General features: G+C 35.7%; 2 protein-coding genes, 1 long non-coding RNA gene and 2 pseudogenes across 3 annotated transcripts; all 5 read right to left on the reverse strand.

Moving 5' to 3' along the window:
• Positions 1-13,533: 13,533 nt before the first annotated feature.
• Positions 13,534-14,082, reverse strand: LOC146926545 (uncharacterized). The gene has a single exon (XM_085706928.1). The coding sequence runs from the start codon at positions 14,080-14,082 to the stop codon at positions 13,534-13,536; it is 549 nt and encodes a 182-aa protein (XP_085563054.1).
• Positions 14,083-21,209: 7,127 nt separating this feature from the next.
• LOC146926546 (secreted RxLR effector protein 161 pseudogene) lies at positions 21,210-21,911 on the reverse strand (annotated as a pseudogene).
• Positions 21,912-27,862: 5,951 nt separating this feature from the next.
• Positions 27,863-29,500, reverse strand: LOC146926547 (uncharacterized). The gene has a single exon (XM_085706929.1). The coding sequence runs from the start codon at positions 29,498-29,500 to the stop codon at positions 27,863-27,865; it is 1,638 nt and encodes a 545-aa protein (XP_085563055.1).
• A 16,729-nt stretch (positions 29,501-46,229) lies between these two features.
• On the reverse strand, positions 46,230-47,146 carry LOC146926548 (SKP1-like protein 1A pseudogene; annotated as a pseudogene).
• Positions 47,147-66,700: 19,554 nt separating this feature from the next.
• LOC146926549 (uncharacterized) lies at positions 66,701-70,479 on the reverse strand. Its single transcript, XR_015034149.1, has 2 exons — positions 69,938-70,479; positions 66,701-68,239 (listed from the first exon to the last, which is right to left on the reverse strand). It is a non-coding gene; the product is annotated as an uncharacterized LOC146926549 (long non-coding RNA).
• Between the last annotated feature and the right edge of the window lie 1,610 nt (positions 70,480-72,089).

Here is a 72,089-nt window from a genome sequence, read left to right on the forward strand (position 1 = left end):
AAAAGCGTCTACCCCAGTGTATCTGGTCCAGAGAAGTCATTCACTGTAAGCCCGGTGGATTCCGGCGAACTCTTACCAAGCCGAGTGGATTCTCGCAACCTCTTATCAAAAGCCGAGTGGATTCTCGCAACCTCTTATCAAAAGCCGAGTGGATTCTGGCAAAACTCTTATGAAGCCCAGTGGATTCTGGCCAACTTTTATCAAAGGCCGAGTGCAATCTCGCAAACCTTTCATCAAAAGCCGAGTGTATTCTCGCAAACCTTTCATCAAAAGCCGAGTGTATTCTCGCAAACCTTTCATCAAAATCCGAGTGTATGCTCGCAAACCTTTCATCAAAAGCCGAGTGTATGCTCGCAAACCTTTCATCAAAAGCCGAGTGTAATCTCGCAAACCTTTCATCAAAAGCCGAGTGTATTCTCGCAAACCTTTCATCAAAAGCCGAGTGTATTCTCGCAAACCTTTCATCAAAATCCGAGTGTATGCTCGCAAACCTTTCATCAAAAGCCGAGTGTATTCTCGCAAACCTTTCATCAAAAGCCGAGTGTATTCTCGCAAACCTTTCGTCAAAATCCGAGTGTATGCTCGCAAACCTTTCATCAAAAGCCGAGTGTATGCTCGCAAACCTTTCATCAAAAGCCGAGTGGATTTCTCTCAAACATTTCGTCAAAAGTCGAGTGGATTCTCGCGAACTTTTATTTTGCTTCAAATAGTCAGTCCCAAACCACAGACAGCTTGTGTTTACCTGTCATTCCCTTAATATGTCGTCCCCAGCTTGTGTTCAAGAGGCGTCACTAATCCAATACATAAAAAGGTCATCCTCAAGGTGTTTAATTCATAAATGTCACCAATCAATTTGTGTTCAAGTGGTAGATCTCATCCAATAATCACTTCATCAATACTAATCAATATAGACAAGCTTTATCTTCTGTACTTTCGTCCTTACCACGGGCTGTCGGTAATGGACAAGCTTTACTTTCCGTCTTAAGCTTTATTTTCCGTCCCAAGCCTTATCTTCCGTCTGAGCTTTACGTTCCGTTCAAGCTTTATCTTCTGTATGTTCGTCTTTACCACAGAAAGGTAATAGACAGTCTTTTCTCCCCAGTGACCTATCAGTTTGTTCCCCAGTTAGTTTATTTTTGTCGTCTTTGCATTCATACTTGCATCGTTTGCATTCATATCATTATATTCATAAGCATCGCATTCTTAGCTTTTCAGCTGGTCAAAATTTGGTGTACTTAAGTATTTAAGTCTCTTCGACCCATCGATTTAAAAGTCTTCTTTCAAATCTTCGTGACGAGGAAACTTAAATAGGGGCATCTGTCATACCCCAAATTTTGACCACCTTGCTCTGTTTTTACCCATTTTTGTCTATATTTCAAAACGGATTAATTTCTTTTTTTATTCGCTTTAACCAGTTAAAATTTCTTCAGTCGTTGTTTAATAATTTAAAGTCTTTTATCTTGCAAGTAAAATTTTGTTCGCGCTTTATCTGGTTGAAATCGCTTTATTTGTTTTTTTAGACATTTTAAATTTTTACGCGTGCTTTTAAAGTCTTTTATTCATTTCTTTGATAAATAGACCTTTTTAGGTAAATTCCTTTTGTCCGTATGATTAAACTGTTTAAAAAGTTTTGTTCGTGTTTTAAAAACACCGCGAGTTTTAGTCGTCTCAGTCGAAGTTTCGACAGCTTTAAATTTTATTACATTTTTTATCACTTTTATATTATTTTGCAATTTTATTTTATTTTATTTCATTTTAACTATTTATTCTTTTTGCTTTTAATGTCATTTTTATTTTGTTTTATTAATAACTTGTTTTGTCTTAAGTCCATGTGTCCTTTGTTAATTGGTCCAAGAAGTATCTAATTCTTTCCTTTGTCTCCAAGTTTCTTCAAGGGTAACTTGGTCTTTAGTACATTCATCTTTCATAACCTAGTTTTTTTTACTATAAGTAGTGGTGCCAATCATTGGCAAAAGGGGGGCTGCAGAGGCACTAACTCCTACAAAAACACTTTGAATTTGCGGCAGTAGCAAAAAGAAGATCAAAATCCCTCTCAATTTTTTTTTTATCAAGAACACGTTGAACAATTTCCAGCCATCCTTCTTCTCTTCTCAGCCGTAACACACATACACACACCTAATCTGTTAACCCAGCACCTCATCAATTCATACACCAATATCACAAATTGAATTAACAAAGCTTCCATCAACCCATTTTCATTTTCAGATTCACAATACCACAACCGTATTCTTTGAACCAATATCTTCACATCTACAATTTTTGAATCATCATTCAATAACACAGCATCTTGCGGCTACATCATCTACACCAACTGAAACACAACGGTTATGCAAGCAAGAGGCCGGATCTCATCAATATCCGAAGCTGAAGTGAGGAAAGGTACAAGAACAACAACAATTATCAAACTGTGACAGAGAGGAGCTTCACAAACAGCAGGTCGGAATCACTCTCACATGTCAACAACAACATAGCAGTAGCATATTCGAGCCCCAAGTGCTTTGGATTCCAAGTCTGAACCGAGTTGAATTGAACAGGTAATAAAATTTGTTGTTCTTCTTCCTTTTGGTGTCAAAATTTGTGAACCATAAATCGTAGATCTAGACGTATATGCTTTTTGATTGTTGTTTTTGATTCGACATTTGAATAGAGAAGAAGAGGAGGAGCGTTTCGGTATAAAAGTCTTTTTCGAAAATTAAAAAAAATACTCCGACGCGGCGGCGCTACGGCGAACCACCGCGTCGGAGGACTTCCGACCACCCTGCCTTTGTCTTCTCCGATTTGCTGCAACCTAGTGAGAGAAGAAGAATTTCTGTTGAAATGAACTTGAAACCTCCATTTTCGGTTTATATAATAGTGCTACTGGACCGGTTCGGTTGAACCGACCCGTTCCTGAACCGGTCCAGTTTCTTTGACCCGATCTGAGTCCATATGTTTTGGTTTTAGGCCCATTCTACTTGCTGAGTGTTATTTCTGCTTACTGATTGTTGTATCTACCCCTTTGCATGCTTACTGCACCCCCCGTTTCATGCTCAAACCGTTTTCCCTTGCATCTTATTTTCATCGTTTCATATTTTACTCCATCTTTTTCTATCTTTGCATTTTAATCCTATTTTTCATGCATTCCTTTCTCAGTATTCTAATTTCATGCTAAAACTTTTGTCATTTTTTTTACGTATCATGCATTTTTTTACCTAGTTCATTTCATGGCTAAACTTTTATCTCATGCATATTTTTTACTTTTCAATTTATGTAGGCTTTTGAAAGAATTCACATCATGCATTGTGAAACTATATGGTTTAACCAGATTTTCACATCATAGCTTGTAGAGACTTTTAAACAAAAATCATATCATGCATATTTTAAACTCATTTTGTGTCTTTAATTCTAAGCATTTTGAAATACTTTAATCTTCATGACTTTGTTTTATTTTGCTTTCATATTTTAAAACATTACTTCATGCATTTTTAAATTTTTTCACTCCATAATATCCTTAGTGTTAATTTTGCTTTAATATTTCAATTTCTATTTCATGCATTCTTTAATATTTTGACATCATGCTTTCTTTTGATAATCCATGCAATGCTTTTAAGTTTCTTATCATCTTATTATGATTGCTTTATTTTAGTGTAATCTCATGCCTCTTTATCATTCTTGCAATTTACTTATTTTTCAATATCTTAGTGTGTATTTTAGGCATTGATGTAATTTTCTTTTTTTGAGCTTTTTATTTCTTGCTTTAGAATGCCCCTAGGATGGTATGTAATAGCTTAGTAATTGCACACACCGACACTTGCACCGACACTATCACTTTATTTATCGCTTTTATCTCGCTCTACTTTTCGCGTCGTTACGCTCGCTTTCCGTTAGTTTAGAAAAATCTTTTTTATCTCAAAAAATCAAATAAGCAAAAGTCAAATCATTTTCTTAATAAACCTTGGATCCAAATCCAAGTGATTTCCCCTTTATTTTCTTAATCAAATTCCTAATTGAACTTTAATCAAACTTAGACTAAATTTCGCAAATAAAATGAAACAACCTCACTTCCATTTTATTCTTCTATACCTTTGAGGTCCCTCAATCCCCTTCTAAAAATCATTTTCAAAAATAATTAAAATCAACCTAACCCACAAAAATATTTTTTGAGAGCGAACTACGACGGTTTTGATCCCTTTAAGGGTACGTAGGCAGAGGCTTTAATCCTTCCAAATCGATCAAATAAAAATAACAAAAACTCCAACTTCTTCTCCCTCCATTATTTCACTTCAACTTTAAACAACAAATTTTCAAATAAAAATAAAGTTAGAAAGAGGTTCTCACGGAGTACCGTGAACGACGCGGGTGCCTAACACCTTCCCGAATCGTAACCGACCCCCGGATCTAAAAAGGGTTTTTCAATCTCTTTTTCCCTTCCCAAGAATAAAATTGAGCAAGTCCGGTAGATTGAAGGTTCAAGTCCAATCAATGGCTTGACACCCGAAAATCTTGGTCTACATTAACAATACCAAATGGGACTGTCCAACATGGGAGGAGCTAGAGCTTAAGTTCCTCGAGAAGTATTTTCCTATGTCCAAATATTGGGATAAAAAGATGGAGATATAAAACTTCAAGCAAGGGGAGAATGAGTCACTATATGATGCTTGGGAGCGATTTAATTTGCTTCTCAAGAGATGCCCTAACCATGAGTTTACTGAGAAATAATACCTCTAAATCTTCACTGAGGGGGTGACACCTAACACTAGAATGTTCTTAGATGCTTCTGCGGGAGGTAGTCTTAAGAGTAAAACTGATCTTGAAGTTCAAGCTCTAATCGAGAACATGGCCAGCAACGAATATCGTGCTGAAGCGAAAAAGAAAGAAAGAGGAGTATTTGGGGTGAGTGAGCAAACTGCAATCCTATCTAACCAAGCAGCCATGAACAAACAAATCGAGGCTCCAACTAAGGAGTTTCAAGGTTTCACTTTGGCTCATAAGCAACAACAAGTGGCTGCAATCAAGTGTGACTTATGTGGTGAAGGACATGCTAACGGAGAATGTGTTCCCGAAGGATCTAGTGAGGAAGCCAACTACATGGGGAACTACCAAAGGCAAAATCAGTACTACACTCCAGGCATCAACAAGCACCCCAACTTGAGCTACTCGAATAACAATGCTTTGAACTCTCAGATGCTTACTCCTCCACAACAACAACCAAGAAAGCCTTCAGCTCTCGAGGAAACTATGATAAACTTTATGAAGATGACCCAAGGAAACTTTGAAGAGATGAAGAAGAGTCAAGAGGCCGAGAGAAAGAACAATGAAGCCTCTAGGAAGATGCTTGAAACTCAACTTGGGAAATTAGCTAAGCAATTGGCTGAACAAAACAAAGGCGGATTCTCAGGTAACACTAAAGACAACCCTAAGAATGAGTCTTGTAATGCTATCGAATTGAGGAGCAAAAAGGTTTTGACACCTTTAGTTCCAAAAGCTCCAAAGGAAGTTGATGAAGTAGTAATGGAGGTGGAAAAAGATGGTGAAGTTGAAAAAGAAAGTGACAATGGTGTAGTTGAAAAGGAGAAAGATCAAGGAGTAGTTGAAAATGAAAAGAAGAAAAAAATAGAGGGAGAAAAAAGTGAGAAATTGATAGATGAAGATTCAATCTTGAGGAAGTCAAAGAGTCAAATATTGAAGGATGGAGATAAACCACAAATTATTCCATCATATGTGAAACTTCCCTACCCTCATCTAGAGAAGAAGAAAAAGAAGGAGGAAGGACAATTCAAGAAGTTCATGCAACTTATCTCACAACTTCAGATGAATATTCCTTTCAGTGAAGCTCTTGATCAAATGTCTTTGTATGCCAAATTCATGAAAGATTTGCTAACAGGAAGAAGAAAGCCTAAAGATGATGAAAACATTTCTCTTTACGAGAATTGTAGCGCCATTCTCCAAAAGAAGCTACCACCTAAGCTGAAAGATCCTGGTGCTTTTACTATCCCTTGTTCTATTGGACCGGTAAACGTTGGAAGAGCTTTATGTGATTTAGGGGCAAGTATCAACTTGATGCCCCTTTCAATGATGAAGAAGTTTGGATGTGGGGAGCTAAAGCCAACAAGAATGACCATTACTCTAGCTGATCGGTCAATCTCTTATCCTTTCGGTGTGCTTGAAGATGTTCTAGTCAAGGTTAATGCCTTAATATTTCCAGCAGATTTTGTGATCTTAGATATGGTTGAAGATGAAGATATGCCACTAATTTTAGGAAGACCTTTCTTGCAACGGGTCGTGCTTTAATTGATGTTGAGATGGGAGAGCTAATGTTAAGATTTTATAATGAGCAAGTGGTGTTTAATATCTTTAAAGCAATGAAACACCAAGAGGAAAATCCCAAGTGTTACCGGATTGATGTTGTTGAAGAAATAGTAGAAGATAACTCGCATGAACCTCAACCTCAACACCCTCTTGAAAGGGCAATTGTAAATTCTATAGAGAGTTGTGAGTAGGATTAAGACCTTGAGGTGAGTGATTGTGTTAAGAACCTTGAAGCAAGCAAAGAACAAATGCAACAGCCAACACCTGGAGACATCCTTGGCAACAAGTATGGGGGAATGGAAACTTTGAATAAAGAAAAAGAAAAGACTACTGGCAATGGTCCATTTGGTATATTTGCTTATAGAAGGATGCCCTTTGGGTTGCGTAATGCGACGACGACCTTTCAATGGTGTATGCTCTCCATCTTCTCTGACACGATAGAGAAAGCTATGAGGTACTATGACAAGGGGTTAGTAAGGAAAAATTCTACTTATGAAGATGTGGAGCTGAGGAAGCTTGGTGAACAAGAGACTTTCAAGGGTAATGCACAAAGGCTGAAACCATATCTTGGAGGTGGACTCCCAAAGAATGGAGCGGGAGTAGTGTTGAATGATACTTAGGGGTCATCATAAGTCAAGCGAGTGACGGTAAAGAAGCGCTTGGTGGGAGGCAACCCACCTGTGTAATTCAGGTAGTATTTCTTACTTTTATTGCTTTCAAAAAAACAAAAACACAAAAAGATTTTAGCTGAAACAAACAGAGGAAGAAAGTTTTTGTTTTCCAATACTGTGCAAATCGTGACACGTTTTGGGCAAAACGTGACCCAATTTGCCTACCCTCTGAAACTCTCAGAAAATTTTTCTAAGTTAAAAATGGTGCCATTCGACATTTTCAAAAACGTGTCACGATACTGAAATCGTGACACGATTTTTGACACCTAAAATTTTTCTAAGTCTCAAACTGGTGGCATTCGACAATTGGAAATCGTGACACGTTTGTCAAAACGTGACACGATTTTTGGGCAAGCAATTTTCCAAAAATAAGCAATCGTGACACGTTTTGCCCAAACGTGACACGATTTCGGCAGTTTCAAAAATTAAACCGTTACAAAACCAAATCGTGACACGTTTTGGGCCAAACGTGACACGATTTCCCCAGCCTATAAATAAACCCACCACGATTTTCATTACATTCACTACTAAAAGTAGCCAAACTCTGCCAAAATTTTCCCAGAACCCTAACCTACGAATTTCTAACCTTTCTCTACCAATATTCTTCATCTTTTCATCTTCTAATCACCAAATAATCATCATCTACATTTATCATCATCCACAAACATCTCATATTCATCATCTCCACCCTAACCCTAATACTCATTTTTCTTCAAACCCTAACCCTAACCATGGTTGAGACCCGCAACAAAGGCAAGTCCCAAGCCACATCCCAGCCATCCAAAAAGGCCAAGACCGCCCCCAAACGCAAACAAATCGTTAAACCTAGCCCTAACACCGCCCCACCACCATCTGTCAACCACCGGTTTTACAACAACGCTACCCGAGACCGTTTTAAGGACATCCGTGGTTTTAGAGTGATCTTGGAGAGAGGTTTTGATTTCACCAAACTTATCTCCAACCCCGAGTTTCATCAAGTGATCACTGAGAGAGGGTGGGAGTCCCTTGTGAGTATGATATTTGAGCAGGCCAACAAGACTATTGGGATAGAATTCTATTCCAATGCTAGGTACATGGGGAGGAAGTATGTGTCCTATGTGAGGGGTAAGGAGTTGATTATAGCCCGGAGAGGATAAATGATTTGCTTGAGATTGTGCCATCGGAGACTTGTGATGTGAAGAGGAGGATGGAGGAATGCAAGAATTGGAATGACGATAGGTGGGAGGAGTTGTTATTGTAGATTTGTGTTAAAGGTGCTAAGTGGCATGGAGGGTCACACATGTTGTTGAGGGCTGACTTCAAGCCCAATGCAAAGGCATGGGCATCTTTTGTGGTGCAGACTATTGAGGGCACCACTTGTACTTCAGAGATTTCGTAGCCCCGCTTGCTTACACTGTCTGCTATTCTTGATGGTGCACCCATCAATGTTGGTGAGTTAATTGCCAACAATATTTATATGTTTGCTTCAGGTACCAAGAAGGCACTTCCTCACTTGAGCCTTATCAATTGGCTTTGTGAGGAAGCAGAGTGTGATTTGTTTGGGAACGATATAAGTGCAGCCATGATGAAGCCCATCACCGACACTTACATGGATGGCTTTGTCAAGGATTATCATGACCGCATGCATGCTATCATGGTTGCCGAGGCAGCAGCAGCAGCAGGACAGCCACAGCCATCGCCACCACATCAGCCTCAGCCACCATCACAGAGTCAGACAGTTGCTGGAGAGGGGAGCAGTCAGCAGGGTACATATGCACCCATTCATCCTATGATGCTGGACTACATGTTCGGCCATGCCAACTGGATGAATGAGGTGTCAGATCAGGAGTATTGGAACCGTCCTAGGTTTGGTCAGGAGTTCACTGAGGCGGTCTGCCTCAACAGGAGAAAGATGACTGAGTCTTTCGAGCGTTTTGATGGGTCCGAGGAGGCTATGGACCACTACTTTGATGTCTCCAGAGGTCGAGCTCAGGCTAAAGAGCAGGAGATCAGTGCTGACTTTGCTGCTGGTGGCGCCCAGTCTGGATATCACTTTGGGGAAGACACCTATGAGGAGGAGAACCCCAGCACATGGATTTCGGAGGACCAAATGCAGGATTGAGTGGGCTACTGATGGCCCATCTTTTATTATTTTTCTGTTTTTGTTTCAGCACTTTGGTTTTGTAACTTTAACTTTTATGTTCGAACAATTTTATTTGCTTTCATTATGTTTAACTCGGTTGTAGCCCCCGTTTGTATAATTATTCCTGCACTTGTTTATTTTTGATGAATTTGCTTGTTTAGTTGACTTTTTACAGTTTGATAACAAATGTGTGTTCAAGTGGTATTCCAAAAGTTCAAAAGGAGGAGTGACTTGGTTTTCAAAGGCAAAGTGTACGACAGTAAAGATAGGTAGTCATAACTCCCAGAATTCTCAGCCATAAGGTTCATTGCCAAATTTTGTTTTTCAATTTACTTATATTAGAATATTCCATGCATTTACATTTCTAGAACTTGCAATTTTTCTCTACTGTTGATTGATCTTTGTCATTAGCACATTGAGGCAAAAGTGCTTGGTCCTGTGAGCCTTTTAAAGCCTACCCTGATTATAATTGTTATATTTTATCCTTTTCTTAGCCACTTTGAGCCGGTAGGATTAAAACTTTTTGTTCGGTGACAAACTACATTACAAGCTTAGAGACTTTTAGGACTTGTCCCTTATTGTTTTTCTGAGTTAGGCATTGTAGAATGTTGCTAAAGATTAAGTTTAGGGTTGCTATTGGAATTTGCAATCAACTAAGTTTGGGGTGGGGGTACTAGAGAATAATAGAACATAAGCAATAATTGTCATGCAAAATACACACAAAAATGGTGTATAAAAAAATGAAATTGAATGATGAAAAAAGGGACAAAACATTGAAAATCCGAGTAACTTCAAACTCGATTGTCCCAACTGTTATATATATATATATATATATATATATATATATATTCTCCAGTACCTTTGTAATTGTTGTTCTATAAGGTGAATGAATGTTGGATTGGATTTTGTGCTTAACTTCCGTAGGAATGCCTAACTCAAATTTTGTGTAGCCTACTTATCCAAATATTATCCCACCTTCACCTAAGCCCCGTTATAACCCTTGAAGACCTCAAAGTGTGCATTGACATTGATTTTGATTGACGTTTAGAAACTTTTCAAGCGTATGGTAATATGTAGATTGCATGTCGACTGTGTATGAACCCTTTTCAATTAGTTGCGTGGAGTTGTGAATTGGTGGATGCGAACAAGTCAAACTAGCTCATCTTTAGCTAGTAAGGTATTGAACTTTTGGGTAGTACTGCTTGATCAGGTAATTGTTATTTTACTGTCGATTGTCAGCGTTGCAAGTAAATTCCTTGAGGACAAGGAATGGTTTAAATTTGGGGTTGTGATGACACCTTGTCATTACGTAATTTTATATGTATTTTCATCACAAAAAGGAGTTCACAGGAAGACTTATGCAACAAAAAGAGCAGAAAAACTAAAGAAAACGCAAAGAAAGGAAATGTGTCACGATTTGTCTAAAATGTGACACGATTTGAGAAGCTTCAGAAGTTTTGGTTCGACATTTAAAAACGTGGCAAGATTGGTAAAATGTGCCACGATTTGGAGAAACCCTAATTTTGTTTCTTGCTCTACAAGGTGAAAACGTGTCACGATTTACTTAAAACGTGACACGATTTAGGCGATATTCTGTGCCTATTTAAGCCGAAGTCTATTCCAAAAACAAGGGTTACGAATTCCAGAGAGCAAAGTGCGATTTTGTGACTGCAAGACGGCCAAGAAGGACGATTTCTTCATCCTTCCATCACTTTGTGTATGTTTTAATCCCTCTAATGATTATGTTATTTGTAATTACTATTATGAGTATCTAAACCCATTAGAGGTTAGGTCTGAGATGATTCTTTGTAACCCTAATTGATACATGATGTTGTGAAACTCTATTTATTGTGAATGATTATTTAGTCTTTATTCAATTCAATTGTTCTTAATGCTTTTTATATCCTGATCAAATATAAACATGATTTAGTGAGAAAGAATGACTACTGACCATAGCTTTCTACTTAGACCAAATTGAATTGTTCTAATAAAAATGGTTAGTCTAGGAATAGATAATCGTTTATTAGTGATATTAGGTTAACGTACTTCAAACCTTCAAAGATTATTTGACCACCTAAGGGATTAAGGGTTGTAGTTTGAGAAGAGGGTCCTAACTCAATGGATTGATTAGGACTATTTTGTTAACTATCGTGGGACTAGAAAATCATTCATACGAATAGGTGCAACATACCAATTAGGGGAACATAGATGATTCGAAAGACCTAAACTCATCTCTCTCTTATTCTTAAAAACCAATTTTATTTTCAGCAATTACTTTTATGCAATCAAACCAACCAACTGCCTAGTGGAAAAACAAAACAACTTTTACACATCCTAAAGTACAACTTAGTTGAATTATTGAGATTAAAAACAGTCCTCGTGGGATCGATATTTTACTACTTCAATAGTATTTCGTGCACTTGCCAAACGCCTATCAAGTTTTTGCTTTTGGATAATGGCGCTACAAAAACTTGATAGATGTTTGGCAAGTGCACCAAATACTGTCGAAGTAGTAAAAATATCGATCCCACGAGGACTGTTTTAATCTCGATTTAGCAATAAAGTAAATATTTAGGATTCAATTACAAAATATGATTTTTATAGATTTGATTTGATTACATAAATTTAAATAACATAAAATAAAGATTCAGTTAGAAAATATAGATTTGGTTAGAAAATATGAAGAGAGATGAGATCAGGTCTTTCGAATCATCTATGTTCCCCTAATTGGTAAGCTGCACCTATTCTTATGAATGATTTTCTAGTCCCACGATAGTTAACAAAATAGTCCTAATCAATCCCTTGAGTTAGGACCCTCTTCTCAAACTACAGCCCCTAATTCCTTAGGTGGTCTAATAATCCTTGAAGGTTTAAGCACGTTAACCTAATATCACTAACAAACGATTATCCATTCCTAGACTAACCATGTTTATTAGAACAATTCAATTAGGTCTAAGTCGAAAGCTATGGTCAGTAGTCATTCGTTCTCACTAAATCATGTTTATATTTGATCAGGATATAAAAAGCATTAAGAACAATTGAATTGAATAAAGACTAAATTATCATTCACAATAAATAGAGTTTCACATCATCATGTACCAATTAGGGTTACAAAGAATCATCTTAGACCTAATCTCTAAGAGAATTAGCTAGACATGATAAAAGGAATAAACAACATAGTAAAGAAATTAAACCGGAGAAGATTCATGCACTGTTGTGATGATGATTCCTCTATGTGCTTATCTCCACCATGTGCCAAAACCTTATGCTTCCATCCACTTCTCTCTCTCTCTCTCTCTCTCTCTCTCTCTCTCTCTCTATCTCTCTCTCTCTCTCTCTCTCTCTCTCTCTCGTGATGTGTGCGGCTCCTTTTCTTTTCCAAAACGTGATCCACTTGTGCCAAAACGTGAATGAATTGTTCCAAAGTGCAGCTTCCTTTTATATAGGTTCATGTAACCTAGTTTCTTTCTTTCTCCCCAAGCATCACGTTTTTTTCTTTCTTTTCTTGGATCAAACAAAAGCCCATATAAATTCTTAAATCCATTGCTTCTTGACACCTCCTGTTTTGCTCTCTTTGATCATATTTTCTCTTGAGTTTATTTCTTTCCTTGTGCCACATGTCCCTAAAATCGTGACACGAAATTGCCATCGTGACACGTTTTTGCCAATGTCGAATGCATATTCCTTGAAAGCTCCAAATCATGACACATTTTTCAGTAATCGTGACACGATGCCCTTTTTCAGTTTCTTCAGTTTTTTCATGCTTTTCTTGCTTTTCTTGCTACTTAATCTTGCTTGTGAACTCCAAAATGTGATGAAAATGACACTAAAAATAGCGAAATTGACTGTCATCAGCATACAATCCTTTGTAGCAAGCTACTAGTTCATCATAAACTAACTCTTCATCACATGATTCTGTGTGATAAAAGACTCTACCAGTCATGGCATTTATCTGTTTAGTGAACTTGTTTTGCATATTTCTTTCTGAAGCATCCTCATAGGAACACGAAACAATCTGGCTTTTCTTTTGTTTCTTAAGAAAAGTGGTACACTCTGTCCTAACATGACCATATCCTTCACATTCATGACACTGAATTCCCTTGGAATCATCAGTTTCTTCTTTGTTCATATCATCTAGTTGCTCACTAAAGTTGTATCTGATGTTCTGACCATTTGACCTGGGTCTCCATTTAGCTTGTTCCAGAACCTTGTTGAATTGTTTTCCAAAAAAAATAATTGCTTCAGAGAGTATTTCATCAGATTCATACTCTTCCTGAGAATTCTTAGTATCATCGTCTGGGACAGAAGCAATTCTTTTCTCTTTCTTTTCTTCCCTGTTACTGAACATGATTTCAAAATTCTGAAGAGATCCAAATAGTTCATCAACCTTCATCTTAGATATATCCTGAGCTTTTTCTATGACAATGACCTTCATGTCAAATCTTTTAGGCAAGGATCTGAGGATTCTATGCCAAGCTTTTCATCAGAGATTTTTTCCCCAAGTGAGTCAAATGCATTAGCAATGTCAAGTATAGTCAAGTGATAGTTCTGTACGCTTTCATCCTCCAGCATTTTCAAATTTTCAAACTTAGTACTAAGAAGTTGAAGTTTTGCACTTTTTACCTTAGTTGTACCTTCATGAGCAGTTCTGAGAATCTCACATGCGTCCTTAGCAACAGTGCATTGTTTGATCAGTCTGAACATGTTCTTGTCTACCCCATTGAATAAAGCATTCAAAGCTTTGGAATTTCCAAGAGCTAGTTCATCTTCAGTAGCTGTCCACTCTTCTTCTGGTTTCAAAACAGCTGTCATGTTTCCATCTGCATCAAGTGCCATAGGATGTTCCCAACCTTTCAAAACTGCTTTCCAGGTTTTGCTGTCAATGGATTTGAGAAAAGCACTCATGCTTGATTTCCAAAAATCATAGTTAGATCCATCCAACAGAGGGGGTCTGTTAACAAATCCATATTCCTTATCCATAATGCTAGAATGAAACTTCCCTGGAGCTCACCCTAAAACAAGCAGGGTGCCTGCTCTGATGCCAATTGAAATTCTAGCGCACTTATTTTAATATGTTCTGTATGATGTTTCAGCGTTTGCAATGTTACGATTAATGTTTCAACATCACGCGATAAACAGAAATAAAAACAAGAAAATAAATGACAGGAAATTAGAGAACACAATGAGTTTGTTGACCCAGTTCGGTGACAAACACACCTACTCTAGGGGCTACCAATCCAGAAAGGAAATCCACTAATGTAGTCCTTATTCAATAGCTCTCAGGAAACTCGTCGTTTACACTATATGACCAAGGACCTACCCGTATAGACTTCAACCTAGGAACTCCTAGATCTGAGATCCCATCTCACTATCCTAATGGTCAGTCACAGCCCTTGTGACCTATCAGACCTAAACCAAAACAAAAGTAGAAGTTACCTTCCAACACAAACAACCAACACCTTGTTTCACAACTTCGGTGTAGTACAAAGGAGTATCAATACTCACACACATTCCTAACACGTATCACAAACGATACAAGAAAGAAAACATAGAAGATTCTAAACTTGCATCACAAACGATACAGGAGCAGAATACATGAAGACTCAAACCCTAAAAGTTTAAACTTTTTAGAATGACGGCTTGAATGAACAATTAGGTCTTGAAGTCTTCTTTATATACTGAAGCAGCTTGGGCTAAATATTTAGTTGGGCTTCAGCACAAAGCAGATCGGTTCAGCTAATCTGCAAAACAAGAATCAGAAACAAATCTGGAAAGTCCTAAAATGTCTGAACATTTATAGGATCATTCCAAACAATAATAAACATTTCCTAAAATATAATATCTACTTTAGAAATATTCCACAGCTGATTCTTAGAAGATATGCGCGTTGCTTGATCAATAAGATAAGGAAATATTGTTTCCTTAAACAATAAAGAGCGCGCGTACAAACAGGCGAGAACTCAGGCACACTGAACCGTGCCAGGATGTTGGAACATCGTATCCAACATCTTACAGAGACTCCTAAACACATGTTGAAACATTGGTTCCAACTTACATCAAGAATATTTGTTTTAGCAACAATGCAGCCAATACAAATACCCAACAACATATTCACATTCAAAAAAACATTCGATGTTACAGACTCTCCTAAGAGATTAGTGAGTTGTTATCTAAGAAAGGGGATCTGAGTCAAGAGATTGATCAGAGCTATTTTGTTAATTATAATAAAACTAGAATAATAATTGTAGGGTTTAAGTATAGTTTACCAAACATTGACGGATATATGATTCGAAAGACATGATCATTTTTCTCCAAAAATCATTCCAAATCCATTTACATTTTACTATTTATTTATGAGTTTTAAAAAAAGTATTTGCGTTGTGAGAATCCTCAATTTCAATACATCCGTATTGATAATGTCTTTGCCTAGAAGAATTTTATACTTTATTACTTCGATAATTCTTACCGCACTTGCTAAAAGCCTATCAATATACAACAGGGGGTCAATGATTATATAATTGATTCGTATAATTGATGTGAATAAGAAAGTGGAATAAATTATGCAATGAATTTTTTTAAATATAAATTCTTTATGATATAATGATTTAATAAAAAATAGATTGCTCATAAAATACGTTCTACTTGTTCATAAATATCCAATGGTCTTTTATATTCATACACAACTTTATGATGGTATAAGCATATTTTTTCCCATTACTCTTATGAAAGGGTTAAAAAATAATAAAATTATTTAAAGGATGACAAGTTAGTAAAATTGTATTTAATTATTTTGATTATTATGTTTATTACATGATCTCTTTCCTAAGTGTGCTAAAGGGAAAAAAATAACACGTTGGTATATTTTAAGGACATTTAGTAATGATTCTAGAATTCTGAAGGGTTTTCAATATTTTTACGCTACTCTTTAATCTGTTATTTGTGCTTTACCTATGAATAGCTAAATTTCTTGTGATTAGGTCTAAGGTGAATCTGTCCTAGTTGTTTGATCAATGTAAAGCGTGAAACTATATTCAATATAATTGTTGACTTGGATTTAGTTATACTCTTCAATCAAACAGGTCCCTTTAGAGATATCAACATGTTAGGTTGTGATTAAAATTTAACAGTCAATAAAACCTTCAATGTTACAGACTCGCCTAAGAGATTAGTGAGTTGTAATCTAAGGAGAGGGCTCTGAGTCAAGAGATTGATCAAAGCTATTTTGTTAATGATAATGAAGCTAGAATAATAATTGTAGGGTTTAAGTGCAGTTTACCAAAATTGACGGATATAAAATTTGAAAGACATGATCATTTTTCTCCAAAAATCATTACAAATTTATTTACATTTTCCTATTTAATTTTGATTTCCCCCCCCCCCCCCCCCCCCCCCAACCAATTCTAATGCATATGTATTGATAATGTCTTTGCCGAGTAGAAAATAAAGCAGTTCATGCGGAGAAGAATTTTATACTTCATTACTTCGATAATTCTTACCACACTTACTAAAAGTCTATCAATATACAAGAGGGGGGGCCAATGATTATATAATTGATTCGTATAATTGATGCGAACAAGAAAGTGGAATAAATTATGCAATGATTTTTTTTTTAAATATAAATTCTTTATGATCTAATGATATAATTAAAAAATAGATTGCTCATAACATACGTTCTACTTATTCATAAATATTCAATAGTGTGTTATATTCATACATAACTTTATGATGGTATAAACATATACTTTTCCCTTTACTCTTGTGGAAGGTTAAAAAAAAAAAAACTTTTTTTTTAAAGGATGACAAGTTAGTAAAATTGTATTTAAATATTTTGATTATTATGTTTATTACATGATCTCCTTCCTAAGTATGCTAAAGGGACAAAACACATTGATATATTTAAAGGACATTTAGAAATGATTTTAGAGTTTTGAAGTGTTTATAAAATTTATCATGCTTAAACTATTTAATTATTTCATTAAGACCATGAAATTTCTTATACACTATAAATAGATCAAGTCATTTACTATTATTTGGATGCAAATTGAAAAAATATGGTTAAAACACCGAAATTGGTTTATGTTCTAATTCTAATTCTTTCCATATTTCTTGGCATAATAAAATCTAATTCTTCTGGGGTCGTAGTAACTATTGGCGGTGATTGTATAAGAGATAAAGATTGTCGAAAATTTCATGGAGCTAATATTAGGTGTCGTAAAGGCAAATGTGTAGCGATCTAAAATATCCTAATGTGATAAATGAGTTCTTTCTTTGGTAGGAGAATTGTACGGTATACCTTATGCTAGAATATTTCACTTGTTGTCATTTAGTTTTTATGCACGCTCTCAATAATTTTTCTTTCTTCTTCTGTTTATTCCTAATTTCATGGACCTTGAAGTTATGATTTTGTACTATAAGATGATGGAAATGAAATAAGATAGTGATGACAGTACGTCAACACTAGTTTTTTAGTCATATTTGTGTCATTTTTGTAATGTTTTGAGAGTCAAATGCTTGTATAAATGGTTAAATCAGCTCAAGATTCATAAAAGAGAAGTCTTACACAATTTTGAGAAGAATGCAAGAACTTTGCTTGCTGGAGAAATCATGCCACGATGGACCTGAATTGTGGCACGTTCGAAGCGTGGAATTTACCTGATGCTGCTAGAAAAATTGTGGCATGATGGATATGTAACGTGAATGAAAATCGAATTCAAAATAGAATAAGCAGCGGATAAAATTTTCGATTTTCTTTCCTTGGATCATTACGAATTCAAACATGAATCAGTGATTCGATTGTTACCTCGAAAGTGTGGAGTCTAGAAACTGAATACTGGAACTGGAATCACGATCACAGCAAAGCAAGTAGCAAGCAGCAAAGCCTCTATCAAGTCCACACGAATAGTGCTCCTCCAAAACTCGGTGCTAGCCAAGCAATCAGAAGTGTAGAGAAATAGGGTTGCTCCCAAAACGTGTAACCAAAAACTTCAACACTAGGGTTCTATTTATAGAATTTCTAGTGTGCTCTGCAAGTCAGAAGTCACTATTGGGCTTCAGTAAGCCTAATAATGAGTTTAGTAATTTTTCTAACTAATTAGCGTTATTTACTAAACGCACCCCTTATATAAGTCATACTTTAGGCAAACGTTATGGTGCATAAGTCCTTTCTTATGCACCATGCATAAACATATCACAACCGTCAGATCAGGAACACGTGTTATAATCTTGTGCTTCAGCTCTACATTTCCCCATCTCTCTCTGCATTTAACCAACAAACTTCTCTTTCTACAAAGATAATTCCTCTCTCTACTCTCTCTATTATCTCATGAACAACGCTACCTATCACCATCTTCTCCGACGAATTATTCTTCTCCGGCGCGGTGGCCGGTGGTGGCACCACCGCGCCGGAGTTACAAAACTCCGTCGTTTCAAAAAGTTTTCACATATTTAAACATCCTTTTCTTCCCTCTATTCATTTTTGAAATCAGTTTTTAGCAAAAACACTTAATAAAGCCTAAATCTAGAAATTACAGTAAAGTAAAATTTCTCAATCCTTTTGTTTTTGACCTTCTTCTCACTTCTGGATTCGTTCTCAGTTTACGCTCTTCTCCTTTTGATGCACGAGATTTGGTGTACACAGGCTTGGAAACAGTTCCGTTTTGCTCCTTCTTCCTTGGTTTGATGTCCTTTTGTTTTTAACCTTCTTCTCACTTCTGGATTCGTTCTCAGTTTACGCTCTTCTCCTTTTGATGCGCGAGATTTGGTGTACACAGGCTTGGAAACGGTTCCGTTTTGCTCCTTCTTCCCTGGTCCTAACAGCTTCTGTATGTATGAATCTGGCTCGGTTTCTGTTGCTGGAATCGAAAATGAATGGTGTGGTTATGGCTATGTTTGAATCCGACTTTGAACGGGTTGAAAAGAAACAATGCGTTGTTGTGATTCGAATTCGGTTTGAAGTTGTTGTGAGTGTGGAATTCGAACTGTTTGTGATGTTACTGTTGCTGGAAGAGAGTTTTGAGGATGATGATTGGGATGAACTAGAAATGATAATTGCTGGAAAATGTTCCTAGTGTTCTTGATGAATTTTTTTGATGATTTTGTGTTTTGATCTGTTTTTGGGCGCTGCCAAACACTAGATCGGTGTAGGAGTGGAGAGAGAAGGCGGAGGAGAGAGACACGGGCGGTTCTGTTTTCAATTGCACAAGAAAACCATTAAGTATATCTAATGGTTTTAAAGTACAACTCACAGAAACCATTCCGACAGCAAAATGGTTTTGGAGTCCAACTCACGGAAACCATTTTCACTGCAAAATGGTTTTGGAGTACAACTCGCAGAAACCATTTCCACTGCAAAATGGTTTTGGGGTACAACTCACAGAAACCATACCCATAGCAAAACCGTTAGACAATTATTTTGGTTTCTCATAGAAGACTATCAAAACCATTAAACCAAAAATATGGTTTCAATAATAATTTCAGTGTATAACATCTTAATCATTATTCAAAACCATCTAACAATAATAATTTCAAAATACCATTTCAAAATACCTTAATTTGATATACTAATATAGGTTAATCTGTACTGAGTATGGATTATGGATGAGATGATAGTGTTGGGTTGGTAACAGTTATAAAGGATTCGAAATACCATACTTTACATTACATGAATTAAGAAAATAATTTAACTAATTAAATATAGTTGTGTGACCGAAGCCATGTGAACTGTCAAATGAAGAAAGGTTAGACTAATGAAATAAATATGCAGAAAGTGTTGAATTACGTTCAACAGCTAATATATGTATTATACTTAAAAAAAACTAATATATGTATTAATTTGATATACTGATAGTGGTAGAATTAGAAAGCAATTGAGGTGTAGAAAGGTTAAATTGTTTTTGTTGGACTAGGTGTTAATGGGCTGGACTTATGCAGGACTTATTAGAATTAAGCTTTCACTTGGGGTGTAGAAAGCAATTATGTTGGGTGTAGAAAGCAATTATGCACGGTGCATAAGGATCTCCTTATGCACCATAACCACACCCCGTACTTTATATATTTCTCTTTTGACTGTTCTTTGTGTGTGACCTTGTAGGTTATAGTCACGTTGGCAATAATATTAAATCTAATATTTAATACTATAAATAATGAGCGGTATCTAGCAACACATCATTGCTACCCAAGTGACAAGAATGTCAAGTGATCTGACGAAACCTTTCCATGATAATACTCATGTGTACAATTACTCCTTTGTCTCGATATCTTTATAGATCCCAAGGCATAGATATTGTCACCCTTGTATAGATCAATGTTTATATTTCTTGATTCCGAAATATACTGAATAACGAATAAGTCCAATATCTTATATTGACTTAGTTCGGCATGGCCATGCAGTTTTGCAGTCATATTTCATCAAGAGGCCTAAAGATATATCTCCTGTTTATGAGGAGGGACAAATCCCATCTAGGACATTCATGTCCCTCAGCATGATTCATCAAATACCCATCAACCAACGTTATGGTTATCCTTTTACAGACAACGTTAGAATGGGAACAAAGCACTTGAGTCCACATCTAGGGATCATAGTGGTTTCAGATCTCAGAGCGATATACACTATTATCATTGTGAGAATATCTTATGACAATTTCATAACTTACTATGTAGTATTCTCACGGTGGGTCAATCCAGTATAAATATTACTCCTAATATTTATACCTATGTATAGACTTAATATCTCATATCTATGACCCATGAGATCCGGTCATCAGTCTACATACATAATAGTCTCGACGCTTTATTATTATCCTTTATTCATATTAAAGCTTTAACTACGGATACATTTAAGAATAACATTCTTTATGATAATGTAATCTCATGATTAAGTCACACTTAATATATTATTACACGAACTATCTATTCTAAGGACTTTATTAACATTATACAAATATAATAAAGAGTGACATATATTATTCAATAATAAAAGTCATGATACATAAAATAATGTTTAACATGAACTATTGGCCTCTAGGGCTTACACCAACAATCTCCCACTACCACTAGAGCCAGTTAGGCATAAACCTAATACCCATAGATCTAGTATGACCATCATGCTTCTACTGGGCAAGAGCTTTAGTAAGTGGATCAGCAACATTCTCTAATGTTGGTACTTTGCATATTTTAACATCTCCTCTTTCGATAATCTCTCGAATAAGATGATAGCGCCTTTGTATGTGTTTGGATTTCTGGTGAGATAAAGGTTCTTTGGCTTGTGCGATTGCTCCATTATTATCACATAGTAATTCAATGGGATCCACAATACTTGGAACTATTCCAAGATCAGAAATGAATTTCTTAATCCAAACAGCTTCCTTTGCAGCATTAGATGCAGCAATATATTCGGCTTTTGTTGTAGAATCAGCGACTGTTTCTTGCTTTGAACTCTTCCAGCTCACAACAATGCCATTTAAGCAAAACACATATCCAGATTGCGATTTAAAGTCATCATGATCTGTCTGAAAACTAGCATCAGTGTAACCAATTACAGAGAGCTCTTCTTGACCTCCATAGATCAAGAAAGTATCCTTAGTTCTTCTCAAGTACTTAAGGATATTCTTGACAGCAATCCAATGATCATTGCTAGGATTAGACTGGTATCTGCTCGTAGCACTTAAAGCATACGAGACATCTGGTCGAGTACATAACATAGCATACATGATAGACCCAATTGCTGAAGCATATGGAATATCACGCATTCGATCCCTTTCTTCATTAGTCGAAGGGGATTGAGTCTTTGATAGATTTATACCTGACGACATAGGGATTAATCCTTTCTTGGAATCATGCATATTGAAACGTCTCAGGACTTTGTCTATATATGTACCCTGACTTAAGCCAAGCAATCTTTGTGATCTATCTCTATAGATCCTGATTCCTAATATATAGGAGGCTTCACCTTAGTCTTTCATAGAAAAGCATTTCCCTAACCAAGTTTTGATGTCTTGTAATGTAGGGATGTCATTTCCGATTAACAATATGTCATCCACATATAAAACCAAAAATGAGACTATGCTCCCACTAACCTTCTTGTAAACACAAGGCTCATCTTCATTTTTAATGAATCCATACTTTTGTACAGTTTCATCAAAACAAAGATTCCAACTTCTGGAAGCTTGCTTCAATCCGTAGATTGATCGCTGTAATTTGCATACTTTCTTGGTTGCTTTAGGATCGCCAAATCCTTCAGGTTGTGTCATGTACACATCCTCAAGAAGATTTCCATTAAGGAAAGCTGTCTTGACATCCATTTGCCAGATTTCATAATCATGGTATGCAGCGATAGTAAGTAAGATCCGAATGGATTTAATCATTACAACTGGTGAAAAGGTTTCATCATAGTCTACACCATGAATTTGTTTGAAGCCTTTAGCAACCAATCACGCTTTGTAGGTATTAACCTTTCCGTCCATGTCGATTTTCTTTTTGAAAACCCACTTGCATCCTTTAGGATTAATTCCTTCAGGTGCTTCAATCAAGTTCCAAACTTGATTTGTGTACATGGAATCCATTTCAGATTTCATGGCTTCAAGACACTTCTCAGATTCATGACCAGTAATGGCCTCTGTGTAAGTCACAGGCTCATCTTGGTCCATAAGCAATACATCACCCTCTTTTGATATGAGATACCCATATCTCTCGGGTTCTTGACGTATCCTGCTAAACCTACGTGGTTCTTGTGTTACTGGAATAGGAATTTCTATCACAACAGTTTGTGTATCCTGTTCCTGTTCCTCCATCGGTATGTCATCACTTTGTGAGTCTTAAACTTCTTCAAGATCTACTTTGCTCCCACTGATTCTTTTCGAGACAAAATCCTTTTCAATGAAGACTCCATTTATGGCAACAACAATTGTTCCCTCAGAAGGTTTGTAAAAGTAGTATCCTCTAGTTTCTTTAGGATATCCCATAAAGAAACATTTATCAGATCTTTGTTCAAGCTTAGTAGACATAAGTTATTTTATATAAGCTTCATAACCCCAAATCTTTAAATGTCCCACATTGGGTTTTCGACCATTCCATATCTCATATGGTATCTTTTCTACCGCTTTAGATGGAACTCGGTTAAGTGTATAAGCTGCAGTTAATAAGGCGTATCCCCATAAGGAGTTTGGAAGTTCAGCATGACTCGTCATTGATCGGACCATGTCTAACAAGGTTCGATTTCTCTGAAGGTGAGAAAAACACAAGAAGGGGGTTGAATTGTGTTAGCTTTTTCTTCGTTTTCTCCTAAGCTGAAACGCACTGGTCAGAAGCAAATAAAGACTGCTTCTGAAGTGATGTTCAGGACTAACTTTGCAGCTGATAAAAATAGAGAGAGAGAGAGAGAGAGAGAGAGAGAGAGAGAGAGAATAAAGACACACAACAATTATACAGGTTCCTTCCACAAACCGGAAGTAGTCATGTCCCCCTTGCACTTCCAAGGAGAGTTCACTATAATGTAATATCTGATTACAACTGCTCACTGCTAAACTTAGCAAGAGACTTCAAATTGCTCAAGCACAACTGCAAGAGACTTCCTATGCTCCTGAACACAATCAGTAGACTTCTAATGCTCAAGCACAACTGCAAGAGACTTCTAATCAAACAGAATTACAAAGAAAAATGTTTGAGGTTGAACGCTTGATATACTATCAGTGGTGTTCACAATACAAATCAGATACAGACTCTTAAGACTCTAGAATTTCAAAGATATGAACTTGAAAACAGAAATTCTAAGTGAACTTTGAATGCAGAACAATTTCAGCAGAGTTTTGGCACTTGTAAAAATGTAGAACCTATTGGCACTTGTAAATTGTTGTTGAGTCTCTACCAATCTCTAAGTCTTCACTCCTTTATATAGAGGTGTGAAAGAGACGTTGTGAATTGCCAGCACATCAAAAAGAGTCGTATAATCACCAATGATCTTTTTCCTGATTTGGTAGTTGTCCCATGAAGGATCAATTTCAAATCCATTCCCATTGTGAAGGAACATCTGAAGGTGAGAAAAACACAAGAAGGGGGGGATTGAATTATGTTTTCTTTTTCTTCGTTTTCTCCTAAGTTGAAAAACACTATTCAGAAGCAAAGTGAGAACTGCTTTTGAGGTGAGATTCAGGACTAATATGCAGCGGATAAAAACAGAGAGAGAAAGAAGAAAGACACAAAACAATTATACTGGTTCCTTCCACAAACTGGAAGTACTCCAGTCCCCCTTGCACTTCCAAGGAGAGTTGACTAAAATGTAATATCTGATTACAACTGCTCACCGCTAAACTTAGCAAGAGACTTCAAATTGCTCAAGCACACAAGCAAGAGATTTCCTATGCTCCTGAACACAATCAAGAGACTTCTAATGCTCAAGCACAACTACAAGAGACTTCTAATCAAACAAAATTACAAAGAAAAATGTTTGAGGTTGAACACTTGATATACAATCAGAGGTGCTCACAATACAAATCAGATACATACTCTTAAGACTCTAGAATTTCAAAGATATGAACTTGAAAACAGAAATTCTAAGTGAACTTTGAATGCAGAACAATTTCAACAGAGTTTTGGCACTTGTAAAAATGTAGTTGAGTCTTGTGTTCAGCATTTTTAATCTCTGAGTCTTCACTCCTTTATATAGAGGTGTGAAAGAGACGTTGTAAAATTGCCAGCACATCAAAAAGAGTCGTTTGAAGCTTTGATCAATCACCAATGATCTTTTGCCTGATATGGTTGTTGTCCTATGAAGAACCAATTTGAAATCCATTCCCATTGTGAAGGAACATCGTTGCAGGCAAAGCTGTATTCTAGAGCTGTTGTCTTGTCTTGTAGCAAGGACACTGCAGAGTAGTAGAGATAGTGGTTGTACACTTCGTACAATTGTACTTTGTCAATGCTTTTTGAAGATAAGCATCCAATGCTTTCAAATCCTTTCAAAATGACTGTTACTTCACATTCCAAGTCTTCTGCAATGCTTTTGAATCTATTAAACAACTTTTGAAGCTTTAATTCTTCCATCTTGATGAATTTCAGCTTCTGGTGATTTCCAGCTTCTGATGAGGTTGCTTCTGATAATCTTACTTCTGATGAACTTCAGCTTCTGATGACGTCACCACTTCAGGAGCAATTTGTCTTCAGAAGCACTTTCTTCAGGAGCACTTTTGGACTTCAGGAGCATTTCTCTTCAGACGCTTTAAGCTTCTTTATTATTGATTTCTTAGCTCTCTTTTGTTCATTCAGAACCTATTTAGGATGTAAATTTTTTTGTATATGGTCCTGTACACTTGAACAAATATTAGCTAGTCCAATTGACAATTTTTAATACATTGTTATCATCAAAACTCTCAAGGTTTATTGTTAAACACATTTTGTTCCAACAATCTCCCCCTTTTTGATGATGACAAACAATAGTATTTAAAGTGTGCAATTGTTGTTAATCTAATAATTAACAAGTTGACTTTAAGGGTTTGAGGTTTGCATGCTCCCCCTGAGTTTAATAGTACTTTAAGGTGAGTTTTGTAAGCTCCCCCCTGAGTTCTATCCAAGTTAATTAAATTCATCATTAAAAACCGAAATAACTCTCAGAAATTTCTCACATTGAATAGACTAAGAGATAAAAAGTTCGTCCTATTAATTTAAATTTAAATTTTAAATTAATAGGGCTCAGAGCCTATAAATACTATACATACTACTCCCCCTTTTGTCATTAACAAAAAGTTTTAAAGACTTAAGACAAAAAGAAAAAAATAGTAAAAAGATAGTGAGAAAAACAAATAAATAGAGAGCATAAATTATAAATAAATCAGAGCACAAACAATGGATAAATCAGAGCATGATAAATGATGATACATTATAAACTGTAATAAATACTAGAGCATGTTCAGAAGCATGTAAAAGTTGATCAGAAGCGTAATAAGTTCAGAAGCAAAAAGTAGTATCAGAGCAAAAAGAAGGAGACTAAAACTAAACAAGCTTAAAGTGTGTGCAACTAAGGGTTGGCTTGTTTGGTCATCATTCCCATCATCTGTGTGATCATCTCTTGAGTTTCGTCGTGCTTCTTCTGCATGGCTTCCTACTTATTCTTCATCTCAAGCTTGAATTCTTCATTGCTCTTTATCAGATTTTCTTCTCTGGCTTTAGCTTCTCTCAATGCTTCTTTAGCTTCTTCTAGCTTTGCTTCAGTGGAAGATTTGTATTCTAGCATGAGTAGCTTCTGTTCTATCAGACCCTTCTGAACTTTCTTAACTTGCTTCTCCAAGATTGTATTTCTTTGAATCAGAGCTATATCAGGAGATGCAGTCTTCAGATTGACTTTGTTGAGGAAGGTTAAATCCAGATCTCTTGGATGTATTCCTGAAGGGATGAAGTCATAGATATCTCTTCCTTTTATGCTTTGAGGGCTCTGAACCCAAGTTCTCAGGACCTTGAATTCCTACAGTATGTTATCAATACCTTTCAGCCAGTCTTGAAGCTTCTGCTGAGCTTGAGCTTGAGTATCTATGCAGGTTGATTGAAGTGCAGACAGATCATAGTCAACTCTTTCTTTGAGTCTGCTCCATCTCTTCTCATAGCTCTCTTTGTGCACTAGATCATCTCTTGCTTTAATAAGCTGAACCAATTCCAGACCTATATTCTCACATACATTCTGAAGTAAAGTAGAATCAAGAAATATGGTTGGTGGTGAAGGTATTTTTGTAGGTTTGGGAGTGAGAGTAGGTACAATGGCTAGGTTTGATGATGGTTGGCCATTTGTAGAGTTTGGAGTTCGAGGGTTGCTGGTTGAAGGTTGATCAGAGACAGTCTCTATAACCTCAATGGAGAAAGATTGATCAATCTCCATATCAGTAGTCTCTGATGTGGTTATGTTGTCAGGTTCATTGGTGGTTTCAGGAAAGAATGGGGTAAGGATTTGTCTAGCAACATAGTGTTCAGGGACAATGTATTCAGGTATGTTGGAGGAAGGGATATGCTCAGGAGCAAGTTGTTCAGGAACAGTTGGTTCAGGAACAATAGGCTCAGATACTGAAACATGCTCAGATGCAGAGACATGTTCAGGGCTAGTTATATGATCAAAGCTAATTTGTGTGGCTATCTGTGGGTTGGGTGTTTGTTGTTGGGGGTTTTCTAAAGTGACTTCTTCATGAGCAACTGCTTCAGAAGTAACTTCAGAGGCTTTTTGTAAGGTAGGCTCAACATTTGGTAGTTCACCAGAATAGTGACTGACCAAGTTATCTAAGACAGTTGTGTCTTCTGTTTGGTTAGTTGAGGCATGTGGTTGAGATGATGATGAGGGTTCAATATTCTCATCAGAAGGAACCATGTTAAGAGGTCGAATCATTGGTGGCCTTAAAGGATTGCAACTAACAGGAAATCTATTGTAGAGATCTGCTTTTCTCTGAGCTAAGCCAATGACTCTATCATCTATATCAGTTCTAACAAGTTCTTGAGAAATATTGGTTTTAGGCTTAATGTGTTTGATTTTGAAGATTTGGCCTAAAGGTATGTCATCTGTGTCAGTGGATGAAGATGTGGATGTGGATTGGGAGGGTGAAGATGGGTTAGAATCTGATTCTATTTCTACTACATCATTAGCATGTGAGAGATCAGGATTACCTTCTTCACCAGCAACTGCTTCTAGCTTAGTGTCCTCTTGGACATCTTCAGAAGCACTCACTATCATCAACATTTTCTCAGCTTCTGAAGAGGCTAATTCTTGCACAGCTTCAGTAGCCTTGACTACTTCTTAAGCTACTTCTCCAGCATCCTTCTTGACTATACTTAAAGCAGGAACTTCAATTCCTCTTACAAGTTTCCTTATTTTCTCAAGTGCAGCAGCATCTTCCATCTTCTTCTTCTTCTTCAGCTCTCTTGTAACCAAATCTGTGGTTTCAATCTGCTCTTCTTCTTCTTGCACATAAGCTGACTCCTTCAGCTTCCAAGTTACAACCTTAATCTTCTTGGGCGCTGGCTTCCTTTTCTTCTTAGGAACAGGAGGTTGTTCAGGAGTAACCTGTGAAGAAGTTTGTGAAGAAGCAGCAGCTTTTCCACTCCTGGTCTTCTTGTTCAGAATCACATTCGTATCCAGGTCCTGAACTTCTTCTTCAATTGATGGCATGCCAGAGCCACCAATCTTAAGCTTCTCAGAAGCTTTTTCCTTCTTGGCCTTATTGGAATGTTGTTCAGCCTCAAGATACTCTTCCTTGGTAATGGCCTTCCTTTTGGATTTTCTGCCCTTTGCATCTGGTAGAGCACCACCATACATTTCATCAGGTACATCATCTAGCTTGATGACCTTGCCATATGATTCATAATGGTCTTTGATGACGTGTATCTGAACTTCAACAGGGTTCTTTTTGCAGATGGGTGGAAAGTCCTCCATTAAATTGGACTTAGCACTAGATTCACTCAAGTCAGTACTGAGCTTGGTGACTGTACTGATCAGCTTCATGTGCTTGAGTGTCCTGGCATTGATTAACTTCCCAGTTGTAGTGTCAAGATGCTCGTCTGAATAGATTTGGACACCACTGAGTACATCCAGGATCCCTCCTTGATAAAGGATCTCTGATATTAGCCTTCCATAAGGAACCCAACATCTTCCCTTCTGTTGACTCTCCCTCAGCTCATTGATCATATATTTGAAAAGGTACTTGGGAACATTTACCTTTTCCTTCTGAATGAAGTGATGAAGGAAAACTTTCTGCCCCAATGAAGGTTGATCACCACCACCTTTTGGAAGCAGATTCTCATTCTGAATCTTCAAAAGCATTTTCTTCTCAATGCTTAGGTCAGCATATTTTCCTGGAGTGCTGGAGTTGAACATGGACAAGTTGACAGTTTCATTCCAGAGGCTGTTCTTAGCATTTGGAATCTCTACTCTTGAGTATTTACCAGAAGCATCTATTCTGAGTACATATGCTATTTGCCACTCAGCAATAAATACAGGAATCCCCATAACACTTGACTTAATCTCCACACAAGTGAATGGTGCCAAGCCCATTTCTTCTCTCGTCTTCCCTTTCAGAGTAGGGTCAATCATAATCTTTTGCTTCTCTTCAGCTTCAGCAGCAGCTTTGTCGTAAACTGATGCTCTTACCCAGAAGTGCTTTACCAGTGCTTCGTATGTTGGTCCATTCAACATGTTGAAGTATGGCATAAGCCCTTGTGCTTCGTAGTAGCTTCTGATGTCGCACCCATGGAAAGCTAGAGACTCAAAATCCACAGGATTCTCTGTTTGAATCTTTAAATCCCATTCTTCCACGGACATGGTTCTTCCCTTAATTTCATAGGTAGGGGCTTCTTGTGAGGACGATTCTAGAGCACCTTGTTGTTGCATGCTAGAGGTTGATTCTGGAATATCTTGATTCGAACTAGATGATGCCATATATGATGATGAAGATTTTAGGGTTTTAAGGTTTTGAGAATAACGTTTGCGCTTACTTCGCAACTAAGGTTGAAAGAGGATAGTGTTTGTAGTGAAGTGAGTAGTGTGTGAATTGACTAAGTGTTTTGAGTAAAACGTTTGCAATTCAGAAAAGACAAACAAACACAACATTAATGACAAAGGGGGGCGCGTGTTAGTACATTCAAAGCTATAATTATCATTGCCCTCTTAAGTTATACACCAATACAAATAAGTCACGTCAGAAGTTCTCAGAGTAACTGCCAAGTTAGTGGGCCAGGTGCTACCAAAAAGTAACTTCCAGTGTTTCCACTAACTCTGATATTCAGAAGCATAAAATCCAGCTTTTGGACTTCAGATGCTGACGTCATCATCAGAAGCACATTTTCCTCAGAACCTCAATAAAGAGCTTCTGATGGACCACAACTTCTGAACTGACTTCAGAACCTAAATTCCTATTCAGGAGCAAGCAAACTCTAATCAGACACAAAGTGCATGTTCAAATTTTTCTTTATAAAATCAAATCTTTCAACAGTTAAAGGCTTAGTAAATATATCAGCCCATTGATTCTCAGTATCAATGAATTGTATATCTAAAATTCCTTTTTGAACATAGTCTCTGATAAAATGGTGTTTGATTTCAATATGCTTGGCTCTTGAATGCAAAATTGGATTTTTAGACAAACAAATAGCAGCAGTATTATCACAATAAATGGAAATACTGTTAGCATTAATCTGATAGTCTTCCAACTGATGTTTCATCCAAAGCAGTTGTGTACAACAACTTGCAGCTGAAATGTATTATGCTTCTGCTGTAGACATAGCAATAGTTGTTTATCTTTTGGTAGCCCAGAATATCAGATTATCACCCAGAAATTGACAATTGCCACTGGTTGACTTTCTTTCAATTCTATCACCAGCATAATCAGCATCACAAAATCCAACCAACTGATAATCTAAGGATTTCCTATAGAGGAGTCCAAGATTAGTTGTTCCTTTCAAATACCTGAAGATTCTCTTAACAGCAGTTAAATGAGATACTCTAGGATCTGATTGGAATCTTGCACACAAGCATACACTGAATAAAATATCTGGTCTAGATGCAGTGAGGTATAACAGAGAACCAATCATACCTCTGTACAGCTTCTGGTCTACTTTTGTTCCAGTATCTTCTTTGCTTAAAGTGCAGGTTGGATGCATTGGAGTGTTCATCACTTTACAATCTTCAAGCTTGAACTTCTTCAGAAGCTCCTTAGTATACTTTGTTTGATGAACATATACTCCATCTTTGCTTTGATTGATTTGAATCCCAAGGAAGAACTTCAGCTCTCCCGTCATGCTCATTTCAAATTCATCCTGCATTAACTTAGAAAATTCCTTGCAAAGAGATGATGTTGGGTATTTGAGTATTGTCTTTATTGTTGCTAAAACAAACATCCATGGTTGTGTTGTTGGATACAAGTTTCCAACAAGTTTTAGGCATCTCTGCATGATGTTGGATATAATGTTCTAACATCCTGGCACGGTTCAGTGTGCCTGGTTTTATGCCTATTTGTACGCGCGCCTTTTCTAATTAAGGAAACCTCGTTTTCATATCTTGGTGGCTAAGCAACGCGCAGATCTGTACAGAATCAGATCGTTTATGATTTCCTAAGATTGTGCTATTTAATTAGGAAAGTTTTGGAGGTGATCAGGATGTTCCTAATTATGTGCCTACATATTAGGAGTTTCCTTTTCTGGTTCTGTTGTTTATGAAATGGATCACCGGTTTGTTCTGAAGCCCAACAAGTTGTTCTGACCCGTATTGCTTCAGTATATATAGAAGACTACAATACCTAATTCATTCACCGAAGCCGCTGCACTAAAAATGTAGACTTTTAGGGTTTTGAGTCTTTGATGCAAGTTTAGTTTTGATCTATTGTGAACCTTTCGTGTATCATCTTGATGCATGTTTAGGACTGTGCTTTGAGTTGTATCTTGTTCACTCCTCTGAAGATTTTAAGCAAAGAGGTAGGTAGATTGTGTACTACACCGAAGTTGTGAAACAAGGTGTTAGTTGTTGTGCTTTGAAGGTAATTTCATATTTGATTGAGTCTGTAATCTGAGAGTCACAGAGGCTGTGATCTGTTGTAAGGGAGTGAGATGGGTAGGTCCTAGGTCATATAGTGCAAACGTGGTTTGCTGAGAGCTATTGAATATGGACTACACTAGTGGATTTCCTTCCTGGCTTGGTAGCCCCCAGATGTAGCTGAGTTGTGCCGAACTGGGTTAACAATCCTTCTGTGCCTTTTACCTTCTTGTCTTTTATTTTGCTGTTCGTTTATGTTTACTGCCAGCACGATGTTGGAACATTAAACGGAACATCTGCTGTCTGTGCATCTGAAATTAAAACATCACATAGAACAGCTTCTAACTAAAGCGCTAAAATTCAACATCTGTTATATTTGCCTTGATCTGTCTTTTTTTCTGCTAGCTCGATGTTAAAACATCTTACTAGACATTCTGTTCGTATCTGATGTTGAAACATCGTGTAAAACATATGAAAGCTAGTCTGCCGGAATTTCAGATGCATTAGTAGAACCAAATATTATATCATCAACATATATCTGCACAACAAGAATGTCTTTCTCAAGAGTCCTTCTGAAGAGTGTTGTGTCAACTTGGCCTCTTTTAAAATCATTTTTGATCAAGAAATTACTAAGTCTATCATACCAAGCTCTGGGAGCTTGTTTCAAGCCATATAGTGATTTCTTAAGTTTGAAAACATGGTCAGGATGCTTAAGATCCTCAAAACCAGGATGTTGCTTGACAAACACTTCTTCTTCAATGACTCCATTTAGAAATGCACTTTTGACATCCATTTGATATAATATTATGCCATGATTAACTGCATAGGAAAGAAGTAACCTGATTGCTTCCAATCTTGCAACTAGAGCAAATGTTTCAGTATAATCAATGCCTTCTTGTTGATTGTAACCTTGTGTAACAAGTCTTGCTTTGTTTCTGGTTACTTCACCTTGTTCATTCAACTTGTTTCTGAATACCCATTTTGTTCCAATAATGTTCTTATGCTGAGGTTTGGGTACCAAATCCCACACATCATTCCTTTGAAACTGATTAAGCTCTTCTTGCATAGCCAGCATCCATCCATCATCTAAAAGTGCTTCATCAACTGTAGCAGGTTCAATCACTGATAACAGTCCTATCATAGACTCTTCTTGTCTGAAATATGATCTTGTTCTTCTAGGACTATCTTTGTTTCCAATGATTAGATCCTCAGGATGTGAAGACTTGTGCTTGAATTTACTCTTGGGTTGAATAGCTTGCTGAGAGCCATCTTGAGCTTCATCAGAAGCAACTTCATCTTGTGCTTCTGAGGTGGGTTCAGGTTATGGACTGTCTTCAGATTCAGCTATCTGATCAGGTTTTGGAGTATCTTCAAGAACCTGTATCTGTGCAGAACATTCATCTTGCTCTGGAGTTTTACTTCCAGGCTCTTTGTCATCAAATTTAACGTGCATTGATTCTTCAACACAAAGTGTTTCTGAATTATACACTCTGTATGCCTTTGACCTTTCAGAGTAACCTAAGAAGATTCCTCTTTGGGCCTTGGCATCAAATTTCTTTAGGTAAAGCTTGTTATTTAGAATGTAACATGTACATCCAAATTGATGAAAGTAAGAGATATTGGGTCTTCTTCCCTTAAAAAATTCATATGTTGTTTTCTCCAAGATAGATCTGATATAGATTCTATTTTGGACATAACATGCTGTATTCACTGCTTCTGTCCAGAAATGTTTAGCCAAATTGTTTTCATGAATCATGGTTCTAGCCATTTCTTGTAAAGTTCTATTCTTTCTTTCTACAACCCCATTTTGTTGTGGAGTTCTAGGAGAAGAGAATTCATGGACAATTCCAAGTTTTTCACAAAAATTTTCAAATAGCTCATTTTCAAATTCTCCACCATGATCACTTCTGGCTTTCAAAATTTTCATTTCTTTTTCAGACTGTATTTGAGTGTAGATGTTGCTGAATACATCACAAGCATTATCCTTACTTTTCAGGAATTTTACCCAAGTCCATCTACTGTAATCATCAACAATAACTAATCCATATTTACTTCCATATAAGGATGCAGTGCTAACTAGTCCAAATAAGTCAATATGAAGTAATTCTACATCTTCTCAATCAACCTCCTCAACATCTTCTTCAGACATGGACGATGTTCCCTTGAACAAAGTCTATGAAAACTTACATAAAGCCTTATCCCCATCACTATCCACCAAACTCCACAAAAAGCCTGCTGAAAACACTCCCTATGAGCCTATGAAACCTAGTGTTGATGAAAGAATAGGTAATATGTCTGAGATGGGAAACAAGGTTTGTCAAAGACTACCCCCTAACCATCCTTTCCAACCATCCACGATTGAACCTCTCAGTTTTGTTCCTGCTGATGTAGAAGTAGTTGTTAAACCAGCAGTTTCTGAGCCTGAAATCATAATTGAATCATCATCTCATCCATCTTCAACCAACCAAACTTCAGGAACATCAGTCTTAGAGAATCTGGTTAGTCACTATTCTGGTGAACTGCCAGGTGTTGAGCCTAATCTACAAAGAGCCTCTGAAGTAGCTTCTGATGAAGTTGCTTTAGAAAGCCCCCAACATCAAACACCAAACATACAAATGGCCTTAACAACCTGCCCTAATGTCTCTACCTCTGAACATGTTGTTCCTGAACTTTCTGTTCCTGAACAACTTGTTCCTGAACAAACTGAATCTCTTTCTATTCCTGAAACCGTCAGTGAACCTGATTTTATGATCATATCAGAAGCTTCTAATGTTGAGGTTGAGCAATCAAACTCTTCCTCTACTGTGATTGTAAACTTTGTTCCTGATCAACCCTAAGAAACCAGCATTCAAACTCCAACCTCCACAAATGACCAACCTTCATCATCAAGCTTAGCCATTCAACCTTGTGCTCTTGCCAAAACCAATGTACCTTCTCCACCCACCTTGTTTATAGATTCTACTATTTTAGCAGATGTGTGTGAGAATATATTTCAGGAGCTGAAAAATCTGATTCAAGCAAGGAATGATATAATTCATAAGGACAGCTATGAAAAGCTATGGAAAAGATTAAAAGAGAGAGTACACTTTGTCTTGACTGAGCTTCAGAGAACATGTATGGATGCTCAAGACTCTGCTCAACAAAAGCTTTAAGATTGGCTAAAAGGAGTTGATAGCAATCTACAAGAAGGGAAAGTGCTAAGAACTTGGGTGCAAAATCCTCTATGCTTAAGAGAAAGGAATGCTGCTAATTTCATTCCTACCGGTGTGCATCCCAAGGAATTGGACTTAACTTGGTTGAACAAGATCAATTTCAAATCAGCCTCTGCTAGTTTGGATTTGATGTAAAGGAATGCTGATTTGGAAAGAGAAAATAAGAAGCTAAAGAAAGAAATCCTGAAACAGAAATTGCTTTTGCTTGAATACAAGTCATCCACAGAAGCAAAACTGTAAGAAGCAAGAATAAGGGAAGAAAACTTGATCAGGAGCAATAAAGATTTCAAGAAGGAAATGAAGCAACAGCAAGAAGAGACAAACAAGATGCTGAAACAGATGATGGACATGTTCCAGAAACAAGGCCAACCTTAGATTGCACACCCTGCTTGTTTTCAATTTTTATTGTTTGTATCTTTGCATGCTTGTGCTTCTGAATTTATGCTTCTGAACATGTTTTTGTGCTTCTGATTTAATTTACTATGCTTCTGAACTAAGTTTTTGCGTTATAATGTTTTTGCCTTGTATAGAATTTTTCTCACTATCTTTTTCTTAACTCTTTCTTTTTGTCTTTAGTTTTTATACTTTTTGTTGATAACAAAAGGGGGAGTAGTTGTATAGTATTTATAGGCTCTGAGCCCCATTAATTTAATTTTAATCAAGTTAAACTAATAGGACCTTCTTCTTATCTCTTAGTCTATTAATGTCAGAATATTCTGAGTGTTAATTCGTTTTTAATGGTGAATTTAATTAACATGGATATAACTCAGGGGGAGCTTACAAACCTCACCTCAAAGTACTATTAGACTCAGGGGGAGCTTACAAACCTCAAACCCTTATAGCCAACTTGTTAATTAGATTAACAACAATTGCACATTTTAAATACTAATGTTTGTCATCATCAAAAGGGGGGAGATTGTTGGAACAAAATATGTTTAACATTACCCTTTGAGAGTTTTGTTGATAACAAGTGTTATACCCTAATTTTGGACCTAAAAATACTTGCTCAAGATATTTTTTCATCTTTGATATATGTCTATTAATCTTGAATGATTGCCAATTTGCTATTGTGTTACGCTGACATTTTACTATGCTTTATTTTCCAATTTAGCTTTAAAAAATCTTTTCAACTGTGTATTTGTCTATGTGTCTTGCATTTAAAGTCATCCAAAATACTTTTCTTGCATCTCAAGTCATTTGAATTTGTCTCCGATCAATTGCATATTTCTCTGCATTTTATTTCAATATTATTTGCAAAATTCATGAAAAAGGGCATTTCAGTCATTTCCTGTGCTAAAATTCCTTTTAATTTTTTGAAAAAGATTGATATACCCCTTCGGGTTTACTATATATCCCTGCGGGTATATATATACCCCAGCGGGTATATATACACCCTTCTGGGTATATACTTTTCAACTGGCTTGTTTAAACTCTTGCTTTAATTCCCTGTAAAAAAAACATTTTAAAATTGCGTCTGAGTCATCTTGAGTCGTTTTAGTCCCCCAGGGGCATTTTGGTCATTTCACACGAAATTTCGGCAGAGAGAGGTTACTTTAAAGTACCTCATTTAAGTAATTGGTTCGTTTTAGTCCGTTTTGTCATTTACATTTTTAGTCCTTTTTCGTCATTTTTGCATTTTAGTCCGTTTATTTCAGTTAATTGCAGATTGGTCCACAAGAGTTTGTTACAAGTCCAGTGCCACGTGTCATTATTCCATTGGTCCAGTCATCATACACATCATCTATAAAAGCCCAGTCATCAGTCAAAGTCAAAAGACTGCTCATTTTTTTTTACACATCATCACAAACACTTTCATCTTTTCTCTCTCCATCAAAACAAATCAAAATCACAAAAATCTCATGAATATTTAAGAACATTCTTGAACATTCATCACCAAACCACCACTCTAACCACCACAACAAACTTTTCCGGCCACCCTAACTAACCACAACAACCACAAAAATCATCAAATCAACAATATTATCACAAAAGAATCATCCTAAGACCCATATATAGCAATTTTCGGTACTGTTCATCACTATTCACGTCACTGTTCATCACTATTCACCGCCGGAAAAATCATTTTCGGACTCATCTCCCTCCACAAGTGCAAGGCCGATTTCGGCCGCCACAAGAAGAGGAGGAGGCGCGCGGCAACCACAAGGGGGGGGGGGGGGGGGGAAACTCAAGGTCGGAGCTTAACCGGAGAGGGAGGAACGCTTGCGAACCGGATTCGACTTGAGGTAAGGATTTAGAAGCTTTTTACCATCTTTTTTGTCACTTTTTCTTTCAAAATTTCTCAAACTTCAAACTTAGATCTACGCTTCACCGTCGATTTTCTTGAAAAACTAAGCCCGGATTCGTGATTAGAACGAAAAAGGATTGTTAAAAAGCTAAAAAAAATTGGATCGGGCAAAAAAAAATTTCCGACGCGCCGGACCGGTGGAGGTTGATCGGAGAAGAAGGCTGCATTTGCAGACCTTCTCTCACTAAAAATTTGTAGAGAGAGGAAGAAGAAAGAATTATGAAGGAAATAAACCGGAAATGGCTTTTATAGGTGTAAACGAACCGGTTCGGTTCGCTTGAACCGGACCGGTTCACTTGGTTTTCTTCTTCTTGTTCCTCAACCGTTAGATCCAGCTGGATCAATCCAACGCTCCTAACGCGTTTGGATGATCCAGGATCCATTTACCTTGGGCCTGGGCTTTTGTTACTACTTTCTCCTTATTTTCTTGCTGTTTACTACACTATTTCTCGCTAAATACACCTTTGCATGCCTAAAATCTCTTTGAAAAATTCCAAGAAAATTCCTATAATTTTTCTAGTATATTTTGATCAATTTTGATATATTGCATGTCAAGATTGATCAAGAAATACTAGAAAATTATTTTGCCTTGGTTTAATACTTTTTCTTGTACTTTTTGTTGAAAAATCTTGATGAAAAGCTTGTAAAATTTGGTGAATTCTTGTTGCAATTTTTGTTGAACGATTTAGGATTGTTTCTTGTTAATTTTGTATGCTGAAAATTGTTAGAGAAAATACATGGAGAAATTGTTTGAATTTTGTGTTGTTTTGTCCAATTTTGTGAAGTTTTTTGCATGTTTTAATTCTAATTGTTTGGTTCATAATAATTGTGGCTTGTTGAATAATTTTGGAGTATTGTTTGGTGATTGATTTGGTGTTTTGGTGCTGGTTTGTGATATGTGATAATTGACTCCTTATATGACAAATTACTTGATTCTTTAACATGTAAATTAGTGCAAAATAGGCTTAATAAAATACCATGGTTTCTTGACTTGTCATTTTCTCATAACTCTCACATTGGGGCTGAACCTAGACCCTTTGAAAAATGCCAAAATGGAGAGTTATGTGTCTCTTGCATTTGCCTTGGAATTTTGGTGTTTTATTAAGTGCATTTTTGCTACTTTTTCTTGCATTTTTACCATGTTTTATGCTTTATTTCCTTGCCAATTTTTCTACTACCCTATGCCTATTATTACTAACCATTTGTTCATTGTTTCATACATCATGAGCATTCCATACTTCATCTCCTCCTTCACTTTAATCTCTTGCACTTTAATTCTTACCAAGAGTTAGAATGTAAAAAAAACTTAGGATTTTTTGTACTTTACTTTTTATGCAATTTTAAATTCTTGCAAGACCATAGCATGTATCTAGGCCAATGATGTAAAGGACAATGGACTCTAACGATGTACACCGACACAAGCACCGACACATGCACACACCTCACTTTAGATGTATGCTTAGGCTATGCATGTTTAGATGTATGTTTAGGATTGTATGTTTAGATGAATGCTTAGGATTTACACTTAGAAAAATCAATTTCCCAAAAATATGAACCAACATCACTCAAATCTTTTTCCTAATAAACTTTGGGGTCCAAATTCCCATTGATTTTCCCTTTCTTTTCTTAAGTAAAATCTTAATGAATTTTAATCATACTTTGACTTTCTTTTGCAAAATAACTAATTCAACCTCACAATTTCACGATCTTATGCCCTTGAGGCCTCTCTCTCTCATTCTTCAAAATTCTAATTTTCAAACTTAAAATCAACCAACAAAAACAAAAACCTTTTTTGGAAGAGAACTACGGTGGATTTGATCCCTTAAACGGGTACGTAGGCAAGGAATCAAAATTCCTTCAATTCAAATAAAATAAAAATTCAAACATTCTTCTCCCTCCAATTCTTCACTTAGTATACTCTTGGGCTTCGTATCATCTTTCAAAATAGCATTTAAAAATAAAGTGCGCGCGTAGAAAGTAAAGACGGTTCCTATAGGATACTATAGTCGTTATGGGTGCCTAACACCTTCCCGTAGCGAAAACAACTCCCGGACCTCGATTCTCAAGGGTTTTGCTTACTTTTTCCCTTCCCAAGAAAAAATAAGATATCACCGGTTAAAAATGTTCAAACGTAATCAATGTTTGACACCCGAAAACCAAGATAAAACAACAAGGTATTAAAAATTGTCAATTGGATAAGCTAATATTTGGTCAAGTGTACATGACTATAGACAAAAATTTGACATCTTAAATAGATTCTGTAAGAACAAAAGAAAGTTAAGGAATCAACAAAAAGGAAGCTTGAAGCATCTGAAGAGAAGTGCTCCTGAAGTGATGATGTCATCAGAAGTAAGTTCATCAGAAGCATCTCATTAGAAGCTGAAGATCACCAGAAACTGAAGTTCATCAGGAGATGCAAGACTTAAAGGTTTAAAGGCTGTTCAATGGATTTAATCTCGTCTAAGCATTGCAGAAAACTGGAAGAGTGAAGCAACGACTATTTTGAAAGGATTTGAAGGCATTGGATGTTTGTTCTTTAAAGAGCGTTGACAAAGAACAATTGTACGAAGTGTACAACCACTATCTCCACTACTCTGTTTTTGTCTCTGCTACAAGACAAGAAAAAAACAGCTCTGCCTGCAACGATGTTCCTTCACAACTGGAATGGATTTGAAATTGATCCTTCATAGGACAATAACCATATCAGGCAAAAGATCATTGGTGATTGATCAAAGCTTCAAATGACTCTATTTTGATGTGCTGGCAATTCACAACGTCTCTTTCACACCTCTATATAAAGGAGTGAAGACTTAGAGATTGGCAAGGACTCAACAACAATTTACAAGTGTCAAAACCCTGCTGAAATTGTTCTGCATTCAAAAGTTCACTTAGAATTTCTTTTTCAAAGTTCATATCTTAGAAAGTCTAGAGTCTTAAGAGTCTGTACCTGATTTGTATTGTGAACACCACTAATTGTATATCAAGTGTTCAACCTCAAACATTTTTCTTTGTAATTCTGTTTGAATAGAAGTCTCTTGCAGTTGTGCTTGAGCATTAGAAACCTCAAACATTATCAAGTGATGATGTCTCTCTCTGTTTTTATTCGCTGCAAGTTAGTCCTGAACATCACTTCAGAAGTAGAACTCTATCTTCTTCTGATCAATGTTTTCAGCTTAGGAGAAAACGAAGAAAAAGCTAACACAATTCAACCCTCTTCTTGTGTTTTTCTCACCTTATACCGTAGTCGTTAAGGGTGTTTAACACCTTCCCTTACCGAAACCAACCCCCGGATCCAAAGTCTCATAAGGGTTTTTAACTCACTTTTTCCCTTCCCACGAATAAAAGTTGAGAGTTCAAAGATTGAAGGTGTCGCGTCATTTTTCGGAGATCAAAGCTATTTGAATAGCTTTTGACTCATTTTTTATTTCACGACTTTGAAAAAAATTATTTAAATTGGGGGTCCGGGGGTTGGTTATATTTAGGGAAGGTACTAGCACCCTAAATATTCGTAGTACTCTACGAGAACCTTTTGGTTTTATTTAACGTTTTGTGCTTTAAACTTGCTTTGAAAGAAAATAATGAGATGTACATAAATGGTGAATAAAATAAAAAAAGAGTTGATTTTAATTTGATTTGAGAGGACGAATCCTTTGCCTACGTACTCGTGAAGGATCAAAATCACGTAGTTCGGGGTAGAAATTGTTTTTTGTTTGTTTTGTGTTTTTTCTTAATTTTTTGAAAAAAAAGTTTTAAAAGGAAAAGTCGTGGCAAGTAAGTTGGTTTGTGTTTTATAATTTAAGGAAAATAAACTCGAAGTATGATTAGATTGATTTGGAATTTGATTAAGAAAATAAAAAAAGAAAAAGGATCACTTGGTTTTGGAACCAAGGTTTATTGTGAAAATGTTTTGAGGTTTGGAATTAGAGATGAAGATTTAACTAACGGAGCGGTGAAAATAAATGGGCGTGGAATTATGGTGACGTTGGACCACCACAAACTCCCTAATAATAATGAGTAAGGCAATAAATAAAATGCACACACCCACACACACACATGCACACTATTTTTCATTTATATGTTACATCGGACCTATTTACATGCTAGATCTTGCAATATAAAATAAATGACGAAAAGATAAATAAAAAAAAACAGAATAATAAACCTAAACTGAAAGAAGATGTAGAAAGGAAAGATATTAAAATGCACAAGAGAATAAAAAAATGCATGAAAGAAGATGAAAATAGAAAGCAGAGGGGGGTGTAAACAGTAACATGGGGGGTGCAGGATTTAAAAAAGAAACTAGGCCTAAGGTGAAAGAAAACCGAACTGGGTCGGTTCATGGGTTGGGTCGGTTGGATACCTGGATCAGGTCATGGGTTTAAAGGAAAGGAAATGGGTCGTCTGATTGATCAGACGACCTTGATTTAATCGTGGGAGAAGGGTCAGAAGGCTGTTGATCAACAATCAAGGAGCAAAGGCGCGTGGGTGCATGGTAAGACAGTACACCCACGCGCATCGGATCAAGGGAGCCTATAAATAGGCTGTGAATAGTTTTTTAATTCATTTTCAACAAACACTTCTCTCTCTTCTTTCTTTTCCCTCACCGTCCTCTCTCTAAATGTTCTTCAACTCCGATGAGTTTTCCGCCGAGCCTTATGAAGGCCGCCGCGAAAACCCAGATTCTGGCGACGGTTGGCGGCGGCGACGCCGTATCGGAATCTGCAAATCCTTTTATTTTTTATTTTTTTGATCTACTCTACTTGTTTTCTTCTACTCTTTCCGATTTTAAGCTCACAATTTCTCAAATATGGACGAACAATCCTAGATCTAAAATAAAAGAGAAAGAGAACTACCTTCTGTTACAGCTTTGGTTCGGATTCTTGCAAGCAATTCAGGTCCGATTCGGTTCTGTAGTGGCTGTGACTCACGTGTAGCGTCGTTTGTGGATGGATCCGTTCTTGTGTTGTGCTTGAGTTGTTGAGTACGGTGCTGAAAGGGGTTTTGAGGAATTGTTTTTCTTTGTGTATTTGCGGCTGCGAGCTATTGTTGTGAATTAGGGTTTTCTCTGGTTTGCGTGATGCAGGTTTTGTGATATTTCTGTGTTGGGTGCTTGCGGCTTTAGGGTTTGGAATTTTTCTGTCTTCAATTGTGTGTTTGTAGGTTTGGATTTATAGCACTGGGTTTTGCTAAAAAAGGACATAACTTTGGGAGGAAGTATGCGTGTTGTTTTGATCTGGAAATAGTGTCGACATCCCTGGAATTGTGGCACAGCTGAGAAATTTTTTTGCCTTCACAGATGCAATTTTCGGACCCCCTTGAATTTATTTCTTGGACAGTTTTTGACATGGACAATAATAAAAAAACTAAAAGAAAAATATAACATTAAATAGAAAAGGTTAATTAAAAATGGAAATTAAAATTAAAATTAAAATTTGAAATTAAAAAAAAAAAAGAAAAATAAAAGATGAAAATTAATTAATTAAGACTAAAGGATGAAAATAAAATAAAAATTGAGAGAATAGGGCCAGACTCGGAACCAAAATATGAGGTATTTTAAAATACTTCTCTTCCGAAATTTTTACTGAAAAGTCAAAGAGTATTCCGGGTCAGAGGACATATGAATATGAGGTCTTAGGTCAAAAATTGGGGTATGACAGAAGGTTCAAGACCAATTAATGTTTTGATACCCGAAAATCACCGACTACAATTGGAGACGAGATTTGGCCGGTGGACCACATGAGAAATGCTTCCTTTGATTGTTGTTATTGTCGAGGTTTGTTTCTATGTCTATAAATAGTATTTCATTCTTCATTATTTTTCATTCCAATTCACTTTCTCTCCTTTTCATTCTTATTTCCTTCTGAGGGCGGTTATGATGTCATGGTATCATTGTTGGCTATTCATATTATCCCACATACTACTTTGCAATATTTATAAGGATATACCATGATGGTCAAAAGAAATCTTCGTGCCATTTTATGGGGTTGGTATGATGGACAAAAGGGGATTGTCTCCATCAGTATTCCCTTCAATTTGGATATGAGGCTGCTCCCATCTTCTCCGATTTAGTTGTTTTTTAATAATTTTATAGTAGTTCTCCGTAGTAATGATATTATAGGGTTTATTCAATGTATATTTGTATTTTATCTGACGATGATATTAATGTGAATGATTTATGAAATCCTATATTGAATTAATAAATTGTGTTCATTTAATAATTTTTATTGTCAATTTTAAATCATGTCATCTCTAAAATTGAATCAAGTCGAATCCACATACTTTTTTGTTCTAATACTAGGAAAATTACATTTCAGATTTTATAATCCAAAAAATATTAAAAATGCATCGATTATAAAATTTGAAGGGGGTAACATGGACAAAACAAAGGGCGTCCAAGAAAGGCGTAAGGTGGGAAAAAAATTCACTATTGTCTATTAGCACAATTGGCCTCGATCCACTTTGAAACATTTGTTAAGAAATTATGTAGATAAGAAAGTTGCTCAATAGACCCCTCTACTTTCCAAAAAAGCTCCTTTGTGGTCCTTACTCTCAATCACTCTAGTTCGGAAGTTAAGACCCGATCTGGCCTGAATTCCATTTAACCTTGGAATTAGGATCATATCAGGAATTAGGATCTAACCTGTCCTACTTCAGACTTTAACAAAATTTATAGTACCAAGTACATAGTTCATCAACCACTCATACTTTCAAGAAAAGTTAACAACACTCATAATCTAACAATAATATGCAGCAACCATAATTCAATAATAATACACCAAAGCTTACAATCCAACATAATTGGAGATAAAATGATAGAACAAATGTCACACAAGAAGAGAAATATAACGTAAACTGACAACATAAGCTAAAATTACAACACAATTTAACAAAACCAAATAAAAATACACTGTCACTTTTGACACTTGCAATTTGAATGAACCCACAAATACAACACTCCATCTTAAGACATCATCTAGAAAGACATGGAGTGTACATTTGAATCATCCTTAAGAAACTCTGGATGATGAACCAAAATACCTTTGTTGTTATCATCACATCTATGTGTGGGATTTTAACTGAAATATGAGATACGATTTAATTTTCACGAGCATCATGAAAAAATGGTTAAGTTGCCTTCTAACTCAACCAACTTGTTTTTTTTATTGTTGAAGGGAACTCAGCCAACTTCTTAATAGGGAATAAATGCAACATGAAAATAGGACTAGGTTACCTTAGAGAAATCGATAACACAAACACATTGGACCTTGGATAAAGATTGTATACAGTCCTGCACTCACAAGATTTGTGGTGTTTCGATTAAGATCAGACAATCTACGTTTCAAGCTAAAATTTTATTGTATCTATTAATTCTAAAATTGATATCAAAATCAAGATTGTCCAATCATAATCGAGTGTCCCCTATCATCCGACAACAAGACGACATGCAATTCAATTCCTTGGACTCACGATCAATTAAATAAGCCTCCAAATGCATGATTTTATCTCCGTAATAAAAATATCGATCTCAAAGGGACTTGTGATCATCAAGATTACCTTTTTCTCCTATGTATACAAATAAAAATTGTTTGAGCTTTGAAAGATTGATGAATGGTTTTGGTTGAAGGTTTTAACAATATAATAAAAATATATTAGAATTGTAGATTTTCATCAGAAGATAGAATTTACAATCTAAAGGCCCTATATTGCTACGCAAATTAATGATAGGAAAAATTTGTTTCACCTTATAGATCGAATATTTACCTTTTCTTTTCAACAAAGAATAATGTCTAAGGTTATGAATTATAATGTTATAATTATTAGATTCTTTTGAAAAGAATTGATTAATTGATTATAACTAAATGTTAACCAAGTTCAAACATCCATACTCATAATTTTTTATATGAGTATTTGGTCTTGTTATGTTTATATCAATTGCCACCTTGATGAGCTAAACTCAAATAATCATATGCCACAACTTTGAAAGCACTAAGATGAAATCTAGAAAACATAGCAACAAAGGCTTGATATATTTAGGAAAATATATCATTGTGACTTCCGTCCACAATCTCAAGATTTCATTGTAGAAAAAGAAAAGAAGAGAAAGCAATAGGTAAAAACTAAAATTCCCTCAAAAAAAAGAGAGTAAAAACTGAAATACTAATCACCTTATTACCTAGGTTTCGTTTCCAGCAAATGTGGATCCTCTTTGCTCATTAATTATATATGATACGCAACAGTGGAGTGATGACAATAGGTGAACAACGACGAACATATTTGCGAGAAAACCTCTCATAAACTGCTTCATCAATTAGACCACCTTCTTGATCAACAACTTGATTAGAAAACCTTTTCATAATTAGTTAACCTAACTGATTGAGTTCTTCTTTTGGTTGATCTTCTCACATTATGATCATGTGCATATTCACTTACTTGATCTTCCTCAAGTACAATTCTTACATTATCTGCATTTTCATCCATTTAGCACCGAGTTGCCTGAATTATGATTCCAGTTCCAACCTTTGCTTCCATCAAACTACACATCTATACTTATTATCACATTCTTCTCATTTGGTGAGTATATTTTGTAGGTACCTATAGAGTGATAGCCTATGAGAATCATGGCTTGACTTCTATCATTCATATTTCTTCGTAATTGCTCAGATACATGCCTAAAACAAAGTACTAACACGGGGACATCTGTTAGTGATGTGCACTGCTGTTGAAACTGCCTCACCCCAAAATCTATTTAGAAATTCTTTTGCTTTGAATTTTGATCATGCTTCTGGAGATATTCATTATGCTCTTGTTTTTCTTTCAACAAAACCATTATGTTGCAGTGTTATAATGAGCTATAATATCATGTTAAATGTCTTCTTTTTCATAGAATTGTGAAATTCAGTGGAGATGTATTCACCTCTTCCATCAATTCTTAATTTCTTAATGCTGTATTCAACTTGTTTTTCAGCTATCAATTTAAATGTCTTGAATTGGGTGAATACACCACTCCTTATTTCAATCAAATAAATCCAAATATACCTAGTGAGTTCATATATGAAAGTAAGAAAATAACAATCATCTCCATGTGATTTCACCACGAAAATAACACTCCATACACACTTGCTTAGGCAACTTAACCTGAGGAAGAGTAGTCTCTACTATTAAGAAGTTATAGACTACATTGATGGACTTCATTCAAAAGGCCATTGATTTTCCTTACGGATTTCTTCCTCTTCCTCAGGATATAAGTCATTCGCAATCTTGAAAGTCCGGCAAATCTGCTCCGATATCTTACCATGCATAATCTCGGCGACAGTCTTGCAAGTAAGCTCCAGCAAGTTCTTGATGTCCAAATAGTTTGCAGCACGAACAAGTTCAAACAGCGTAACGTTATCAACCTTAACAAATTCAGCATCCCACTCTCCAGCTCATCCTCCTTACTCACTTCTTTCGCTTCAGAACTCACAGCAGAAGCCTTAAGAACATCTTCACCGGATTTCTTTTCTTCGGAACTTGAAACCTTCTTACGATACACAAGACCATCCGTCTTCCAAGGCTTTTCTTCTTCGGAAACCGCAACAGCTTCAACGTGTTTCTTACAATACTCAATAACCATAGCCAAGATCTCGCTGGTTGCGTTTGGGTTAGGGATTCCAATGTCATCGGCACAGTCATCCTCGATCATGCACTTGATTGTTTGCGATTCCAACGCTACAGCCTCGTCAATTTCAAAGTCGTCGCCGCCGGAACTCAACAGGGTGATCTTCCGTGATTGTTGTTTCTTCCCCATTTTGATCATGTTTCTCTTTTGAATGATCTTCCTTAACGATGATGATGACATGATGGTTGATGATTGAAATTTGATTCTTGGATGATATATTGTGTGTTCTTCTTCTTTGCAGTACGTGAAAACCCTAACACAAGTTTTTTTTTTTTTGACACAGGAAAACCCTAACCAAGTTAGAAAATAGTGAGTGAGCAGAATTAATGATATGAAACAATGGGCATGAGTTATATTTATACAGGGTCTCCTACGTGGTTAGCAAGTTCTATCTATTTATGAAGGCAAATTCTACGGTGAAGTCGCCAAAATGACTTTTCCAAAAAAGTCAAGATCTCTTAAAATCAGTATTCATAGGAACAGGCTTTAAAAGTCTAAAATAAATAAAAAAAATTAAAAAAAAATTAAATTATGAATTTGATTAAGAATCCTACAGGAAGGATTTTTCCTTCACCTTTTATTTTATATCCTAATTACCAAAAAATTAATTTGGTAAAATTACAAATTAAATGGTATGAAGAGACAACTAATAATTACTTTTTGAAAGAAGATTTTAATTACCAACTTTTTTCAGAATACATAGAGTTAGCAGAAACTCTTAGAGCATGTTTGGCCCAGCTTTTTTTTGGACTTGTCATCTCCTTATAAAAAGAAGTAGGGCCAAACATAATTTAGACTAAGCTCCATAACTAAAAGGTTGCTTTTTTATAAAGAAGAAATATAAGAAAAAAGTACTTTTAAAAGAAGGTGATGAGAACTACTTTTACAAAACACGCTCAACTTATTTTTAGAGTTCTCCGCTTCGAATCCCATGTATGTTTTATTTTAATTTTTTTGACGTTGTTTCTCCAATTGCTAACGTCATATGCTCCCCTATTTTTTTTTTAGGGGGCAATTGTGTATCATTTTTTGGTTTTTTATTTACAATATATTTTGGTTAATTACTAAACTGGTACTTTTTTTATTGACAAATGAGATATACTGGTTCGTAAATATTATTTCTCTAACTATATCACACTTGATTATGTGCTCTTTCAAAGAAAAAATATGAATTAAATTTAAAGGTTCATATTTATGTATTTAATCAAAATTATTTATTTAGGGTTCTCAATTTTATTAAATATATAGTTTTAAAATAATTTTTCTGTCATTATTAAATATTTAGCTGTTAACTGTTAAATATTTATCAAAAACAGAAAAAAAAATTTATCAAAAAAGTTATCATTTATTGAATATCATAAAAAATTATTTAACATGATAATGGATGAATTTTCATAAATCTTAATCATTTTTTAAATATTTATAATGATTCATAATTAAATATGAGCTTGTTAAAATAAATTGATTTTATTTGAAAATATTATCAAACACTTAAACATAAAAAAATTGAAATAAAAGATAATGTTTACCAAACAACCTTAACTTTATCTTTTAAGTTGTTATTTTTAACTTTAAGTTTAAAGTAGCTTGTATGCCTAAAAAAAGTTGGGCCAAACGCAACCTTAGAAAAAGACTTCAAAAACTAGTTAGATAAGATGAGTGAAGAACATAATACACTCACAACTAGAGTTAAAGCCTTGCTTGACGAAACTAGGAGATTAAATGAGAAATTTGAAAGACAAATTTCTTACCTTGAAACCTTACCTCAAATCTTTAAACAAAATAGTCTGTTTACAAAAGATTATGAGCAAGGACTAGAAAGACCCCATGAAACTTGGGCAGATATGGAGAAAGATTTTCCATGTTATAACAAAAATGAGAAACATGAGTATCCTCATATATATCATTCTTTTAATCCTCAGTTAAACAATATAACTGATATGATTAATTATATGATAAAAAATTGTTGTTGTAAACAAAATAATTCTCTTCAGCTTAGAGAAGGGGAGAATAAAGAAAAAACCGAACTTTTTCAACCACCTAAACCTTTATTCACTCACCATAAAAAATGAGTGTAGAAGAAAACATAGAATATCAACTCGAAAAATTAGACCAACTTATGGTTACTTTAGACATAAGCAAAAAAGATCCCATTAAGGAAGAACCTCAACCTAAGGAACTAGAAATGGGCGAAAGCTCTAGAACAAAAAGAAATCTCTAGAACAATTAGAAATGGGCGAAAGCTCTGGAACAAAAAGAAATCTCTCGTTTGACTGGAATACAAATTTCCATAGAGAATTTGCTAGAGCCAAATACCAAAAAATTCCAATGAGTTACGTTCCTAAGCATAGCGTAAATAATGAAAGTGGAATTCTAAATATTGACTGTATTGACAATATAGTTCAAACTATAAGAAATTGGTATAATAAAAATATCATTTCGATACAGTTAAATAATGACTTAAAAAATCTAAACCCAAAACAGATTTTTAATTATCTTTTATGTAGAACAGAAGGTAATGCATATAAATTTCTGGCTAAAAAAACTGAAGCAGAAATTACTGCAGAAAATAATATGGAAATGATAAACAATGTCTTTGAATGGCGTTTAGAAGAATTTAAAGGCTGACAAGATACTGTTGATTCTAATACTGCCTTTAATACTGAAAAAATATGGAGAATTATGAACTTATCCATATGTAATCCATGTTACAAAGAAAATTATATTTGTGAATTTTCACAATTATATTATGATATAAATAAAACAATTAGAGAAGGTCAACATATTGTTGAACTATTTTATCAAAAATTGCCTATGGCAATGTCTCAAACAATTCAAACTGTATTTACCAGTGCAGTTTTTGAAGGAAAGGTTAAAAACACTCTAGGAGCTAGAATTTCTATTCTTAGAAATTGGATGCAAGAACAGTGCCTAAAGAAACAATCAAATCGAGAAGCACAAATAGGATTGTGCTGTGATAGACTCCAAGAAAGAGTTGGAGCTTATGGTTGTGATAAGAAAACTAGGAGAAAAAGAAAATGTCCTAGAAGAAAGAAATTTAAAAAATTTACCTATGATAAAAAGAAACTTAGGAAAAAGAAATTCTATAGAAGAAAAAGAGATTATCCTAGGAAGAACAAAGTTTGTCCTAAAGGTAAAAAATCTTGTACATGTTGGTTATGTCAAGAAACAGGACATTATGCTAATGAATGTCCAAAGAAAGTTTCTAAAGAAAAGAAACAGGTTCTAAACATGATCTATAGAGTAGGTTATGAACCAGTAGAATCAGATTCGGATTCTGATTGGGAACAACAAATTTTTTATGAACTTTGTACAGACTCAGAATATGAGAAAGACCAAGATCTTGAGTAAAGGTAACCCTAGTGCTACCTTTATCAAAGTAAAACTTCGCAAGAAGGAAATTTTAGCCTATTTAGATACAGGCGCAACATTATGTTTTGGAAAACAAAACATAGCAAAAAAATTGGGAAAAATTGGAAAAACCCAAAGAAATAATTGTTGCAGATAAGTCAAAACATCAAATATGGTTTGTTTTGAAAAATATCTCAATAATTATAGAAGATCATGAATTTTTCATACCTACAATCTATCTCCATGACTCAGGTTTAGATCTAATCATTGGAAATAACTTTCTAAAGCTATATGCACTGTTTGTGCAAAATGTTAAAACTATTTCTTTACTTTGGAAGAATTTATCAAACCCCAAAGAAAGGAAAAAAAGTTATAACAACAAAAATTATTACTAGAAATGAGATTATTCAATTAATCTCTGAAAATCTTGTAAATTTGAAAAGTATTTGGGAAGAAGGAAAATTCTTTCTAAATCTTGAAGAAATAGAACAAAAACTTGATGTCGTATGTTTAGAAGATCCTTTGGATAAATAGAAAAATACAAATCATGAACTTGTGACTATCAAATGACGTGATCCTAACAAAGAGATCAATGTAAAAAACAGAATACCCTATTTTGTACAAGATAAACTAGAATTTCAGAAAGATTTGAAAGATCTTGAAGAAAAGAAACTAATTAATCCTTCTGCAAGTCCACATTCAGCACCCGCTTTTTATGTGATAAATCACAATGAAATAAAAAGAGGAAAAGCTAGAATGGTGATAAATTATAAGAAACTCAACGATGCTACAATTGGAGATTCTTATAAATTACCGCGAAAGGATTATATTTTACTAAAAGTAAAAGGAAGTAATTGGTTTTCATCCTTTCATGCAAAATCAGGATATTATCAGCTTAGACTTTGTGAAGAAACTAGCGTTTAACCGCTTTTTCGTGTCCACAAGGTCACTACGAATGGAATTTCCTTCCATTTGGATTAAAGCAAGCACCTTCTATACACCAAACATTTTAGTCTTTACAAAAGGAACTAATGAACAACATCTTAAAGATGTAGAAACTGTTTTAAATAGAATTTCAAAAAAAGGAATTGTCATTTCTAAAAAGAAATAACTACTTGCCAAAAAAGAAATCGAGTATTTAGGTCTTATTCTAAAAGAAAATGGTACTCTCGATTTATCTCCGCATGTTCAAGAAAAGATTCAAGCTTTTCCTGACGAACTAGAAGACCGAAAACAAATCCAAAGATTCTTAGGATGTTTAAATTATATTGCCAATGAAGGATTTTTCAAAAATTTGGCAAATAAAAGAAAGGTTTTACATAGAAAAATATCTGAAAAGGTTCCATGGTCATGGACTTAAAAAGATACTTTGACTGTAAAAACTATTAAAAAGAAAACTGAAGTGTTACCCAGCTTATACAATCCAACAGAAAATGATTTTTTGATCGTTGAGATTGATGCTGATAAAACAACCTGGGCAGGTTGTATGAGAGCTCTACCTAATGGTAAAGGGATACTGAATCTAAATGATTCAGGAGACTATGTTGGTGATGTAACCCATCAACAAGGAATAAAAGATACTGGAGCAACCCAGTACGTTAAGTCTGATAGCTCGAAAGAGAAATTAGACAAACTATCTGATTTATTAGAAAAATTGGTATCGAAAGATACTAAGAATGAATATTCTTGTGAAAATATTAAAAATAAGATAAAAGACAAAAATCTTTTACTTTGTAAATATGTTTCAGGATCATTTACAGACACTGAAATAAGATACCCAATTCATGAATTAGAAACATTAACTTGTGTTAAAGTTCTAACAAAATGGCAAATGGAATTAATTCCAACCAGATTTTTATTAAGAACAGATTCCAAATATGTAATCGGATTTTGGAAATAAGACCTTCGTGTCAATTATAAATATGGAAGACTTGTAAGATGGCAGATGAAACTCAAGCCGTTTCACCCATATATTGAATATATAAAATCTGAAAAAAATTGTTTTGCAGATGCATTAACAAGAGAATGGAAGCAGCTATAAAAACGTTGCAGAACTCTCTTAAACAAAAGCAAGAGCAAATTGCATTTACAAAGAACCATCTGGAAACTTTTCATTCTGAGGAGGGGGAGATGATATTAACAATACAAAGTCTTGAAAAACTTTTTAATAACAAAGAAACATCAACAGTTTCAGAACTTAAAAATAACGAATACTGGGGTATGCTAGGTCATTCTGGAAAATACAACTACTATGTAAATTACACAGTCCCAGAAGAATCAAAAGTCCCAATTGAGTCATTAGCACCTAGTGGATGGAATTCAACAACCAAAGATCAGAAATCATCAGAAACAACCCCAACAACTGTCCTTGCAACATTAACAAAAACATCTTGGGCTGACAAAGTCGAAGAGGATGAAAGATGTAACATCCCGCTCGTCAGCTAATGGAAATATTACCCGTGATCGTGCCAGAGGAATTAATTCATGGGAAGTAAGTTTATGGTTAATAATTTATGACATGTCAGCATAATACGGGAAAAAATATCAGAGTTGTTTTAAACACGTCCAAGGCAAGGGCAAAATGGTAAATTCATGTGGAAAGGATATTTATATTGTTTTGGGAGGAAAATATCTCATAACCCTTATCCTTTTCTCTCTCTTTCTATGTTGGCAAGAGTTTCTCTCTCTCTCTTTCTCTTCTCCCACGCCCTTCTCTCTTTCTTTCTTCAATTCTTCTCTAATTCTCCTTCTATACCAAGCATATTTTCTTGTTCCTTCATGATCCTCTAACTTGGGGAAGCTTGGTCTTCTTTGATTTTTCCTTTCCTCCTTTCAAGAAGAGATCTAAAATCTAGGGTTTGATCTTGATCAAGAAGTTGAGGCTTTAGATTGTTGGTTTGGGAACTTATGTTGATTATGCTTCATGGGATTGGTGAAACAAGCAAGAAACAACTATGAGCTAAGAAGCAAGAATTAGGGTTTGTTGGTGAGTAAGTTCAAGTATGGTTTCTTCATGATCAATCAAGTATCATGATGTCTTAGATTGCAAGAAAAGCATCAAGATAGAAAGTTTTGGACAAAGGAAGCAAGTGGAGCAAGGCTAGGGTTTTGGCATGATTGGGCTTGGCACATGGTGATGCTTCAAGAACTTGGTTTAGGTGAGTTCCATAGATAGACTTCCCACCCTTTGGGATTGTGATTATGCCATGTATGTATATTATGAGTAATATGAAATTCTAGGGTTCAAGTGTTAGACTAGTTGCCCCTTTTTATGCCATGCATGCTATACGTGTTAATTCTTACCATATGAATGTTTTATAAGTTTCCAATGATCAACTATGTTCTATAACACATAGAGACACTTGGTTTGAGGTTTTTGGGTCAAAAATACCATTTTTAAGTGTTCTGGACTGTCCTAACTCGCCACGGCGAGCTATTACTCGCCACGGCGAGCTAGAACTCCGAAAGGGGGGTCCTGCTCGCCCCCAACTCGCAGCTGCGAGCTGCTGCTCGCCTCCCCAGCAAATCTACTCGCCTAGGCGAGTAAGACAGGGAGAAATCTCTTTGTTTTGCTCGCTTTAGGTAGGCATGGGGATTCGCGATGCGGTTTTCTCCTTGGTGTCTTTTTACGAATGTAAACCCCTCAAACCAAGGTCCCAAATGATGATCAAGGGAAGCAAGATTCTTATGTTAAAGAGGCAAGTATTATGCATGTTAGTAAGGCATGGTATACGAGAGAATCATGTCAGGAATCGGGTAGTAAATTACTCATTAAGTAAGGAAAAACTAGAGCCTCGACATAGTTGTCGAGAACAAGCAAGTTAGCAAGATCCCTAGAATGATAAGATGCGAAGTTTAAGCTTTTCGCATATGTTTAAGAGTATTATCTTCTTAAAGAAGTAAGAGCCATACGACTATGGCAAGACGTGAATCGATTTCATATTCATTCACGAAGTAAGTTAAGCAAGCCTTTAGTTTACCTCTAGTGGGATCGTTCAAGGATCCGAGGTAAAAGAGTTAGTATGATTAGGTTTAACCTTCATACATGCATAAGACCAAGATTATAATAAGAGTGTTATGTCTCTTGAATTCCTTCCAAGGTTGGGTTCAAGGGGTTCCCCAAGGGGGGGAATGGTTAAGCCGAAAGGGAGCCGCATTTCACTAAGTTAAAGTGTCGTGTCTTTTATATACCTTCCAAGGTTGGATATAAAAGGTTCTCCTAGGGGAATGGGGCAAGCCGTAAGGGACCCGCACGTTCACTAAGGGAGTCCGGTGCGCTATTGCAAAGCATTTTCACCGGTAGTAAGGGATGAACTTCCGGGGTTACTCCTCTCGGAACTAATCCGTAAAATGAACTCAGATAAGATGTTTGTTACACGCTAACATAATCAATGAAGCTGACTATGCATATTTATCATTCATGTTTATGTTATGTCATAGAGCCTTGACGTAGATCGTCAAGAACAAGTAGAGACTTGGCGTAGTTCGTCAAGAAGTAGTAGAATAGCAAGAATCACTTAGGTGATAAGAGATGATATGTTGTAGATACAACATATTAAGCAAGTAGAAGCAATTAAAGAAAGATATGCCGACGACGATCTTAGGTTACCCCTAATCGTCCGGTTTAGAATCGTGTCATGATAGAGTTAAAAGAGAACCTTGATGCTTAGAGTGTACTCTTGGCAATGCGGTTTTAGTTCCCCCTTCACCGCCATGACACGTATAGCAGAGAAGCCTATAACAAGTTAAGAATATTAAGACGACCCTAGCAAGCACCGTCGTCTAAGGAAGCAAGTCCCCACACACGTATAATCAACCGGCAGGTTGTATGGTAGACACGTGGTGACCGTAGGTTTCCCCGAGGTTGCCTATAGCCTCGGGTTAGGTGGAACTCACTGAGACATTATGTCTCATCCCCATTCTTATTTGTTTCAGATATCAGGATGGTTTAGCAAGCTAGTAGCCGGATGGATGTTTCAGCAAGTGTTCGTTCGTACCAGCTGCAGCATGGCATGGATGTTCAAGGATGCATATGTCATATCTTAGAAAATTTGAGTTGTAATTTATTGTACGAACGCATTTGTTGTATATAATGTTCATTCGAAGTTTTTATGTTGTAAATTTTTAATGTATCCAGTACTAAACTAATACACATGCTAGACTTTCTAGATACGTCTAGTATGGGTGTTACAATTGGTATCAGAGCAGGTCGATTCAGACCGTGCCTTGGGTCATTAAATTACAACAAAGGAAGTGGGACCATTGGGTTCCGGGTAAATGTTCTATTTGTTGATGTTAGTTGAGCCTGATCAACTCAATTTAGCATTTAACGATTAGAACGGATGCCTGAGAGCTGAATAGGACCCAGGAGGAACGAAGTATGTGATGAAGAAGTTCGATCGTGCCAAAAGGTGGCCGGTGAACTAATCAAGTAGAAGTGTGAATCCTCCGGGAATGTAAGATATGTTAAGAAGGAACGTTCCGACCATGTCGGGTAAGATGTTAGCAATACTTCATGTACCCGTAATTGAAGAAGTTGGATATATGTATCTAAGCATGACCGAAGATTTCGGAAGGAGTGGTTGTTAGAACGGGTTTATGATATTTTGGAATGTCTGTATAAGGTTACAAGATAGTTAGAAGTCGACGTATGTTGACGGAGTCAGCGGGCTCTCAAGAATAGTATTATATGTGAACGAAGTTAAGGATTCAAGAGAAAGTTTTATGTTATCAGGATTAAGGCATTAATTTCCAACGTACCGAACATTGTATCGAATTAGGTTGATGCTTGCCATGCATAGACGATGAAGTATTTTATGAACGTAGGAGTGACTGATGTGCATTGGATTACTTGAGAAATGATAATTGTATGTAAAGTATACCTTGGGATAATTGAACTGAAGAAACTCGCCAATAGCGAACCTGGAATGAGATTTCATATTTTCTAAAAACCGTTAATTCATCTCCAGGGTTTCGTTGACTATTGGAGGGTTGTTTTCATAATATTTTTCATGCAACGAAAACCTTTTTATGACATCAAGTAACGACTGCATATCATATCTTAAGATTTTCAAGGAAAAAGGCATGGGCAACCATCAACGAAATCGATACGGTTTAAGGTAGCTTTGGAAGTTAATGTGTTAAGAATCAAGAACGAGCCAAGATCAAGAGTATAGAAGTTCCGGTATCTAGAAGGAAAGTCACAAACGTTTATGTATGAGGTATGAAGTAAGAAGTTAAAGCAGCGCAAGGTTCACGGATTATGTGGAATTATGACGTACCTCTCGAACCTATGTTTTGCTTAATTGACTTGCCAAGGCTCGATACGATGTGGAATCATAAATTTTAAATAATTTTAGAAAGATTTATGCGTAGGGGTGATTGAAGTTGACATTTTGAAAATTCATGAGATTTCCTAGGAACCGGTTTGCTACGATACTCGTAGAGCGAGCTAGACTCATTAAAATCTAGATTTGATGACACGTATGTGTTATCAACTCGTTCTATGATTTTAGAGTAACAACCGGGGCCAAAACTCAGTATTTGTATATAGTAGAAAATCACCAACGTCAATGACCCGTGCGCTAGTTTACAAAGTTTCCTTTAAAAGAAAAATCAACGAGCAAGCATTAGTATGATTAAGCAAAATATAGTAAGTGAGGATGCAAAGGTTAAATGTTTAAGAAAGATACGTTCAAGTACAAGACGAGTTGGTCAAAGGGATTTGAGTTTACTCGGAAATCAAGTTTAATGTATGTTATGTATACCACAGCAGGAAAATCCAATCAGCAAAGATGTAAGTTTTACCCCAAGTCAAGTATTATGAGCATAAGATAAGTTATCACAAGTTTTGAAATTACAAGACAAGTGTAAGGTTGTGATGTTGGTTGCACCATGAAAGATTTTGAGGATAGTTCAAGAAGTAAACATTCAAGTGATAAGCATGAATTGAGGTCTCAAACGCTCTAACAGATTAGATTAATGGTTTAAGCCAACCGGTGGGAATCAGAGTAGCGCCGCAAAAGTTAAACGGTAATCGCGGAACATGGAAATTTAGTAAGTATGAATCAACATGAAGATTTTCAGTTGGTAACACAAGTTTAACAAGAAGCATAGTAAGGTAAGCAAAGAGTTCTCGATGTGATAAGAGTATGTATATCGGTTAAAAAGAAGAATCCACCTTCGAAGTTTAAGCATGATAAGTGTAGGGAGATGCGACTCTCAAGTTTTGTTCAAAGAGGATCATACTTTCGTATGCACTACTTGTTGAATGAAACGATACTTGTTAAGACATGTCGAGTTATGAATTTATAACTTCTAAAAGTTAATCTTGGTATTAAGGAACTTGGGAACGATGCTTATTTTCAAACTCATGGAATTTTACATTTTCGAAACTGATAAGATACGTCGTAAGTAAACTCTCTTAAGACGTACAAGCTTCAGGACCAACTTGTCGTGGACAAGTTTGGGCGAGTTGTTAAATTTTTTTTTCAAAATATAGAAACTCGTCCGGTGGTTCTGTGGTACCATTACAAATTCAGTTTTGGAAATGATCAAATCTTTTTGGTCATGTATTTATTCGTTCCAAGAACCCGAATACCAGAGCTTAAGAAAAATTTCTTCAAGAAAGATGCTAGAACATGTATCGTTATCATTTAACAAGAGACGACACTTGAAAGTATGCACACGTTGTGGAAACGACAATGTTCACATGAAGCCCATATTCTACAGGATGCATGGAAATGTGTTAAGAATGTTTGATGTATGAGCAAGTAGATTTGCGAGAAAGTTTCAAGAGCGTGTGAACCACGATGTTAGTGATTAATTGTCAGATGAACGGTATTGTTAATTACACATCTTGATGTCAAGAAATATGAGTTACCCCTTAGCACGGGTGTGATAAGATGCAATGAGATTGCAACGAAATCAGAAGATTTCCTAAGGCTCTGAAAAGAGATAAGAGATTCATGGAACCATTTATATGAGTAATGCATGTGAGAGGCATGCGTCTTAAGGTACAGTAAGTAAATTGATGCATGAAGTATACGTTTACCCGATAAGATTATGTATGCATGAAAGGATGTTTAAATGTTGCAAGTAAGCACTGCAGGGCAAACCTGGTTTCCAGTAGGATTCCAGTTAAAAGGGCAAATCCTGAGTGTTCATGTTTATGTTAAGATACCTTTTATGAATGGTTTATGTTAAGCGGGTAAAGTACGAGTCCAAGACGACAAGTCTGTGTGTAGCAAGGAATATTATAAATCATAATGTAACCGGTTAGCTCTAAATTTTGAGTGATATTAAGATCAAGAAGGCTATGTTCAGTTGCATGTGGGTTAAGAAACAAGATGAGGACCTGATACGAAGAACCCTTTGAATATGTATGACTAGAAAATGAGTGGTTCAGACCATAGATGATAAGTTTTTATCATGAGGATTGGTAGTTGATCTCTAAATTTCGAGGACGAAATTTCTTTAAGGGGGGTAGAGTGTAACATCCCGCTCGTCAGCTAATGGAAATATTACCCGTGATCGTGCCAGAGGAATTAATTCATGGGAAGTAAGTTTATGGTTAATAATTTATGACATGTCAGCATAATACGGGAAAAAATATCAGAGTTGTTTTAAACACGTCCAAGGCAAGGGCAAAATGGTAAATTCATGTGGAAAGGATATTTATATTGTTTTGGGAGGAAAATATCTCATAACCCTTATCCTTTTCTCTCTCTTTCTATGTTGGCAAGAGTTTCTCTCTCTCTCTCTTTCTCTTCTCCCACGCCCTTCTCTCTTTCTTTCTTCAATTCTTCTCTAATTCTCCTTCTATACCAAGCATATTTTCTTGTTCCTTCATGATCCTCTAACTTGGGGAAGCTTGGTCTTCTTTGATTTTTCCTTTCCTCCTTTCAAGAAGAGATCTAAAATCTAGGGTTTGATCTTGATCAAGAAGTTGAGGCTTTAGATTGTTGGTTTGGGAACTTATGTTGATTATGCTTCATGGGATTGGTGAAACAAGCAAGAAACAACTATGAGCTAAGAAGCAAGAATTAGGGTTTGTTGGTGAGTAAGTTCAAGTATGGTTTCTTCATGATCAATCAAGTATCATGATGTCTTAGATTGCAAGAAAAGCATCAAGATAGAAAGTTTTGGACAAAGGAAGCAAGTGGAGCAAGGCTAGGGTTTTGGCATGATTGGGCTTGGCACATGGTGATGCTTCAAGAACTTGGTTTAGGTGAGTTCCATAGATAGACTTCCCACCCTTTGGGATTGTGATTATGCCATGTATGTATATTATGAGTAATATGAAATTCTAGGGTTCAAGTGTTAGACTAGTTGCCCCTTTTTTATGCCATGCATGCTATACGTGTTAATTCTTACCATATGAATGTTTTATAAGTTTCCAATGATCAACTATGTTCTATAACACATAGAGGCACTTGGTTTGAGGTTTTTGGGTCAAAAATACCATTTTTAAGTGTTCTGGACTGTCCTAACTCGCCACGGCGAGCTATTACTCGCCACGGCGAGCTAGAACTCCGAAAGGGGGGTCCTGCTCGCCCCCAACTCGCAGCTGCGAGCTGCTGCTCGCCTCCCCAGAAAATCTACTCGCCTAGGCGAGTAAGACAGGGAGAAATCTCTTTGTTTTGCTCGCTTTAGGTAGGCATGGGGATTCGCGATGCGGTTTTCTCCGTGGTGTCTTTTTACGAATGTAAACCCCTCAAACCAAGGTCCCAAATGATGATCAAGGGAAGCAAGATTCTTATGTTAAAGAGGCAAGTATTATGCATGTTAGTAAGGCATGGTATACGAGAGAATCATGTCAGGAATCGGGTAGTAAATTACTCATTAAGTAAGGAAAAACTAGAGCCTCGACATAGTTGTCGAGAACTAGCAAGTTAGCACGATCCCTAGAATGATAAGATGCGAAGTTTAAGCTTTTCGCATATGTTTAAGAGTATTATCTTCTTAAAGAAGTAAGAGCCATACGACTATGGCAAGACGTGAATCGATTTCATATTCATTCACGAAGTAAGTTAAGCAAGCCTTTAGTTTACCTCTAGTGGGATCGTTCAAGGATCCGAGGTAAAAGAGTTAGTATGATTAGGTTTAACCTTCATACATGCATAAGACCAAGATTATAATAAGAGTGTTATGTCTCTTGAATTCCTTCCAAGGTTGGGTTCAAGGGGTTCCCCAAGGGGGGGAATGGTTAAGCCGAAAGGGAGCCGCATTTCACTAAGTTAAAGTGTCGTGTCTTTTATATACCTTCCAAGGTTGGATATAAAAGGTTCTCCTAGGGGAATGGGGCAAGCCGTAAGGGACCCGCACGTTCACTAAGGGAGTCCGGTGCGCTATTGCAAAGCATTTTCACCGGTAGTAAGGGATGAACTTCCGGGGTTACTCCACTCGGAACTAATCCGTAAAATGAACTCAGATAAGATGTTTGTTACACGCTAACATAATCAATGAAGCTGACTATGCATATTTATCATTCATGTTTATGTTATGTCATAGAGCCTTGATGTAGATCGTCAAGAACAAGTAGAGACTTGGCGTAGTTCGTCAAGAAGTAGTAGAATAGCAAGAATCACTTAGGTGATAAGAGATGATATGTTGTAGATACAACATATTAAGCAAGTAGAAGCAATTAAAGAAAGATATGCCGACGACGATCTTAGGTTACCCCTAATCGTCCGGTTTAGAATCGTGTCATGATAGAGTTATAAGAGAACCTTGATGCTTAGAGTGTACTCTTGGCAATGCGGTTTTAGTTCCCCCTTCACCGCCATGACACGTATAGCAGAGAAGCCTATAACAAGTTAAGAATATTAAGACGACCCTAGCAAGCACCGTCGTCTAAGGAAGCAAGTCCCCACACACGTATAATCAACCGGCAGGTTGTATGGTAGACACGTGGTGACCGTAGGTTTCCCCGAGGTTGCCTATAGCCTAGGGTTAGGTGGAACTCACTGAGACATTATGTCTCATCCCCATTCTTATTTGTTTCAGATATCAGGATGGTTTAGCAAGCTAGTAGCCGGATGGATGTTTCAGCAAGTGTTCGTTCGTACCAGCTGCAGCATGGCATGGATGTTCAAGGATGCATATGTCATATCTTAGAAAATTTGAGTTGTAATTTATTGTACGAACGCATTTGTTGTATATAATGTTCATTCGAAGTTTTTATGTTGTAAATTTTTAATGTATCCAGTACTAAACTAATACACATGCTAGACTTTCTAGATACGTCTAGTATGGGTGTTACAAAAGAAAAAATGGAAAAGAAAAAGAATCCATTGATCAACAAATAAGCCAAAAAATTGATAATCAACTCGGAGGCAAAAAGAATGCTTATGTGATTTTTGATGGACCCATTAAAGGTATTTACCATAACTGGGCAACCACAAAACTTCATGTAAATGGCAAAAATGTTATATACAAGGGCTATAAAACTCTTGATGAAGCAAAAGCAGCTTACAATGATGTTTACAAAGAAGTTGCAACAGCTAGCAACATAGTCAAACCATCAAAAATGGAGTCTAAAAAGAAAATATCTGTAGATAGGATTATCTATGGAGAAAGACAATTTGTTAAAGAAGTCACCATTGGAGACTACTATAAAAACTGGAGATGGTTAACTAACTATTCAGAAGAATTAAAAACAGAATGTTTTTATCCTAGCAACAACGGGATAGAAGTCAAAGTTGTAACAGTCCCAGGCATAAGCAAGGAATTTGTAACACCCATACTAGACGTATCTAGAAAGTCTAGCACGTGCGTTGAATTTAGTATTGGATACATTAAAATATACAACATAAAGACTTCGAATGAATTTATATACAACAAAACACGTTCATACTATATCGATACATCATGTCTTATCTAATTAAAATAAATACATCCTTGAGATCCATATTCTTCATGCTTCAGGTACGAACGAGCTCTTGCTGAAATATCCATCCGGCTACTACCTTGGCATCCAACCTGTTTATCTGAAACAAAAAAAAGGATTGGGATGAGACATAATGTCTCAGTGAGTTCCACCTAATCCTAGGCTATAGGCAACCACGGGGGAAGACCTACGGTCACCACGTGTCTACATTACAACCTGATGGTTGATTATACGTGTGTGGGGACTTGCATACTTAGACGGTAGTGCATACTAGAGCCGTCATAATCATATCTTAACTTGTTATAGGCTTCACTTCCTACACATGTCATGGCGGTCAAGGGGTATCTAAAACCGCATTGCCAGGTATACGATCTACGTATCAAGGCCTATGCTTATCATATCATAACATGATTCTAAACCGGACGATTAGGGGAAACCTAAGATCGTCATCGGTGTAACATTCTTATCTTGCTCTATTCCATGCCTTAAACTTGTCATATAGCATCTAACGCTCTTGTCCTCAACATGGTCTTGCATGAATCATACTACATGCCATAACATAATCATAAGGAACATAATCGTATTCATATCATGCATAAACGTATCTAAGTTCATTCATTAGGTTAGCGTTGAACAAACAATTATTATCTTGATTCATTTTACGGAAAGTCCCGGGTGGAGTAACCCCGAGATCAATCCCATACATGACCGATGTACGTACATCGGACTCCCTCGGTGTCGTGCGGGTCCCTTGCGGCTTAAACTGTTCCCCTTAGGTCGAGAACCTCCCATATCCCCCTAGCGTGGATAACAAGAGACACGAGCACCTACGTCTTGCTTATTTCAGTGACATGCGGGTCCCTTACGGCTTGAATCGTTCCCCTTAGATCGAGAACCTCTTGTATCCCCCTGGTGTGGATAGCAAGAGACATGCCACCTACTTATTAGTCATGGTCTTGTCGTACATATAACTTAAACATATTCATACTTGCTTGCTTAATACCACGGACCCTTGAATCGATCCGATTAGCGGTATACTTAAACTTGTTCATGCTTATACATACTTACTCTTAGTCATGTGCGAAGATAGTATACTTCGCGTCATCTCATTCTAGGGATCTTGCTAACTAGCTAGTTCTCGGCATCTATGTCGAGGCTCTAGTTTTCCCTTGCTTATGGATAACTTGCTACCCGATTCCTATCATGTTTCTCTCATATGCCATGCCTTACTAACATGCTTAATACTTGCTTCATTTCATAAAAATCTTGCTTTCATTAATCATCATTTAGGACCTTGGTTTGAGGGGTTTACATTTATAAAAGACTGCACAAAAGATCCGGAACGGAAATCACCGAATCTGCCTGAAACGAGCAAGCAGCACCAGATGGCACTACTTACTCGCCTAGGCGAGTGAACTTGCTGGGGAGGCGAGCTATTGCTCGCCATGGCATGTAGAAGGCGAGCAGAACCCCCTGTTCGACCTTCTAGCTCGCCTAGCGAGCTATTTACTCGCCGTGGCAAGTTAGGACAGTCCAGCACCCCAAAAATTGGTATTTTTAACCCAAAAACCTCAAACCAATTGTCCCTAAGCATATTGGAATATATTTGATCATAAAACACTTGTAAAACATTCATTTGGCAAGTATAAACATGTTTAGTATGCATAGGCAAGAAAAGGGCAACTAGCATCTTAAATAATCCTAGAATTTTCATAGTTTTCATAACAATCTAACATGGCATATACATGATCTCAAAGGGTAGGAAAACTATCTATGAAACTCACCTAATCAAGCTCTTGCATCATCTCCAAGCTCCAAGCTCAATCATGCCAAAACCCTAGTTTTGTTCCTCTTGCTTCTTTGGCTCAAACTTTACCAATCTTGTTGTTCTTTCTTGCATACAAAGACACCTTGATTCTTGATTGATCATGAAGAAACCATACTTGAATCATCTTCTAACCCACCATGAATTAAACCCTTAGTTGTTCTTGCTTGATTCATCAACCCCATGAAACATATTCATCAAAAGCTCCCAAAACCATAACCCAAAGCCCTAACTTCTTGCTCAACACCAAACCCTAGATTCTTGAATCATTTCTTGAGAGGAGGAATAGAAGAAATTAAACATAATACAAACTTCCCTTAGCTTGGAAGATCATAAGAAACATATCTTGGAAACTTGGCATGGGAGGAGAAAGATTTGGAAGGTTTGATGGAGAAGGAGAAGAGGGAGAGTGGCGTGAGAGATAGAGAGAAGGGAGAGGAAAATATTTTCCAACAAGTGAAGAGAGAGAAATGGATAAGGGTAATAAGATATTTTGCCACCCAAAACATATAAATAATCATTTCCATGAAATTACAATAATACCCTTGCCTCAAGCGTGTTTAAAACGACTCTGATGCTTTTCCTGTAAAAAACTGACATGTCATAAAATATTTTCCATTTACTTACTTTTCTTTGAATTAAATTCATCTGACACAGTCGACTGGTAATATCTCGATACTGTCAGGTGGGATATTACAGAATTAGTCAGATCGTTCTATGATTGTGGAATGATTAAAACAATGTATCTACAAGAAGATGCAGGAAGAAAAATTTGTGAACTAGAACTTCTTCCAAAAGATATAGGCGAAATCGCTTACAAATTCAACAATAACTTTGCAAAAGGTAAATAATTCTTTTTATCTTTTACTTCAACCTACCCATGGTTCGAAAATAATGAAGTTATTAAAGTCAGACACTTAATCAAGATTGGCATTTCAAATCATTCATATCCAATAAATGATGGAAGGGATGTAGATCCTAAACCAGAATGTTTTCTGTATCAAATGGAAAAATTCTATGATACTCTCATCAGATTTGGAGTAAAATTACCAAACTTCAGGGTAATTACTGCAAAAGAAATTTTCTAGTCTATAGTGATTCAAGAAAACCAGCAAAAGAAGAACATCTTCAGCAAATTCTAAAGTTCGAAGAAAACTTTAGTGGGCTTGAAGCAGATTTGTGCCGTTTACCCGACCCAATCCAACAAGAGTGTTGTGAACACTTTCAAAAGTACAAAGGACACCAATGCAAGTGGTGCACAAAGGACATGAAAAACGTGACCGACAAAGAATCGTTGTATGACAGTGACATATCACCAAACAACGAAGAAAATGTAGAAAATTAATGGGCATGGGACCCATTTAGAGATAAGCCCTATCTCTAAGGCAATAATGTAATTTACTTTTCTACGTTTGTTTTATTTTCTTTTTCATGTAGTAAGTTGTAGCCAGCTGAAAGGATGGAGACATAATACCAACTTGTAAGTCTCTATGAACAATTTGTCGTAATTCATTTTTCGAAATAGACTTATGCATGGATGATTCATCTACATAATACCATATCAATTTGTCTTATGCATGGATGATTCATCTAACCTTATCAATACAAGTTATTCACTAGACTTTCGACCCGTGCTATCGCACGGGTCTTATCGACTGTAATAGAAAGCAATAAATAATCTTTGACCCGTGTAAGGTACGAATCTGATGTACTATTCACTATTCGAGTAAATTATTATTTATAAATTAAACATATATTAATTAAAGTTTTATCTAAAAAGGTGCAGTCTTTTTTGTTTTTTTTTTGTCCAAGATTCGAACCCCAGACCTTGCATATATTATGAATTATCCCTACCAACTGAGTTAAGCTCACAGGGTAAAAAGGTTTAGTCTAGCAGTTAATGGGTTGAGACGTTTCTTAAAAAAAAAATTGAGACATTAAAATATAAGATACTCCCTCCGTTTCAAAATACATGTCCAAGTCAACCACTTCACATATGCCAATGCACAATTTTGACCGTTAATATCTTTAATTATCTAAAGTAAAAAATTATAAAAATTTAATATTTTGAAAATATTTGTCGAGACAAATTAAACAACATCCTACATGCTAATATTTATATTTATACATTAGTAAAAAAGTATGGTCAAAGTAAGTCAAGTGAATAGTGCACATTGCAAAAATTGGACATGTATTTTGAAACGGAGGGAGTATAAGTAAGTTACTTTGAGTTGTTTGACTTGTTTTATTATTAATGACTTGAAGGTTGATCGATTAAAAAAACCTTAAACGTTGATGCTAACTGAGGTGCGTCTTTTGAATATAAAAAAAATATTCAGTGTTATACGTAATGCATAAGTGATGCAGCTTTAGAAATCGTACACAGAAGCACAGGTGAATTTGGTAACAAAGAAATTTTATATTACGATCAAAGATGAATAACTATATTTTAAACTTTATACAATAGAACAGAGAAATTTGAATAATCATAACATGACATGTGTTTCTATCACGTAATGTCTTTAAATTTGAATCATATAGCAGTATTGCATACATATTCAGATATTTTCCATTACATAAATAACAATATTTCAAACTATTTATCGATGTAAAAGTAGATTATGAAAGCCATGTAATTACAATAAAATCAATTAGAACTAAACTATACAAAGTTATCAACTTAGAATCAAGACACAATATAAATACTCTTATAACATAATCCAAATTAAATACAAAAGCACCTAAACCTCAAACACAAAAGATTGGAACCACCGCTTGACCATTTTTTTTATTTCCAAAATTTAGTAGTATGTTATCTTTATGGAAAATAGCATAAATAAATGCAATACAAAATTACATTTTCGATGCAGCTCATAAAATGAGGACGGTGCACCATTTTTTTTTATTGGAATTCAAATTGGCAAAGACTTTGGAGGGAAATTTTAGGGTTAACAATTTTAGTAATTAATGCAGCACAATTAGAGGGAAAATTCTAGGTTTAGGTGTTGCATGACCTAATAAGCTTTAAGAATAAGAGATTTGTGGAGATGCTGGTGGAGGAGAATCTCTGTGATTTCCTATGCAGCTTGTAGAGTCAAAAAAAAAATTATAATTGAAGATTTTCCATGTATAGCTTTAATTTAAGCTTTGCTTGTTTTAGATTCTTTCTCGATGTCTTCTAGATTTCTAAATCGAAGAGAAAAGCAAGTATACCAAACCCGTAAATAATAGAGGGTAAAAGAATTTAAATAATATCAAACAAGAGCAATGCTAGCTGCAGTCACTCACTCAAACACTTTTGAACAGTTGCTTTTCCATTGGACCACATCATTTAAATGAAAACATGGAGTAATCTGCAGCCAGGATGATATTTAATATAAATATAAATTAAAATACAAAGTCTTTTAATTAACTTTCTTCTCCCCTCCGTCCAAAATAAAACAAAGCTTTCTTCTCCACTCAACGTGTTGCTCTAACACCCAGATCATCCTGTACAGACAAAGCGACAACTGCCTTCATTGTCAAGCTCAACGAAATCGTGGGAAGTAAACCAGAACCACTTGGATCATTTGCACTATGGACATGTCATAACACACATATCTTCTAAAAATCGGTATGATATTGAAGCAACAGAACACAGAATCAGGTCGGATGTGGAGATATTTTCTTGCACAGAGAGATAGAGACTTTTTTGATATCAAATAACTCATTTTTTTAATATTCAAATATCAAGGAACCCATATGTAATAAAGAAGCATCAGGTCGTGTATGTATGTGTTCGAGAAGAAGATTTCTTGGTGATTCTTAGATTCATAATGATTTTTCTTTCTTTGATTTTTTTTAAGAAACAACGAGTTTTCCTTTAATTGAAACAAAACAGGTGGTGTGGTGTTTGGTTTTGAGTAGGAGACCAGTGACTTTTCAGATCTGGTGATGTGTTTGAGAAAGAGAGAAGACAAAAATATACGTTGAATCCATTGTTGCACCGCTTTCTCTTTATTTTTAGTTTTTAATTAAAGGACCGTTGTTTCGAAACCGGTAGAGCCAGTGAGCCGGTTAGCAAATTTAACATTTTTTAAAAAGCAAGCCACGTGGCCCAATGGTTGGGAAAGTATTGAAAAGCAAGTGTTTGGGCGACTGTAACTAGCATTGCTCTATCAAACAAGAGCAATGCTAGCTGCAGTCGCTCACTCAAACGCTTTTGAACAGTTGCTTTTCCATTGGTCCACATCATTTAAATGAAAACATGGTGTAATATGCAGCCGGGATGATATTTAATATAAATATAAATTAAAATACAAAGTCTTTTAATTAACTTTCTTCTCCCCTCCGTCCAAAACAAAACAAAGCTTTCTTCTCCACTCAGCGTGTTGCTCAAACACCCAGATCATCCTGTACAGACAATATGAAACTAAAACAAAATAAAAATAAACTAAACTAAAATAAAATGAATATTCACAAAGTTAAAAAGTAATTATGTAATACTCTAGACGACTTTAATCATTTGTCGATTGACTCCACATACCAACATGAATCCATCCAACGTGGTTTGTCCTTACTTGCACGCTTTTCGAGAAACTTTCTAGAAGGTCACTCATCCTAAAACTACTCGACATTAAGATTGGCAACTTAATTCCATCCAAAATCATGAAGTAGTAAATTAGCAAGCCTACTCTCACTTCTTACCATACTTACAACTTCAATAAATATTTCTAATAGTTGAATCATGGTATATTATGTTGAGATTCATGTATACATAAGTTCAAATAATAGAAAAATACATATGTTATAACTACCATATTATAGATTAAGATAAGATTATGTGATAGAATATCATATAGATTCAAAACTTTGTGAGCTTTTATAGACTTGATCGTTGTTTTTAAATATTCATCATAGTATGTTAGTATTTGTTAAAAAAGGGCATAGAAAAGCCCAAGTTTTGCACGTAATTCGACCAAGAATGGTTCTTTCCAACCACTAAGGTTTTCAGAACCACCCATGACAAACAAGAATGATTACATAATACTCTTTTTTTTTTTTTGACAAAATAATTTCATAATACATATTAATCATTTTGAAAACAATATTTTGCTTTAAATTCAATACCAGTTTACTCTATAAATATTATGTTTGAGATAAATGATTCCATAAGAAAATATTATGATTCACATAATTGTAAATTATGTAATGAAATTTTTTAAATATACATTACATGTTCATAAATATGTTCTCACTCCAATGGTGGATTATATTCGTACATAACTTTATCATGCTTTACAAATATATATTTTTCTTTTACTATCATGAAAGGTTAATTAAAATTTTTTAAAGGGAAAAGTAATGAAAAGTTAATTAAATTATATTCGCTTATTATGATTATTAAGTTTACTATATGATTCTAAAACAATTGATTGATATATTTAAGAGACATTTATTAATGATTCTAACGTTGCAAAGGGTTTTTAAAATTTCATAATGCTTAAACTATTTAATTATTTTTGTAAGACCATGAACTTTATACACTATAAAGAGATCAAGTCATTTACTATTAATTAGATGCAAATAGGAAAAAATATGGCAGAAACTCCAAAGCTGGTTTATGTTCTTGTTCTATTTCTTTCCATATTTCTTAGCATAATAGTATGTAATTCTTCTTTTCTTAAGTTTTTTGACGGTCGTTGTGAAACAGATAAAGATTGTCCAAAAGTTCCAGGAGCTAATGTCAGGTGTCGTAAAGGCCATTGTGTACAAATCTGAAACATACTAGTGAGATTAACGAGTTCTGGCTCTTTCAAGAGAATTGCACAATATACCTTATGCTAAAAAATTCCACTTGTCATTAGTTTTTGTGCATGCATTAAATATTTGTTGTCATTTAGTTTTTGTGCATGCACTAAATATTCCAATGATACTTAATTTAATCTAGTTTTATAATAATTTTATAATAAAAATAAAATTATAATTGATCAACAACTACCTAACAACTATGTATTTAACAATATAAATTATAACATACAATGAACAATAAAAAATACCCTAACATATAAATATCACATTGTCCTATTTTAAGAGAATTTGAGCACTTACTTGTTGTTTGACTTTAATGAATTTTGATTTGTTGAAGTAGGAAGAGAAATGAAAGTGTATGGTTTGTGTTTAAAAAGGAATTGGTTTGTGTTACTACGTTTCTGTATATGTGTAGAGATGAATGGCTCAAAATTACTGTTCAACAACAAATGACAAACCCATACTCAAACCCAGTCAAAACGGGGAAAACCCATCAAATTGGGTTTGTTGCCATGCCTACTATAGATATTAGTGTTCAAAGTTGAAAATACAAAATACTTAGAAATTGAAAGGGAGAAAGAATAATCCAAAAGCACAATAGAGAAAATCAAATACATGTACTTGTAGTTGTTGTTTACATTAGAAGTTATGATACAAAACTAGAGAATTGGACAATAAATGCAACAATTTACTTTCCTAAAACTGTTCAATGAGACATATTTAGCAAAACTGTATAAAGAATAAAAGAGAGTTATAGTATCAATTAAGTGAGTTTGTAACCCTGCCCAAAACTGCACTAAACTATGTATAATTGACATTAGAACAATTTTGATTAACGATTTTTTTTTTAAGAAGCTTTAGTTAACAAATTATACTTTATTTTCTACAGTCAATTTCTCTTTTCTTGCGAGTTTCTCTTTGATCTCCTTCAATTATGAAATTCCATTAGTTGAAAAGCTGTTGGAACACTAGTTAATTCTAGTGAAGAAAATTGGAAAGAAAAACACTATGAAAAAACTAGTGTGTGGGTGTGACTTAAAAATGTCCCACATTGAAGGGTCACCCCAACTAGTAAGTGTTTATATATGGGAAAAGTGACCTCCAAGGGTGTGCCCTTGGGGTACCCAATTTTGTGAACGGGTGAACGCTTAAAAAAAAAAATTGATATATATTTTTTTGTCACTTGAAAATGTTAAATTAATTAATTAATTAATTTAATCATTATCCGTAAGCGCTACGCGTAACAAATAAATTTGTTACGATCTGACCCGATCCAAAAGCATATCCAGAAACTTTCGGATATATCCAATTAAGAAACAAAACGCGTTTGCTTAAGGATTAAGCAGACTTAATCCCCAAGTCACTCGTTTTTTGTTACAAACTCTCCCTATAAAAGGAGAGCTCGCCCCATTTGATTCTTTACACCGAAAATTCACAGTCGATGCTTCTTGTGTTTTTTCCTCTCTTCTCCCTCCGACTTGTTTTTAACAAGTTTCTTCTGCTTCTACTCCTTTCTGTCCCTTCGGTATTAAGAGTGTTCTTAAGACCATAGTCCCTTGGTCTTAAGTTCATATTCCCTTCGATAATATATGATTCTTCGGAATATAGAGTACTATTAAGATCATATTAAAGAATGATCTTAACAGTATATATATTATTTTAATAATTTTAAGGAGAAATGGTGGTATCACCATATTTGAGTGGTTGTAGTGCCATATTCATGTTTTGGAGAAGTTAGAATGGTGGTAACACCATATTTGAGTGGTCTCAGCACCATAATAGAATGGTAATAATACCATATTAATTTGAACGGTTTCGAATAGAGCGGTTACGTACCGTATCGAGTGGCTTCGATCAAACGATTGAGCCATATTTTGAGGGTGTAATTCTCGAACGATTTTTCTACAGTGCAGTAGTTAATCGAACAGTTGTAGCTGGACTTGTTTTATCCTGGAGGCGGCGTGGTTGATAGTCTACCTTGCACAACTTTGGGTAGTGCCACGAAACGTCTTAAAGAGAGCGACCTGGTCGTGACTCAACCTAGTAACAACTTCGGTAGATAATAGAATTTGGAAATCCAAATACAACAGTTTGGAAATCCAAAAACAACAATTTTAAGACGTTTCGATCTGCTATGTCTACCGAAGAAATTACATATTGAGGTTAAGTTGTCCCTAGATACATTAAGGATAAATCAAGCTATAGATTTACATCTTTCGAATGAAACGATGAAAACAATAATTTGTTACAAAACAAATTATTAGTTACTAAAAAAATTTGTTTGATGAAAACAATAATTTGTTACAAAACAAATTATTTGTTACAGAACCAAACAAGTTTAGTTTGTTACAAAACATAAAAAATTGTTTGGAGCGGAAAATAAAATAATGCAAGGTTGTTATTTTGTTATGGTGAATTCTAAAAGTGTTTTGTTTTCTTTTAAACATTGATA

This window comes from Medicago sativa, chromosome 4 (assembly GCF_051527215.1).
Source record: "Medicago sativa cultivar Bolivia chromosome 4, Bolivia_mono, whole genome shotgun sequence".
NCBI lineage: Eukaryota > Viridiplantae > Streptophyta > Magnoliopsida > Fabales > Fabaceae > Medicago > Medicago sativa.

Excerpts from the sequence above, each read along its gene's own strand:
- LOC146926545 (XM_085706928.1), bottom strand. The coding sequence starts at position 14,082 with ATGGATAAGGAATATGGATTTGTTAACAGACCCCCTCTGTTGGATGGA.
- LOC146926547 (XM_085706929.1), bottom strand. The coding sequence starts at position 29,500 with ATGGCATCATCTAGTTCGAATCAAGATATTCCAGAATCAACCTCTAGC.